Source organism: Capra hircus, chromosome 2 (assembly GCF_001704415.2).
Source record: "Capra hircus breed San Clemente chromosome 2, ASM170441v1, whole genome shotgun sequence".
NCBI lineage: Eukaryota > Metazoa > Chordata > Mammalia > Artiodactyla > Bovidae > Capra > Capra hircus.
Window position 1 is genome coordinate 27,709,260 of NC_030809.1, and position 72,089 is coordinate 27,781,348.

Consider the following 72,089-nt stretch of genomic DNA (forward strand, 5'->3'; position numbering starts at 1 on the left):
TGATGATTCAGCATCTAGCTTGGTAGAGTCCCAAGACTTCCCACACAAACAGCTCCATTCAGAGACTAAACCAGCAACTTTCCAACCCAAGACAAAGGCAGCAGACGCCCTGTTTAGAAGATGTATGGTTATGTCACTGCGGCTCAGAGAATGTATCTAGTCCCTTAACCTCCCCACATCACCGTTCTCAACCCCAGTGTTACCTACCTTTCCTGTGTCTGTGCTGTGCTCTGCTTGGTTGCTCAGCCTCTCATGTTCCTGATCTGCTGCCAAATCCTCCCATTCTGCCTTGGCTTTGCCAACACAGTCTGCTCATTCATTGGTTTGGGTCACTACCCTGACTGTTGTCTCTGGCACTCCACAGCCAGGTATCCTATTTGGCGAGAAGGAGACTTAGAAACAGCAGGGCCGTCTGCTGCCATCAACCACAGTATCATTAGTGCTCTTATTTCAATGTGCATGACTACATACCTCCCAAAACTCAAATATTAATTCCAGCTGCCCCCAAAATGGATGCTTTTATAGAGCCTTCTGTGGGTGCAAGAGCTGAGCCAGGAGCTGGCAACTTGGTAGACAGATACTTAAGTGATCGTGGGCTCATGAGCACGCAGCCCACACCTAGCACCTGCAGCCTTTGAGTCAGTCCTGGGGTATGTGCGTGTGTGTTAAGTTGCTACAGTCATGTCCGACTCTTTGCAAACTCATAAACTGTAGCCTGCCAGTCTCTTCAGTTGGTGGAATTTTTCAGGTAAGAATACTGGAGTGGGTTGCCATTCCCTTCTCCAAGGGATCTTCCCAACCCAGGGACTGAATCTGCATCTCTTAAGCGTCCTGCATTGGCAGACAGGTTCTTTACCACTAGCACCACTTGGGAAGCCCCAGAATTTGCCACAGCTTTAATTCATAAAGTTTTCCCTACAATTCTGGATCTCCAGATTAATTTGGTTGGACTTTTAAGTACCTGCACCACCATTTTCTCACCTATTTATATACCTGACTTCACATTGCTCTGGTCTCCACTCAAATGTTAAGTCCTCAGAGAGGAATCCTCTACCCGCTCCGAATAACCACTGAAGAATAAGCCTCACCTCTCCCTCCATCATTTCCTATCCCATTGCTGTGATCATTTGCTTCCCAGCACTGATAACTCACTGATTTTTTAAATTCCCTCTTTACTATCTAGCTGCCTTGCCTAGGATGGCAGTTATCTGTCTTGACTAGGATGGGAGCTCCATGGGGATAAAAACCTTTGTCCATTTCATTCATAGACTCTAAAAGAGCTCCAGGCATAGAGAAGGTTTTCAATAAATGTTTGTTTTAGTAAAAGAATGGATGGATGAATGGACTGCTGGATGGATGGATGATTTGGCTATAAAAGAGTGAATACATCACAGCAGGTGCTCTTATACATGCCAAGCACTGTACATAGCACTTTTCATACATTATCACAGTGATCTTCAAAAATATCGTTCTTATTCAAGCAAAACTTAATTTAAAAACACTATACATGACCCAGACAAAACATACACAAAAAGCCAAAAGAAACAGTGGTAGGTCACCAGCCGCTTCTGCCTATTCAGAGTCTTATATCTTATTTAATTATTTTTTATCAACACTGTTAGATGTGAATTATCATCAGTCCCATTTTATAGATTTGAAAACTGAGGCTCAGGAAAATTAAGTCCAAGTTCACTTGTTCAAGATTATATAAGCTAAGAAGTCACAGGACAAGGTTGTAAACCAATTCTGTCTGGTGCTAACTTTCTAAACCAGGATTCTAAGGAGCCTGCACATCCACTGAAATCTCAGGGAACTCTTTCCAGAATAAGTTAACTAACCTTAGGTTGGTATTTTCAGAGCTTATTTGAATAAGACTGGAATAGCTTATTGTAGTGTTTAATAATTAATTGCTGTAGGTATATGAAGAATGACTTTCTCTTAATGAAAAATTTCAGGATTATATTATAATGTTAATATTCTCAGAAAGTACTCTCATGTGACATGGACCTCACTGTTAACGGGAGAAAGTATATTCATATTTTTTTTCACAGATAATTCTTGAAAGCCAAAGTGTTTAAGAACCTTCATTGAGGCAAAATTCTATTATATGAGAAGTAGCTGCTTGGCAGTTTCTAAGAATTTAATAAATCTCTCCAGGAAAAAAGTTAGTTTCAAAAGAAAATTTCAAAAGGGACTCAAGAATTCTGTTTTCTTGTATTTGCATTACAAATAAATAATGTTGGGGCTGACTGTGAGAAGTCAGAGAAAACAAGAATGTTCATTTTGCATTATTTGATGAGTGGTATTGTGTTACCATTTTTTTTCCTTTAATATGAAAAGTCCACAGGTTTCATAGTGCAGATTCGTAACTACAGAACACTCATAAGATACACTATCTTCGAGTCATCTGTTTTTCACATGACTTCAGTGAGAAAAGGTAGCTGCCATTACCAGGCCCAGGAATGGCTGCCTTGCAGGACTTACACTCCGCCTTCTTTTACACTTTTACTCTTAGAGAATGTGATCCACATTCTGTATGTGTGTGTGTGTGTGTGTGTGTGTGTGTGTGTGTGTGTGCATGTGCGCCAGTGCAGGAGATTTAAGAGACGTGGGTTTGATTGTTCATCCCTAGTTTGGGAAGATCTCCTGGAGGAGGGCACAGCAACCACTCCAGTATTCTTGCCCGGAGAATCCCATAGACAAAGGAGCCTGGTGGGCTACAGTCCATCCCAAACTGAAACTCACCAAAACCCATCAAACAGTAACTCTCTATAACCCCACCCCTCCCCATTCCCTGGGAACCACTGTTCTACTTTTTGTCTCTATGAATTTAACTACTAAAAACTTTTTGACTATTCAGGTGCCTCATATAAATGAAATCATTCAATATTTGTCCTTTGGCCACCCCATATTCTTGGTACACTTGACTTTTATCACCTTCAAAATGAGGGTCATTCTCCAGGGTCCACAATAAGGTTATAGTCTTTGCAGCATGACCCATAGGTGACACTGAAAAGGTTATTTTTTTTTAATGCCTGGTTTACTCACTCAGTAGTAATAATGCTAATCAATCTTCAACATTTTTTCAAGTTACCAAGATTATATCATTTGGTCTTTCCTTCATTAAAGAAAAAGTAGGGAGAGGGGTTAATAAATTCCACTCTTGAGGATGGAAAATTAGCAATTGACCCAAATCATCTTACAGAACAGCCTAGAAAGTCAGGATCTGTGGTCACAGTCACTGCGGGAAGGGACCAAAAGAAATAAGAATTCTTAGTCTAACAGCTTTGTGTAAGGATTTAGAACTTTGTTTATGAACATTACCTCTGTTACTTTGTTTTGTAGCCTTTTCCCAGTGATGGAAAAAATGGAAAGAGAAAGAAACCAGATGTGTAATGGAGGTAAGAACTCATGAAGAAGCGAGGAAGGAGGGAGCCTAGTGTGTCCATTTCTTTCTCCAGCTGGTCTGGAAAAACGAGAACCCAGATGGACAATTACAAAGTGGCAGCTGCGGAGAAGAGAGGCAGGAAGGTGGCTTACAGATTGCCAGAAAGATGTGACCAGGATTGAAAGCAAAGCCCTTTGAAGTGACCTGAAAAACACCTCTGCCAGTCCCTGGTCAGTCTGGGGACAGCTCCTGTGGTCTCGTCAGCATGGCCATGGGCTCCTCTGGGAGAAGTCAGAGCACTAGGGCCTCCTCCAGTGCCTCAATGGTTGAACATTTAGAACCAAGAGATGACCTTTTTCCAGTGTCTGCCCAGAATATCTGCAATAGGACATTGATGGTCTCACAGAATTTAGCCAATGGGGGTGTATGTGTGAGAGAAAGGGGCAGGGGAGAGACAGAGAGGGACAGAAAGAGAGAAAGACAGAGAGTGAAAGGAGGAGGAGAGACGGAAGGGAAAAGTGATTTTTAAAGAGAAAGATCCTACTTAAATAATTCCCAATTTACCAGCGCCCCCAGTAATTCTGTCCCTGATGGCTCAGTTGGTAAAGAATCTGCCTGCAATGCAGGAGACAGGTTCAATCCCTGGGTCAGAAAGATCCCCTGGAGAAGGAAATGGCAACTCACTCCAGTAATTTTGCTGGGGAAATCTCATGGACAGAGGAGCCTGGCAGGCTACAGTCCATGGAGTCCCAAGAGTTGAACACAAACTAGCAACTAAACCACTACCACCAATACTGCTAATCACGTGGTACTCAGTCAGTTTTCATCCCAGTTTTTGCTTCCTCAACTAAACAATCAAGGTCAGAGTCTGTGGATTTCTCTGGTGCTTTGTGGACTCCTACTGGTCTTGGTGTTGAGTTTTAGGCATATTCCATTGTATTTCTCAACTCAAATATCGATCTCTTTGCCCCTCTCCTTTGCCACACAGATAACGTAAGTTGTAAGGGCAAGCTGATTCACATAATCAGTTATTGCATCATGCTGCTCCTATTCACACTTTGAGAGAAGTGCTTTGCTCATCGGAGATTCACTACATGGGCAGAGGAAAAATGCATCAATCCTCAGGTTTGGGTCAGTTAATGTAGATAAGAACTGCTTTGCGCTTCACCCTTCTCCCCACTTCTCACTTCTGTCAGGGGTCCCAACTTGCTGTTATCTATCCCACTGACTTGCCAGGGACAAGATCTAACCATGGTTTAAGACGAGTACAGTAGGAAACGGACAAGGAGATTTGCATGAGTTTCCTTGGGCTGCCATAATGAAGTACCACGTATTCGTTAGTTTTAAACAACAGAAATGCATCCTCTCACAGCTCTGGAAGCTAGAAATCCAAAATCAACACTTGAGGGCTGGGAGCATGCACCCTCTGTGATTCTGGGTAGACCTCTGTCCATCCCTCTTTAGTTTCCAGTGTTGGTCATCCACCCTTGGCACCCCTTGACTTGCAGTTACATCATTTCAATCTCTACCTCTGTGGCCACCTGGACTTCTCCATGTGTCTCTCTCTTCATACAGTATTTTCCTCTTCTTAAAAGGACATCAGTAATACAGGGTTAGGATTCCTCCTAATGACCTCATTTTAGCTTGATTACATCTATAAACACTCCATTTCCAAATAAGGTCTCACTTGTTCTGAGGGTTAAGACTTCAACATATGTTTGGGAGGGCACAATTCAGACTATAACAGACTTTAACCCCCATACTCTTTCTTCACTGAGGACTCAGCCTACTTGTCATCATTTTGACTTGTTGGTTCCAAACTCATTCCCCAAGACTGTAATTCTCTGTTACCAGCCTCTTCTTTCTGTGTTGCTTTTCTGGTTGACAAATTTGACTTCTATTTACTGTCCTGCACTTGAAAAACATATTGATCCTGTGCATTTGTCTGTCTACCCAGACTTTGAAGCTAAGATTTGTGATTTCAGGGAATAATCCAGGCCTGTTTCCAGCACCAGGTCCACAGCTCTGGGATAGCCACCGTGTCTAAACCCAACCCCAGATCCAGCCCCTCCCCTGATTTACCACCTCCACAGGCCTGTTATACTTCCCTTTACTAGACCCCAAACTGGATTCTACCATCTGCCAGGCCTGACACAATCAACAAGAGCATTCCAACTAGAGTAAACTTTTCTAATTTGCTTTTTATACATCTCAAATTAGGATTATGTTCCCAGTGTTTAAAATGGTAACCCCTGCCTCATGTTATTCTCATACAGCTTTAGGTATCTATATATATTTACCATAGTTTCTCAAATTCATTTTGAGAAGTGGGAAAAATTAGCTAACTTTATGGCAGGGCAGAAAATAGTTTAGACAAGTGAAGAAGCCAATTATGATGAAAAAAATTATGTAATTTCTTCAAAGATCAAATAATTAAATCATTTAAGGTTTACATCAATGAAAACATATAAATGGAAAGCTGTAGCAATTTTCCAAATTTTGTTTCTTTAAATATAGCCACAAAATATTTCAAGGAAATTTTTTAACTTTAATTACTTGATCAACCCATTTACCATTTGGGTATAAACTTGGTCTAAAACTATACCCACGTACAGGAGAAAACACAGCTAGTCCATTAGCCCACCACCCTCTTTCTAAACAATAGTGCCAGCTTAATTTAGAAAGATTTGATTATCTCTCAAGTCCACAAAAGTCAAACACTTTCTAAACAGCCACAATTTCCATTCCTTCAACACAGAAAAACGACCAATGGTAAAATTAAACACTGACATTGCCAAGAGCCATGTCATCTTTCAGCTGTAAAAATCCTGTTACTTACAGTTTATAAAAAGATTATCAGCTTAGCCATGCTTACGGTCCACAAATACAACTTAATGACATCATTTGAGTCTTCCAATTGGCCACATACATGACCTCAAAGAAGAAAATCAACAATCTTCCCACTATTAGCCATTCTAGTTATTGATGTGTGCATGTCTCTAGTTTGCCTGGTCCTCCCTTGTGACGTTTTAAAATAAATCATCCTCTTTTGGGTGGAAAGAAACTCAGAAAGTACAACTGACCAGCACATTTTCACTTCCATCCAATCCAGACAATTCTTCAGCCACTCCTTTTGCTCATGGGGCCACCAGAGACTAAGCGGAACTTTCCCATCTTCTGCCAAAAACACATGCCAGTGTTTACTAGGACTTATGCAAAATAGTTTTCCAGAATAACTTTTCAAAAGCAGAAGGCTCTGTTGACTTATAAAAGTCTAAAATGGAATAATAGGAAAGAAAGAGACAGTCCCAGATGTATAAGTTATCAATTGTATGCACAGGCTGAGTAAGCCTTACATATTTCAACCAAGTTGGAATTACAACAACCTCATTTCTCTTGGTGTCTGCTGCTAAAATGAAGATGGGCTTTGTTTTACTTTCATAACAGAAAGTGTTCTCGGCTGGATCAAAATAATTGCCATGAAGGCTTGAAGATGCTGCCTCACCAACTGATTTGTCACAGTTCTAAGCCGTGTCTACCTGACTTTGGTGGGCTAAACGATGTAAGATGACCTTTATATGCATTCGTTCATTTAATCATTCTGTTCACCCACATTTAGTGAGCACTTATTATATGCAAAGGGCTTCTGCCTGCAATGCGGGAGACCTGGGTTAGATTCCTGGGTTGGGAAGATCCCCTGGAGAAGGAAATGGCAATCCACTCCAGCACTCTTGCCTGGAAAATCCCATGGACGGAGGAGCTTGGTAGGCTACAGTCCATGGGGCCTCAAAGAGTCGGACACGACGAATCGACTTCACTTTATCATATGCAAAGCATTGACCTAAGACCTCTGAATTCAAAGATGAAGAAGAAAATACTCCTTCTTGCAAAGGAATCATAATCTTGTAAAAAACTTCTCTAACCTCATATGTATTGCCTTTGTATCAGTCAGGGTTTTTGAGTTATAAGCAATAGAAACTTTCTCTTGCTTACTTACATCTGAGAACAGGGCAAAAATAAGCTTCAGAAAGGACAGGAGCCAGATGCTTCACGATTTTCTAGATTATATGAAACAGTAGAGCAAGTTTTCAGGTTCCTGCATTTTAAGGGAATATTCTCTATTTTCAGTCTGCCACACCACTTTGGATTCTAATTAACTTATATTGTATCACATATGAGGTAAGGGTGAGTTACACTGAGTGGCAGACTCACCAAAATTGTCTCCAACAAAGGAAAGCAGTTTTCCCAAAGCAAATTCAAGTGCTCTTTCTAGAACAGAGCAGACTCTGGGCAAGCAGAGTAGCCCTGCCTAAACTTTTATTCCTCCCATATTCCAAAGTGTGCTTTTTCCATTGTGAAAGCCACTTAATAACCCACCTGAGGGTGACTTGCCTTAGGCTTGGAAAGAGACCCAGTCCAACAGTTCAGAAAATCGGTAGTAATTCAGTCTTGCCTCAAGTCCCACTCAGTCCTTGTACTTGACTCTGATAGCTGGGCTCTGCATTGGTGCTGAAAACCTGAGTGTCAGGGACCTAGCATCCATCATCTCTGCATCCCTGGTGCCTGGAGCAGGACCTGCTGCAGGAGTACTTAGGAACTGCCTGATGGTTGATGCACTTGAATATGGGCAGCAAAACTAAGTGGTTAAGAAGCAAACCTGTTGAGTCAGAAAAGGTTGAGTTAAACCCAGATTTTTTCACTTAATATGTGGTCTTGAATAAATTGTACCTTGCTAAACTGCAGCTCCTTAAAATGGGTACAATAATATTTACCTCCTTAGGCTGTTATGGAGATTAAATGAGATTAGTTATTTAAACATTACTTAGCACAGTGCCTGGCCTAGTAAAATATTTAATAAATCACCTTTGATCTTCCAACCAAACATTTCATAATTTTACATGTTAATGTTGTATTGGTGCTATTTGACTCTTTGGCTTTCAAACCCCCTGTTTATATGCACCTCCAAGTCTTGACTATTCCCATGATTCAATTTTCCACCTCCTATGATGTAGATTGGCCCCAGCAAGTGATATCCAGACTTTTTACAATGGGCTGTGCCTGCCCTGCCAGCACCGAATCCCCATGGCCAAGCTCCTTCCTTTCAAACAACCAAGTTTCCTCCCCTGCAACTTCACAGGCTCAGGCTCAAATCTTCCTCAGCCCTCTCCCTCCTCACAGCCTGACAGGCATGACCAAGGGACCTGGCCCTTCACATTTACTCATCCTCATTACAACTGTTGTGAAAACAGCTTGGTCTCCTTCCAGGGAACCAGCTCTCCCAGGGCTGCTCAATACTCACCAAATTGCAGAGCAATTTCTGATTTTTTTTTTTTTTTGCTATAATTATTGGAATAAATCCTTAGTTACTCAAACTTAGAGGCCTTTTGCCCTCTTCACCAAATAGTTTATCTAAACACATAGATCAGTGTCTACATGCCAAGCACTGGAATTGTTGTTGTTCGATCACTCAGTCATGTCCAACTCTGCGACCCCCGTGGACTGCAGCACGCCAGGCTTCCCTGTCCTTTACTATCTCCTGGAGCTTGCTCAAACTCATGTCTATTTAGTCAGTGATGGCATCCAACCTTCTCATCCTCTGTCACCCCCTTTTCCTTTTGCCTTCAGTCTTTCCCAGCATCAGGGTCTTCTCCAATGAGCTCGCTTTTCGCATCAGGTGGCCAAAGTTTTGGAGCTTCAGCATCGATCCTTGCAATGAATATTCAGGGTTGATTTCCTTCAGGATTAACTGATCTGATCTACTTGTTGTCCAAGGGATTCTGAAGAGTCTTCTCCAGCACTGCACTGGAGGTAGAGATGCTTAAGACACCATGCTCTTCCTATGGAAAGAGGACACCAAGCTAGAAGAATCACAGAGACACCATTGCTCCTCATCTCCTTCCATTTTAACTAGCAAGCAATGATGATATCGATATTCTAAAAAATAATTATAATAATTCTTATTAGTGAGTAATAAAGATACAACTTAGGTTGGATTTTTAGAATGCTCTTTGGCAAAGACATTTACAGAAAACTACAATTTTACAAGTAGATTTCAAGATTTTTCACATCCAGTGCCCAGATCAAGAAACAGAACATTGGCAGAACATCAGTAGCCCTCCCCTGCTCCTTCTCAACCACTCTCCATCACTGGGAACCACTGACCTGGTGGTGAAGCTTGCATGGATTTGTACAGCAGACACTCTTGAGTGGCTTCTTTCGCTCATCACTGAAGCTGCAAGATTCGTCAACATGATTGCTTGTCGCTTCAATTTGTTCATTCTCATTTTTGAATAGTATTGCTTTGGGAAATAGTTCATACTTTATCCATTTTCCCTACATGAACATCTCTTTTATTTCCAATTTGTAGTAATATGAATAATGTTGCTATAAATATCCTAACCCATATATACATATATATATATATATATATATATGGACTATCCTATCACCCAGATGGTCTCCACTGGGAGGAGAATCTTAATTCTGACTTAAAATTTGCATTAAGCTCAAGAGTTAATAAAGAACTCACATATTGGGACAGGTTAGCAATGTTCATTTCCAGGAAATAGGGCAGAAGTTCTCCTGTGGGAAAAGGAAAAAGAACAAGGAACAAAAGTTTTCCCATGCTCTCCTGTCCTAACACATATCTTTTGGTTCACCTATATACTCTTCTCCGTTGAGTTTATAGGAGTGGAATTGCTACGTCAGAGCATAAGCACATGTTCGACTTTAATAGATATTTCTAAATGGTTTTTCTCTTCTGCATGTGTTTTTAAGGAAGATGTCACCTTCTAGAGAAACAGCAGTTCATTTGTAGAGGCCAGATTCTGTGGGATCTGAGAAACTGATTTTAGGACCTGCACTCAAAGCTCCTGTCTTTGTGTTTGCTCTTTGTGCTCAGGGGAGACCATTTCTATTACCTACTGGGGAGGTGCACAAGGCCAGCATCAAGTAAAGAGTCCATGCACTCCCCTGGAAAACTGGTAGGAGTCCTCAGGGCTGAGAGCATAGTTTATCCTGGGCTTCAGGATCCTCCTAGAGACAAGTGAGTAAGGATTTTATCAGAGAAAAAGAATGGGAGGAGTGGGGTAAAAAGAGTCAAATCAGGGCACCAGGACACAAAATCCAAAAACAGGCCTTTGATTCATGGGAAAAGACTAGGTGGGTCCCCAAGAACAAATGAAGAGTGAGCAAGTCATAGGGAACTACAGATGAAGAGTAGGAAGGCAGTACGGCAGTACATGGGCCTAGGCCAGTCACCCTCCACCCAACCTGCCTCATCTCTGTTTTCTGCAGTGTGGTAGTGAGTGGGTGAGTAGCAAGTAAGGAAAGGGATAAACCCCACAGCACTCTAGTTTCCTGACTCACTACTTTCTCAAGGTGACTGCTTAAAAGACCAGACCCGGTGGTTGAATTACCAAAATGCTTCTCTATGTTGTCAAACTTTTAAACATCAATATCTGCTGGGGCCATCCACTTGGGAAGCAATATAGCAATAGATGGTTTTCCTGGTGGTTCAGTGGTAATGAATCCACCTGCCAAAGAAAGAGATGTGAGTTTGATCCCTGGGTTGGGAAGATCCCCTGGAATGGGAAATGGCAACCCACTCCAGTATTCTTGCCTGGAAAATCCCACAGACAGAGGAGCCTGGCGGATTACAGTCCTTGGGGTCTTAAAGAGTTGTACACAACTGAGCATGCACACACACATACAGTAGATGATGATTCATAAGACACATATGTCTTAATGCAATAAGCCACTTCTGAGAATTTGTAAGACTATCATTTAACAAAGAAGAAAGAACAAATGTATTGACTTGTACATTGTAAGTATATCTATATCGCTTTAAAAGAAAAGGTGGGGGCAACCTAAATGTCCAACAGTAGTAGAGAGTGTATCAGTTTGATTGACACTTATAAAATCATTAAAACTAATTAAAATTAAGCTTCTGTGCAAACTTGTGTAAATTAAAGTCTCAGGAGACAAGATTGGACAGACATTAAGATTATGGTGAAATAAACATGCATTTAGAGGTAGACAAAAGCTCAAAAGGAATAAGAATAGCTAACATTACATGCTCACTACACAATATTGTTCTGAGTGTTTTATGCAAACATCCTCACAATCATTTAGGAGGTAAGGAGTATTTTGAACTCCATTTTACAGATGAGGAAACCAAACCACAAAGAGCTAAAGAAAACTGTAAGTTTCTTAGTAAGTTTCAGAGCTCAAGTATTTGACCTTTAAGTCCTAAGGACTAAACCCATTACTGTGAAAATATGAGTCAAATGAGGGAGTGGGACTATTGTTTTTTCATCTTTGTCTGGGAAATTTTCTAATATCTTTATAACTAAATCAGATATGACAAACATTTAATATGACATCAGATAAGACATACATTATATCTCTTGTGTAGAGCTAAATTCTTTCACAGACATCATTTTACTAAATGTTTGTGATGTTTGTGAGAATCTTAAGCCATTAATGTTTATTTTAGAGATTAAAACTAACAGTTATGTTGGCCAATTAATTATAAAAACTTCAAGTACAAACAAAAGAAAGCAAACCCTACAACCTTCCATAAATCCACATGAGAAGTAGAAACAACATAGAGAAAACCCTCTCAAACAGGAGCAAAGTCAAGGACCTCCTCCTGTGAGACAACTCACCTGTGTGAAGTAGGATGTTGAAAACATGACAAAGGATGCCGACTTTAAGCTGGAACTTGGCCAAATTGTAGAAAGGAACATAGAGCATAAAACTAAGTAATATCAGTAAATTATGTAAAGGTTTTAAAATGGCTCTTTACAGAGAAAGGGCAACAAATGATTAATTGGGAATTTTGGGGTTTTCTTGGAGTTATTGTGAATCAGTATATCAAAGGCTCACAGCTGATGAAAAGTGGGAGCACCCTGAGGGCAGGAACTATGGAAATATTCTTTGAGGATATAAATGAAAATACGTTTGACCTTGAAATCCATTTGAGTTTGGAAAGATTGTCTTAGTGCTGACTCAGCAAGATTTTCGTGGCTTAGCATCTAGGCATTATGCCTGGATGGAAGGCTTCACCAAGTGTCAAAATTATTACTATGTACACATGCACATATATACATGTGTATGTATGTAAAGCTGACCTTTGAGCAACATGGGTATGAACTGCAAAGGTCCATTTATACATAGATTTTTTTTCATCGTAAATACTACAATACTGCTATACTATCCTCAGTTGGTTGAATCAGCAGATGCAGAACCATTGATATGGAGGTAATAAGGATACAATATGGAGTTCAGTTCGGTTCGGTTCAGTCGCTCAGTCATGTCCGATCCTTTGTGACCCCATCAGCTGCAGCACGCCAGGCCTCCCTGTCCATCACCAACTCCCAGAGCCCACCCAAACTCATGTCCACTGAGTCAGTGATGCCATCCAACCATCTCATCCTCTGTCATCCCCTTCTCCTCCTGCCCTGCATCTTTCCCAGTATCAGGATCTTTTCATATGAGTCAGTTCTTGGCATCAGGTGGCCAAAGTACTGGAGTTTCAGCTTCAACATCAGTCCCTCCAATGAACACCCAGGACTGACCTTCTTTAGGATGGACTGGTTGGGTCTCCTTGCAGTCCAAGGGACTCTCAAGAGTCTTCTCACCACACTTCAAAAGCATCGATTCTTCAGCACTCAGCTTTCTTTATAGTCTTACTCTCACATCCATACATGACTACTGGAAAAACCACAGCCTTGACTAGATGGACCTTTGTTGGCAAAGCAATGTCTCTGCTTTTTAATATGTTGTCTAAGTTGGTCATAACTTTCCTTCCAAAGAGTAAGCATCTTTTAGCTTCATGGCTGCAGTCACCATCTGCAGTGATTTTGGAGCCCCCCTCCCCGCCTCAAAAAAAGTCTCTCACTGTTTCCACTGTTTCCCCATCTATTTGCCATGAAGTGATGGGACCAGATGCCATGATCTTAGTTTTCTGAATGTTGAGCTTTAAGCCAACTTTTTCATTCTCCTCTTTCACTTTCATCAAGAGGCTCTTTAATTCTTCTTCACTTTCTGCCATAAGGGTGGTGTCATCTGCATATCTGAGGTGATTGATATTTCTCCCAGCAATCTTGATTCCAGCATGATGTACTTTGAATATAAGTTTAAAAAGTAGGGTGACAATATACAGCCTTGATGTACTCCTTTTCCTATTTGGAACCAGTCTGTTGTTCCATGTTCAGTTCTAACTGTTGCTTTCTGACCTGCATACAGATTTCTCAAGAGGCAGGTCAGGTGCTCTGGTATTCCCATCTCTTTCAGAATTTTCCACAGTTTATTGTGATCCACACAGTCAAAAGCTTTGGCATAGTCAATAAAGCAGAAATAGATGTTTTTCTGGAACTCTCTTGCTTTTTCTATGATCCAGCAGATATTGGCAATTTGATCTCTGGTTCCTCTGCCTTTTCTAAAACCAGCTTGAACATCTGGAAGTTCACGGTTCACATATTGCTGAAGCCTGGCTTGGAGAATTTTGAGCATTACTTTACGAGCGTGTGAGATGAGTGCAATTGTGCAGTAGTTTGAGCATTCTTTGGCATTGCCTTTCTTTGGAATTGGAATGAAAACTGACCTTTTCCAGTCCTGTGGCCACTGCTGAGTTTTCCAAATTTGCTGACATATTGAGTGCAGCACTTTCACAGCATCATCTTTCAGGATTTGAAATAGCTCCACTGGAATTCCATCACCTGCACTAGCTTTGTTCATAGCGATGCTTTCTAAGGCCCTCTTGACTTCACATTCCAGGATGTCTGGCTCTAGGTGAGTGATCACACCATCGTGACTGTCTGGGTCGTGAAGATCTTTTTTGTATAGTTCTTCCATGTATTCTTGCCACCTCTTCTAAATATCTTCTGCCTCTGTTAGGTCCATACTATTTCTGTCCTTTATTGAGCCCATTTTTGCATGAAATATTCCCCTGGTATTTCTACTGTTTTCCTCTATTTCTTTGCATTGATCACTGAGAAAGGGTTTCTTATCTCTCCTTGCTATTCTTTGGAACTCTGCATTCAAATGGGTATATATTTAGGGTTAGATATAAATTAAATGTGGATTTTTGGCTGCATAGAGGGTCATTATCCCTAGTACTCACATGGTTCAAGGGTCAATTTGTGTACTTGTACACATGGGGCTTCCCAGGAGGCTTCTCAGTGTTAAAAAATACTCCTGCTAATACTGGAGATGTAGGTTCAATCCCTGGGTTGGGAAGATCCCCTGGAGAAGGAAATGACAACCCTTTCCAGTATTCTTGGCTGGGAAATCCCTTGGACAGAGGAGCCTGGGGGGCTATAGTCTATAGGGTCACAAAGAGTCAGAGACATCTTAGCAACTAAACAACAACAACATGTGCATACACACACACATACATATGGATACATAGTTTGTGGATGTTAAAGTACCTGGAGTTATAAAACTCAAAGAGCAACCCCTTCACACAGATGCCAAGACCACCAAAGCTGAGACGCTTGTCCATGTAATATGAGAATCCCTGGGAGTGTCATCACCATCCTCTATCTTTGTCTCATTTATCTCTTCCATTTTAATGTTTCTTTTCAAAAGGAAGTCCAAGCAAAAGTAACATTGAATCAGGTCCTAAGGCAAAATTTTCATCCACCCTCAAAACCAAACCTGCCTCCAGCTTCAGCTGTGACGTAGGTCTGTGTCTTTCCCGGTCACCAGAGTGCCTGGTGCATGTTCAGTACTCAGTGTTTGAACAAACTGCTGCTGCTGTTGCTAAGTCGCTTCAGTCATGTCCGACCCTGTGCGACCCCATAGACGGCAGCCCACCAGGCTCCCCCGTCCCTGGGATTCCCCAGGCAAGAATTCTGGAGTGCCTGCCATTTACTTCTCCAATGCATAGAAGTGAAAATGAAATCATTCAGTCGTGTCTGACTCCTAGCAACCCCGTGGACTTCAGCCTACCAGGCTCCTCCGTCCATGGGATTTTCCAGACAAGAGTACTGGAGTGGGGTGCCATTGCCTTCTCCATTGAACCAACTACTGTCAGGTAAAAATAAGAAGAGAAGCAAGGAGCTCACGTGCACTTCAGGAAATGACGACTGAAGTTAAGAAAGGAGAAGTGTGCCTAAATATGTGGGACAGATACCTTGTTTTCTGGGAGTCTAGAAGAGGGAAGGAAGAGGAAGGCCCTGAACTGGAGGCAAGGAGAGAGAGCAGGACTGTGGAGGTACAGGGAACACTCCTACAGTGCTTCCAACTCTAGTGCTTTAGAATCTCTGCAATCTCCTAACTTTCCTGAAACACTCAGTTGGCATCACCAGTTCAGAGGAGAGGCTAGAGGACTCTTAAATCCAAGAGTGTTGGAGCTGGAAGAGAGATGATCTCATCTGCTTCATCTCAGTTTTGCAATAAGTAAACTGGGACCATGGGAGTGAAATAGCCCCTCCCAAGATAATAGGCTGTTATGGGGAGCCAGAACTATTCTCTGGAGCACAGTGGGCATCTTGACTGTACCTTTACCCTTTACTTTAGTGACGAGAGTGGCGCACATGTCAGGGAAAGATGTCAAGTCACAGCAGTCACCACAACTGATTTGCTAGACGTGGAAAAGGAAAAAAGTTGGTCAATCTGGTTACCTAGTGTTTGACACAGCCCAGAGGCCATTGGAATATAAAATCCTGTGGGCAGACCTGGAAAATATGAATCAGAACAATTGGGTATAATAATTCGGCTATCAGCTGTTAGCCTAACAGAAAGACATTTCTTTAGGAGGAGGGGAATAGAAAGAAAGCTTTGTTAAATGCACTCAAACCTGATGAAAACATCAAAATAATCTCATTAAAGAGTAATACACTTACTCAAGACAAACAAAAGGAGTTCACTGCAGTCTTAAAAATCTGTTTAAGGAATTTCACTTAATTCTCCCCTCAGTAGACTTGGTTTGTTTTTTATTTTCAAGTTTGCCTGTAAGGCAATACTTACATCATTATATTTAGAGTAAGGGTCTATCCCTGCAAACACTTATTTAAGTAACTGTTCCTTCTACAACCTAAAAGGACCAAGTGGTATTGAATCATACCTTTCTAGTTCATCTAGGAACAAACCTTTCTGCAAACCGCTTAAGGCAGAAATGACTTGTCTTCTCATTTTCTCATAAGTAGTAGTTTCTTGTAGACTTGTTCAGTCGTGTCCGACTCTCTGTGACCCTGTGAACTGCCGCATGGCAGGCTCCCCTGTCCTTCACTATCTCCCTGAGTTTGCTCAAACTCATGTCCACTGAATCAGTGATGCTATCCAATTATCTCATTCTCTGTCACCCTCTTCTCCTCCTGCCCTCAATCTTTCCCAGCATAGGGGTTTTTTTCCAATGCGTTGGCTTTTTGCATAAAGTGGCCAAAGTATTAGATCTTCAGCGCCGGTCCTTCCAATGAATATCAGGGTCAATTTCCTTTAGGATTGACTGGTTTGATCTCCTTGCTGTCTAAGTGACTCTCAAGAGACTTCTCCAGCACCACAGTTCCAAAGTATCAATTCTTTGCTGCTCAGCTTTCTTTATGGTCCAACTCTCACTTTTGTACATGACTACTAGAAAAATTATAGCTTTGATTATATGGACCTTTGTCAGCAAAGTAGTGTCCCTGCTTTCTAATACACTGTCTAGGTTTGTCATAGCTTTTCTTCCAAGGAGCAAGCATCTTTTAATTTCATGGTTTCAGTCATCATCCACAGTGATTTTTGAGCCCAAGAAAACAAAAGACTAGGAGATTATAAGGGCTTCCCTTGTGGCTCAGGCAGTAAAGAATCTGCCTGCAATACATGAGACCCAGGTTCAGTCCCTGAGTTGGGAAGATTTCCCTGAAGGAGGAAATGGCAACCCACTCCATTGTTCTTGCCTGGAGAATTTCATGGACAGAGGAGCCTGGCAGATTGTAGTCCATGGGGTCACAAAGAGCTGGACATGACTGAGCAACTAACACATACACAGGAGGTGATAAATTATGTCGTGCTTAATACCAAAGGAATATTTACATAAACCAACAACATCCCAGGTATGCAGTTTTAAAAAAATGAATGACTAACCAGTCTGTCAAATTATATATCCTCTCCCAGAGCAAGTCTTACTAAATGATGAGTGAGAAAATTTTCCATGATTGAAGCTCTTTTTTAATTGAGTAAATAAGCGAAGGTAGGAATGAAAGCATAAAATTATAGCATAAAAGTAAAGACAGTATATGCGAGAACAGAGAAAAAGGGTGTTCAGTCAAAGGGTAAGCAAATTTATCCATTTGCTTTTTAAAATTTTTGTATCTCCTTTTTATTTAACATTGTGCCTATACCTGTGTGTATGCATGGTGTACACAAAACAAAGTGTAATTCAAGCCTTGGAATCACAGCCCTTTTACTTATGTCTCTGCCCTGCATTCTCCATATTTATTCCTTAACATCCTATCAAGAAAAAAACATGAACTTCAGTTTGTGGCTCTGTTGTCCGTTAGCCCTGGTGAGGTGCATTATTAGCCCAATTCTTCCTTCCTCCTTGCATCCCTGATTTATGTTTAGCCATGTGACCAGTTGGCCAATAGAGTGAAAGAGACATGGAAGTGTCCCATTTCCAAGCTTAAACCTTGAGATGTCTTACAAGTTTCGGCTTGCCCTCTTGTACCTCTGCTGCCACCATGTGAAGACTTGTCCAGGCCAGCCTGCATGTCCAAGAGGAGAATAAGGGTTACATACAGCGAAACAAGTCTGGTCATGCCCATCTTAGATCAGTCAAGCAAGTCAACCAATATCAGCAGAGCTACCCAGGGAAGCCTAGCCAAGAGGAGCTGATCCACAGCTAATCTATATGGCCTTGGATAATAATAATACTACTAAGGTAATAATAAAACTAAAATAGTATAGCTATGATAATAACTATTATGCTGTTATTATATAGCTTTTGGTTTTAGGATAGCTTATTACACAGCAATAGCCACAAGTTATACTAGATTTGCTCAGAAATTCAACAAGCAAAAGGTTTCATTCTAACATATTTTGAGTAATAAGGAAGACATTTCCCTGTCAATGCTTTACTTCTCACAACTGTAAATGGAATCTAGTACTAGCTGTTTCAGTCTTCCAGGCACTGCAACAATCAGATGCCCATAAGTCTCTTATTCTAGGAAACATATAGCTGACTACAAAGATTTATGCTATGATACATCAAAAGAGGAAAGAAATAGAAAGAAAAAAAGAAAGGAAGGAAAAAAGGAAGAAAGAAAGAAAGAGGGAAGGAGGGACAAAGGAGCAAGAAAAAATCCTCATCTCTACAGGTCATTGTATGACTTTAAAGGACACACATTTACGCAGTGACCAAATATACATAAGAGAATCGCCTGCAATGCAGGAGACTCTGGTTCGATTCCTGGGTTGGGAAGGTCTGCTGGAGAAGGGATAGGTTACCAATATTCTTAGGCTTCCCTTGTGGCTCAGCTGCTAAAGAATCCACCTGCAATGCGGGAGACCTGGGTTCAATCCCTGGCTTGCAAAGATCCCCTGGAGAAGGGAAAGGCTACCCACTCCAGTATTCTGGCCTGGAGAATTCCATGGACTGCAGAGTCCATCGGGTCGCAAAGAGTCAGACACAACTGAGTGACTTTCATTTTCAGGGAGATAAGTGAGGCATTTGTTTAAATGGATAGAGATGGCCTATTTTAAATAATCCAAACAATCCATTTGCATCAGAAGATACAGGCTAAAGAAATATTTGGATGTTCCAATGAAGTGCTACCCTAGAAACCAAAACAGTGACATCTGCTAAATGAAGCCCAGTTTATTCCTTTCTTCCAGGCTCTCATGGAAGTCTGCTTAAAGGAACAGTAGCTGAGAAACCTCCCATAGGATTCCTGCCCCAGAATTTGTATAAAAGCCCTAGACTGCAAGCCCAATTAATTGCAGAGGCTGCGGTGCCCTCCTTGCGCAGGTGTGACAGGCACGTCAGGGACTGCTCACTCTTTACATTATGCAACTGCAGTCGGGCTGAATCGTTGACTAATTACTAACCTGCCCTGCCCTCCACCTAAGGCCTTACCACCCAACCTGCGATGAGATAACTGTTGGCCAGGTCCACACTACAAAGAGAAATTGCACTTCTACTAAACGGCCATCACCTGAACATTTAATTGCCTAGAGAAAGCTCCATCAGGAAGAGTTGTGTGTGCCCCATTCAGCAAATCAAGCACAGACAGAGACAAGGTCGGACGTGTCTTTATCAATCAGAAATTGGCACCAAGACAGCAAAGCTGTGAATTGGGAGAGACGAGAAGTTTGAGGTGGGTATAGCGAGGGACAAGGAAGGCATGGCAACCCACTCCAGTATTCATGCCTGGAGAATTCCACGGACAGAGCAGCCAGCCTGGTGGGCTACAGTCCATAGGGTCGCACAGAGTAGGACACGACTGAAGCGACTGAGTGCAGCTGTACTGCATGGCAAGGGGTTCCGGGGCCTGGGATGTGAAGGCATTCCCTAATAGTCTGCCCAGCCTGGAACTAATAAGAAGAAACAAACAGGCTATGCCTGCAATCAGACACTCATCCATATGTAAATAGACCTAGGGCATCAGATGGATTTCACATTGTCAACGTCTTTCCCCTTTGTCCCATCAAGCATTCCCTATGCAACAATTCAGCAACTAAGAGAACCGAGTTGCCACTAATAGCACCCAGATTCCCAGATAGAAAAGGCAAGCACAATCCTAGGATGTTTATCTAATCTGAGTCGATGGACATGCATCTACTTTGGAGCTGAAAAGAGAGGTTGTGTGTTGCTGACATTGTTGGGGAAAGGGCCTCTGTTCTCCACATATTCTCATGTCATTAGTGGAGGGAGGCTGGGTCCTTTCCAGGCAACGTCACTGTTGCTCTTGGATCTATAGATTCACCCCTATTATGTAACTAAATCTTCTTTTACAAGGCATATCCTCTATCCTCTTAGGAAAGTAGAGAGTATAGCGCTTTGTGTGTGTGTGTGTGCGTGTGTGCACGTGTGTGCGTGCGTGCACACGTGTGCTCAGTCATGCCCGACTCTTTGTGAGCCTATGGACTGTACCCCACCGGGCTCCCCTGTCCATGGGATTCTCCAAACAAGAATATTGGAGTGGGTTGCCATTTCTTTTCCCTGGGGATCTTCCTGACCCAGGGATCGATCTCCTGTCTCCTGGTTGGCAGGCAGATTCTTTACCCCACTGCGCCACCTGGGAAGCCCAGATAGCATAGTAGTCATTCACAACTTAATATGAGTTTGGTTAGATTACTTCTGTCCAACAGAAAAGAGTTGATGGGGAAAGAATGGTCATTAGGTTGGACTGGTGAAAAAGGTCAGTTTGGAGTTTTAGCCAATGTTGGGGGTCCAGGGGAGTTGCAGGTGGGGAGAGGGGACTTTCAAGTATAGACTCCAGACTTTCAGAGGCATCTGTGAGGTTGAACTTGTATGGACCTCAATACAAATGGTACAAGGGATGGGACTGAAAGGGGTGGGGGTGAGGGATGACAAAGCCTGACTGGGAAGCATGGAAAAGGTGGTTCCAGTGAGAAACATTCATACACCTCCATGGTGATTGGAGCCCAGGTCTTCTCCCAAAAGCTAAGTGCTGTAATGGTCATGAATATGCTCACCTGTCCAGATGGAACCTGAAGCATTCAGAACCCTTGCAGCTGCCTCCATTTAACCTACTTCTACCACCCAAATATTATTTTCTATGTGTGTCATGATGGGGGAAATGTTAGAAAGCCCTGCTACAGATTAATGATGTAATGGAGCAAGTGATTCTTTTAAAAGATCTCTACTTTTATTAGGCTCAACCACATTTGGATGTTTCCTGAAGCCAGACAACCTGATTAGTCATCCCAGCTCTCTACACTCCCATCTGGACTCCCATATTCTCATCTATAAAATTAGAGGGCTGTGCCTGATGGTCTCTAAGACTTCCTCTGGGTGAAGATCTCCACTGACTTCCTGACCTTCACATCCTACAACTTCTTCCCACTGTCCATCCACTTGATCTACCTTAGGACTCAGCTGAAATGCCACTTTCAGACTCTCATTCATGGACGAGTTTAAGCCTCTGTTACATTGTGCTCCCCCTTTGAGAAGTTTCATCACACTTGCAATTACTTCATTCATACATTCATGCAATAAGTATTTGAGGGGAGGCGTCTACCTTAACGAGAGCATGGGTTTAGGAGTTGGACCAACAGGTGTAAATCCCAGTGCCACTGCTTACCCTCTGTGCGACCTTGAGACCTCTGTGTGACCTCTGTTAGCCTCCCTCTGCCTCACTTGCATCAGGGATCAAATGAAATCTGCAACTCTGCGCTCTTGTAAGGGTTCAGTTAATGTCAGTAAAGCACAGTGCCTGGCATAGAGCAAGCACTCCGTAAGTTAGCAATGATGATCTTCATGATGATTTCTTCACATCGCACAGTACGAGGTGTTTATCCAACAGCATTCTTCTGTTAGGCTGTAATCCACAGTTGCTTCTTTACTAGCTGAATTTCCAATGCCTCACATAAAGCCCAGCATTTAACCATGTAACTGAGGTTCAAAATACTGTTTCAGTGAATCAATGAACACAAGTAACTTGCTTTGTTTTCAGTCCTATCAATTTCTCCCAGTGCTAATTTTCACAGCTAAAATCTTCTTCCTCTTCAGCTTATTCTGAAGCTTGCTTTGTTCTCAGTCTTTGGAGAGAACAGGAACAAATGTACATTTCTCTGTTCACTATAGAAATATTACCATTTGGGTAATATTTGGGGAAGTTCCATGAATACCTTTCCCCAAACTTCTTTCTCCCAGCTCCCCCTTTTAATTGCCACTTAAGGAATAACAGTTTGAGTAGCCAAATATCTTTCCCCACAAAAAGGGAACACTCAAAAATTTATGCATTAGATTTCCAGATGTGGACAACTCTTGTTTTTGCCTAAATTGTGTTGACAATTGTTGGAAAGTCATTTGATTTTGTCTTTGGAAAATCACTTGATAATGATCCAACTATCTAGAACCTCTTTATTTTATGCCTGCTAAAAGAAAAGAAAGTTATTACCCAGGAAAATTTCCAGACTGCCATAAAAATGAATGGGTTTGCTGCCAAGAACCATCTGCCATAAAACCTCCTCTAACAGCGTCTTACCTTTATGTATCTGTAAAGCACCCTTTTTAAAAATGAGGAAAGACCATCAATCATTTCTTTTAAGGTGAATTGCAAATGTTCAATACAGAAATTGAATATCACAAAATAGGACTAAGTTGTGTGGCTTTATAGAATTAAGTGTGGGCATCTCACAGAGAGGAATGCCACTTCCAGCAGCTGGGTGCCTTGCTATCCACATCAACTACAGAGAGTGATGGTGCCAGTTTCACTGGCTTTCAAGGTCTTTTGTGAGAATCACAGGAGATAAGAGCAGGGAGAACACTTTGAAAATCTAAATGTGATATGAAAAATCAAAGATACAAACTTTCTTAATGAAAGAAAACAAAATGAAACAAAAACCTGTAGTTCCATGTTGATATGGTTCAAACCTATTGTAATAAAGATGCAATAAAATAAAAGGATTGGACTCTAAGTCAGTGGTTCCCAAATCTGTCTGAGCATGTGAATCCCTGAGGATCCCTAGCTAATAAAACAGGACTCTAAAACTCACCACAGACCTACTGAATCAGAATTGCTGTAGACCTACGGATTTAGAATCTGTTCACTAGACCTGGGACTCTGTATTTTAGCACAGAGGGGCAGACAGATATGGAGATTTTGGACATGCTGGGCTGGATGATGTCTAAGCTTTCCTGTAGCAGAGAGAAAAGAAAACCCATTATCTTCTTCATTAACGTCTCCACCAAAACTAATGATTCCTGTGGCCAATGCTACTCTACGTATTGCTCTGCCTGGTCCCTGCCGCTGCTGCTGCTGCTGCTGCTAAGTCGCTTCAGTCGTGTCCAACTCTGTGCGACCCCGTAGACGGCAGCCCACCAGGCTCCCCCGTCCCTGGGATTCTCCAGGCAAGAATACTGGAGTGGGTTGCCATTTCCTTCTCCAGCCTGGTCCCTACCAGTACCCATTAATCAGAGGGAAAGATTACACAGGCCGCCACTGGCACAGCATCACCTCCCTCCACCCACAGCAGGGATAAAAGGGAAGGTCCCAGAGGAAACAGGGGGAAGATATCCCTCCCCTGCTGCCATTGGAGTGCATGGTCAAACCTTGTTCCAACCTGACTACGAACACCCTAGAAATGAGGCACTTTGTGTTATGTTCACTCTTTCAAAGAACCAAATGGAAACTGGAACTTTGTCCAGAATAACAAAGTTCAGGGGCATCCCTCTCTCCTTCTTTTCTTCCCTTTCTTCCTTTACCATTTAACTATGAGATACCTAATGAGTGCCAGGCCCTCTGCTAAATACTAAGTGTTCCGTGACAAGGTGCTGCTCATGGTCTGTTGGAAGAGCCAACATGATGACCTCCCGACACAGTACTATGAAGGAAAAGGAACTCAGCTGCAGAAACCATAGCAGAGGAATCTGACCCTCTGGAAAACTGACCCAAGAAGCATAAAGACAAGGCAGAGGAAACAGCCAGTACAGAGGTCCTGCTGGATTAAGGCCAAGGAGGCCATCCCGAAGAATGAGGGGAGATTGGGTGGCACACGGGGACGTGAGAGCGGCAGATCGATGCCTGTGGGTCATCCACTTAACATTTTGGGCTTCATCACATGTGCAATGGGCAGGCATTAAAGGGTTGTAAGCCAAGCAGAGAGGGGAGTTGATAAGGGCACTCTGTCTGCAGGGTGGGAGCAAGTAGGGACCAGGAGATAATTAGGAGGCAATTCAGAGAGTCCACGTAGCTTGACCATGGCGTGGCCATAGACGTAGGGAGAAATCGACATTTCAGTGGCTAAAACTAACAAGGAATGAATTTGATTTTAATTTGGAAACATAAAGAAAAAAAAACCCACAATCACTTATCTGCTTCAGGGGATACATTCCAAGACCTCCAAGGGATGCCTGAAACCTCAGATGGTGCTGAACCCTAATATGTTTTCCAACATATGTGTGCCGATGATAACATTTAATTTACAAATTAGGCACAGTAAGATACTAACAACAATAATGAATAAAGAAATAGAACAATTATAGCCATATACTGTTAAAAACCTGGAGTAGGAAATGGCAACCCACTCCCATATTCTTGCCTGGAAAATTCCATGGACAGAAGAGCCTGGCAGGCTACAATCCATGGGATAGCAAAGAGTCAGGCACGACTGAACACACACACTGTAATAAAAGTTATGTGAATTTGATCTTTCTCTCTCTCTGAAAATATCATACTGTACAAATTTAATGCCTTTTCCATCTTAACTAAGCACTTACCATGTACTGTGGCCATTACTTTTGTAGTCTGAGGTGCAAGAGCAAAACCAGGAATTTGTTTTTTCTTCTTCACAATTCCATAACTAAAACATTCATTCTTACCATAGATCTTAGCAACCTCAGACTATGATTTTTTTTCTTTCTTTATGAAATCGAGAACTTTCACTTTCATACTGAAAGGAAATGCTTTATGGCTTCTCTTTGACAGATCCGAATTGCCAGCATCACTGCCCTTGTGCTTGGAGACATTAGTAAGCAAATTAAGGGTGACTTGAACACAGCACTGTGGTACCAAGACAGTTGATCTGATCACTGAAACAGTTACTAAGTGACTAAGCGGTGGGATGTGCCAGACAAAATGATGATTCACATCCTGGGTGGGACAGAGAGGGAAGGCATGGAATTTTATCAGGCTACTCGGAATAGCACACAGTTTAAACATGAACTGCTTATTTCTGGAATTTTCCACTTAATATTTTCAGACCATGATGGACCACACGTAACTGAAACTGCAGAAAGTGAAACCACGGATAAGGGGGAACTATTATATTCAGTTTGGCAGGAGAGCAGGGCAATGGATGGGAGGAATAATCAGAGGTGTTTTTACAGTAGGAAGTTTAAGAAATTGTGATCTAGTCAGCTTCTCATACAGACAAGGACATCCTAACTCAGAGATGCTAAGCGACTTGTTGAAGGTCACATATGAGTTCAATGACAGGGAAAGGCTGGCATAGTCCCCACCCCAGGATCAGTTTGGGTGATAATCAAAGAGAAGGAATTATACCAGCTGAGACCAGGGTCATAGTAAAGCCAATACCAGGTTCTGCAGAGCTGTTGGAAAGAAAGGAAATGTGTTCAGTGGTTCCCGGGGCTGGGACCTGATAAAGCTTCATATTACAGTGCACCGCTATGAGAACAAAGATGGTACAAAGAAGGGAGCCAATGGCACTGTCTCAAGACAGTAAGACTCCAGCTCTCCTCCTTCCTCTAGCCAAGAGCTGAACAGCATCACGTCCAGGACAAATGCAAGTCAACTGGGCCTGGCTCCCAGTCCCTCAGAATACATATGCTCCCCTCCCTTCCACTCACGGGGGCCTCTCACACTACTTCCCCAGATGTGTTGCTCAGCTTACGGAGCATGGCTGGATGCTCAAAGGCACCACTGGTTACAAGCCTTGGGACTTTGCAGAGAAGCGCACGCATACACACAAATGGGAGCAAGAGGCTTCCTCTGGTGTGCATTACACATATCCTCAGCCAAAAAAAAAAGATGAGCAACAACCACAGAAGCGGGAGACTCCACATGATAGCTGAAACCACTCGCCCCTCATAAGGATTGATAGAGCGGCTGCTACAAGATTAATTGTATTTTTCCTGGAACAATGCTGGAAATCACTCAAAAGGCAATAAATGCTGAAGTCTGTCTATGCTCTGCCAAAATTTCAGACAAAAAGCCAATAAGGCAATTTTTACCTTACGTGCTTGAACGGATTTTTTTTTTTTTAAGCAGATCTGTGTTGAATGCAGTGAACTAGATCAGCTCAAGAGCTCAGAACAGACTGACCACCTTGGGGAGGTGAATGCATTCTCCTGAGTCATCTGTACTCCAAACCACATGTGTGATGTGCCACCCAAAGAAGTCCCTTGTCTGTGCCTCCTTATTAAACCCCACATAGAAATAACGGGCTGCCAAGTGTGTGGACGAAACAGGGCAGTTCCTAAGATCACTTCTTGAACAGAAGCCAAGAAAAGGAAGTTGATGACGGTAAAGCAAAGGACCCTGTTAGCCACAGCTCCTTTTGAATTTCTGAAATATTTCTAAAGATGAATATTGCTTTTGCAACCAGACCAAAGTCCTTCGGGCCTCCCTCAGGGTTAAATGGATGGTGATAATAACCTGTTTCTCGTATGTGTAGAACATTTATAGGTTTCCATACACTATCACATTTATCCTCTCAACAACCCTGCGAGTTGGATATTATTATTCTTAATCACACTTTTACAAGTGAGGAAACTAAGGATCAGAAATGTTAAACTGGCTTGTTGCAATTTGCTAGAAAGAATCATCAGACATACATAAAGACTGCCACAAAATAAAACTTTGCTTACAACAAATAAAATGTTACATCAGTCAGGATTCTAGCAGGAATCAGATCCCAAACTCAAAACAATACTAGTAACAGGGGGATGTTATATTCCTAGGCTGTTATATTCCACTGACTACACTAAAGCCTTGTCTGTGAGGATCACAGAAAACTGTGGGAAATTCTTAAAGGGATGGGAATACCAGATCACCTTTCCTGTCTCCTGAGAAATCTGTATGTGGGTCAAGAGCAACATTAGAACAGAACATGAAACAACAGACTGGTTCCAAATCGGGAAAGGAGTATGACAAGGCTGTATATTGTCAACCTGTTCTTTTAACTTCTTTGCAGTATACATCATGTGAAATGCTGGGCTGAATGAATCATAAACTGGAATCAACATTGCCAGGAGAAATATCAACAACCTCAGATATGCAGATGACACCACACTAATGGCAGAAAGTAAAGAGGAACTAAAGAGCCTCCTGATGAAAATGAAAGAGGAGGGTGAAAAAGCTGGCTTAAAACTCAACATTCAAAAAACTAAGATCATGGCATCTGGTCCCATCACTCATGGCAGATAGAAGGGAAAAAGTGGAAGCAGTGACAGATTTTATTTTCTTATGTTCCAAAATCACCATGGGGAGTGACGGCAGCCACGAAATTAAAAGATTTTTGCTCCTTAGAAGGAAAGCTGTGGCAAATCTAGACAGCATGTTAAAAAACAGAGACATCACTTTGTCAACAAAGGTCTGTATAGTCAAAGTTGTGGTTTTTCCAGTAGTCATGTATGGACATGAGAGTTGGACTATAAAAAAGGCTGGGAGCCAAAGAATTGATGCTTTCAAATTGTGGTGCTGGAGAAGATTCTTGAGAGCCCCTTAGACATCAAGGAGATCAAACCAGGCAACCCTAAAGGAAATCAATCCCGAATATTCATTGGAAGGACTGATGCTGAAGCTGAATCTGCAATAGTTTGGCCATGTGATGCAGAGTCGACGCATTGGAAAAGACCCTGATGCTACCAAAGATTGAAGGCAGGAGGAGAAGGGGGTGGCAAAAGATCAGATGATTAGATAGCATCACTGACTCAACAGATATGAATTTGAGCAAACCCCAGGAGAGAGTGGAGGACAGAGGAGCCTGGCATGATGCAGTCCATGGGGTTGCAAAGAGTTGGATGCAGCTTAGCAACTGAACAACAACAAAATTCCTAGGCTTAAGAGGCCTGGCAAAGAGGCAGAACCTGGAGAGAACCCAGTTTGAGAGATGCTATGACCGTCAGTCCAAGCAGGGAATGAGTTTCAGACATAGATAATCCAATTACCTGGGTTCCATATTGGCCATAACCAACCAGAGATCAGATGACAAACTGATAGTTGGATTAACTATGAAGCTGAACCTCTCAGAGCAAAAAGCAGGTTGGGAAAGGTAAGGAGAATGTCAAATGAAAATTATCTTCAAAGCAATATGTGTAATTAAAGACCAATCTACATACTCAACATTTGGAAAATGGTTCAATATATATGGTTCCTACAAACAATAGAATATTTGTACAGCAATAAAAATCATTTTCATTCTCAAAGACTACTGACAACAGAAAGTATGCTTATGATACAGTAAAAACTCTAAGAAGCCACATTTTGAAAAAGAAAAACTACATAGTATGATTCTTAAAAAAGATGAGATAAAAGATGGAAGGAAAGAAACAGGAAGGTCAGCATCTCCAGGTGTTATTTCTGGTAGAATTAGCTTGTTGTCATTTCCATTTTCTTCATTTTCTACTTCACTGTTTTCCCAAATGTTGTACATGGAACATATGCTATCATTGTAACCTAGAAAATGTATGTATTGACTTAAAGCAGATAATCTTAAATACTTAGATATTATGAAGCACAAAGTATTAGAAACCCTTGACACTAGCTAACACTTAATAAAAGAGAAAAACAAGAAGGGAAAAATCATCCATTCCTGTAATGATATCAGACTAGGTGTTAGATATTCTCAGGATTGCTGAAAGTGAGGTTGTGCATCTTATAATGAATCTTCAAAACAATCCTATGACAAAAGAATCGTCACCTCCTTCTACAGAGAGATATAGACTTAGACTTCCAAGGTCACACTACTGTTAAATTACATAGCCAATATTTGAACCAGACTGTCTGATTCCAAAGTCAGTCCTATTCCAAGAAGCTGAGCCATGCTCCTATTCAAGAAGCAGGAGCCCTGTCCTGCATGTCAGTCACCCCTCAATCACCACAACTCTAGAGAACTGCATCACTGTGGACACTTCTTAAGCATCTTTTGAGCTAACTGTAAAGACTGAGAAATCCCAGGGAGTGCAAAAGAACAAGTCCTGGTCTGGTTTTCCACTCGTAAAGTCTTCATCTATAGACCAAGGAGTTTGCTGATTTCAGCATCCACTCAAAGGATTCCCATTATGAATAATAATGATTATACATAAAAAGATTTATTGAGCACTAATTACATGCCTAGCACTGAGCAGTATGCTTTTCTACTCATCCTATCCTTAAAATAGGGCTTCCCTGGTGGCTCAGATAGTAAAGAATCCACCTGCAATGCAGGAGGCCCAAGTTTGATCCCTAGGTTGAGAAACTCCCCTGGAAAAGGGAATAGCTACCAGCTCCAGTATTCTTGCCAGGGAAATTCCATGGAGGGAGGAGCCTGGCTCACTACAGTCCATGGGGTCACAAAGATTCGGACACGATTGAGACTAAGCACGCACACACACGATCTTTAACACAAACTCTGGGACAAGTCTATGACTATCCTTGTCTTATGCAGGAAGACGCTGAGTCCCAGAGAATTTAAGTCACTTGCTCAAAATCAAATAGCTAAGGAAGCAGCAGACTACTCAGTGAATGCAGATTTGTTTGACCATAAAAACCCAGGCTCTTGGAGCTTATGAACTAGATAAGGAGATAGTCCAGATTTATTTGAGAAAGTCACAAAAACATAAATCAGCAGGACTTATTAATATCTTTAATAGAAATATTTCCCACTGGGCTTTAATGTTGCTCCAAACCCTGCCATAAGAACATCAGCCCATTGTGTAGCTCCCTTTGGTGGTGTGAGATGCTGCTTCTGAATGCTAGAAAATGTAGTCAGCCTATGTGCCCAAGAAAAGGACATGTGTCTGTAAGGCTCAGCAGCTTGTGCCACAGACAGAAAACTGGCCCTTCCTCTGAGTCCTTGGCCCCAGACCTCATCCCTGGGAGGCAGAAGAAGCAGGTAGAATGGTCCAATGGTGGAGCAGTTTTAGCCCCCGCTTACCTCCCCTATACTATTCCCAGCACCATTAAAAACTAACCCCACAAGGTTGTGGATCCCCAGTTGCCATGGGCCACATATTACAAAACAAGACATTAAAATGTCTCAAAGAGCCCCAGCCACAAAATTCTCTCTGTTCTGTCTCTCCTAGTTTCACGAGTTCATGAGAATTAACCAGTAACTATCCCAGTGACAGGGCGTCCCTGGCGGCTCAGTGGTCAAGAATCTGCCTGCCACTGCAGGAGTCACAGGTTCAATCCCTGGATCCGGAAGATCCCCTGGAGGAGGAAACGGCAGCCCACTCCAGTAGTCATGCCTAGGAAATCCCATGGACAGTGGAACCTGACGGGCTACAGTCCATGTTGTTGCAGAAGAGTTGGACATGACTTAGCAATGGAACAGCAAACAAGCACCAACACATCCCAGTGATACCATGACAACATCTTTATCCTTTGCATCTGAAGCAACACCCACCCAACCCAGCTCCTGTTCCTGCCTCTCCTGCTCACCCCCAACTCCAGTTCCACAGCCAGAGGCTCTTTCTTGCCCCACCAGGGCCTCTGTACATTAAGATTCCATTGCGCAGTGGGGAGAAAGGATAAGATGTATCTTAATTTACTTGGTGTTCTGCCTACCTCGCTTGTTTAGATTTTCAGCCTGCTGAGAAGGAATTGTGCCTAGCTTAATGATCAGCTCAGCACTTAACCTGTTGCTGACACTTGTATGTGTTCTAACCCTGGTTAAAATTCTGGGATAGCATTTAGGCTGGCAGCCTGGGGGTAGGAGCCACTCGCTGGCCCTCCATCATTACTGAATTTTCTGCTCAGCAAAGTCAAGAAAATAGGAGCTGTAATGAGATTAAGTCTGAACTTGGAAAATGTCATTCCTTGAATCCCAACTACTGGTATTAATGCTTTTTGGCATGAGTGAGGCCCCATATTTCTCTAGCCTGACACCCAAGCTTTGTGGTTCCTACAGATTCCAGGGGCTTGGTGCTTCTCGTCTGCCTACCTTCTACAAATTATTAGAAATTAATTTGACTTGGTTCAGCATTATCTGACAATTGCGCTGACCCCCCTACCCCACCCCGTGAACCTTCCGGGCTAATTTACATCCCCGCCATGCAGCTTAATATCTCCAGTGCCGGCACACATTATTTTAAGCTCATGCCAATTATAATTTTTAATACAGTCTGAAAATCATGCCGTTACTTAGCAACAAAGGTCACTCCAATAAATAATAACATTTTGTGAGCCTATTGATACCCTCAATTCCTTTTCATGGGATTGAAAGTTAGTGGCGAGGCCTCTCCCAGTCCTTCCTGGTGGATTTCTGTTACCTGCAGCTCCTCCCCTAGACACCAGCTCAGTCCCCACACTTTGTCCTGTCTCCTCACTCTCACCCCTTTTAGATAGTGATACGGTGAACCTGGATAAGCTCCTCTCTTCTCATCCTTACTCCCCAGTCATATCTGGGACCCCAATAGTAAAACACATCCAAAGGGTAGTTGGATTCAGAAACACTGAGCTAAAGTCCCAGGGACCTGTTATATCAGAAGCCAAGGGTTGAATATCACCACTGAAATGGGAGACCTCACCTGTTTCTGCCCTGCAGACTCTTTTCTTCCTTTTTCCCTGGGAGATGACTTTAGCTGCAAGTGCAATGCATGGGTAGACTTTTCAGCAGACAGCCCCTGTGGTAATCAGGGCTTAGGGAGTCCACAGCACAGCTGGAGCCCAGATTTAAACCAAAGGGCATTCCCCCTACCCTGTATCTCCCAGGCTTCTAGAGCATTCACTGTTGTCCCATTTCTGTTGGGGTGAAGATCCTCTTCCTCCCTGGGCAAGGAGGAGCCAAATATCATTTGGGAAAGCTCATCAAACAGGGTTGTTTAGAAGCGGTAAGTTTTTGTATATATGGAAATCTTTTGACATGGACACAAAAAATGATCAAGCACACTGACCACCCTCCCTACCCCACCAAGCCTAGCAGACTCTACAGAAGGAAAAGTCCTACTCACTCCCCACAGTAAACTGCTCACCATAAACCATCCAAGAAGCTGGAGCTGGGCAAAAGGTTACTGACTGCTGGCTCATTCCTCCCCAGCAGGAGCCAGAATAAAATTTTCTTCTTAGAATTTGACCCATTGGAGTCCTCCGAGGTGCCTAAACAAAAGGGGTCTCACACTAGCAGTTCACATTTCATGTTCACAGAAAGCAAGGCCACTTTTATTAGCTAACATTTATTCATCACCCTGTACTGTGCCAAACACTTCACATATGTTAACTATTTAGTCCAAAGACGTAATGGCAAATACTCTCCCCTTGACCGAACTTTAGTCAGGCTCCTCTCAGCCCTATTCTCAATCATGAATCAACCTTGAGCTCCCATGCCCAGCTTTGCAGAGTCCAGTTTTGGCAAGACTCCTGATAAGTCAGTTTAGAGAAGATTCCCCACCCTTAGTGTCAGATCACCCTTGACATCCAATCAATTTCTTCTTCTCCCATCCTTGATACCTGATCACCTTGGGTTGTTCAACAAGAGTCCTGTTAAGTTAGCTTAGCAAGAATCCCCTTCCCTCAGTGTGTCCTGTTTGTAACATTCCACCCATTGAATACCTCACCCTCTTTTTGGCTCTAAATCCCCAGCTGTCTTTGCAATATTCAAAACTGAGCCCCATCCCTCACGCCTTTTGTGATACTCTTCTTGCAATAGTACTGAATAAATGTTACCATGTTAATAAGAGTTAGAACAACTTTTTTCTTGAACAATATATACCTCTACTATTCCCATATAACAAACAAGAAACAAAGGCTTAAAAGAGGACACTGCATTATTTGGCTAGCATGCATCAGACTTAAAATTTGAAGGCAGGGAACTTGATTCCCCAAGTCTATACACTTAACCATTTCCCTTGGGGCATCTGAGGTGGTGCCAGTGGTAAAGAATCTGCCTGTCAGTGAAGAAGATGCAGAAGACACAGGAGACATGAGTTTGATCCCTGGGTCAAGAGGATCCCCTGGGGTAGGAAATGAGAACCCACTCCAATATTCTTGCCTGGAAAATTCCATGGTAGAGGAGCCTGGTGGGCTACAGTCCATGGGGCCTCAAGAGTCAGACGTGAGAGAGCAATTGAGCTCATACTACTAACCATTTCCCTTAACCGACAATTTGCTATGAAGTCACTCTCGTCCCCTTGATAGTGATAACACATATTTTCTCTCCCGCATTGCAGGCAGATTCTTTACCGTCTGAACCACCAGAGAAGCCCCCAACACCAAATTTTAAGAGCCACCAAATCAGACCAGACTGGAAAGTCTGGGGTGGTCCCATCTTCTAGAGACAAGCTATAAAACAAAATTATAAGAGATGCTGCCCTTTCAGGGTTGTTATCCTAGATGAATCTCAGAAAATGGGACTAGCTGAGTTCCTCACTCTTTGGCCAGTTCTGTAGTCGGAAAGATCCAGCTTTAGCAGCATTATTCAGTCAATACCGTCCATTTGCAAGGTGTTGTACTAGGCACCAGAAGACATACAGATGTACGACATAGGCCCCTGCTGCTGCTAAGCCGCTTCAGTCGTGTCCGACTCTGTGTGACCCCCATAGACGGCAGCCCACCAGGCTCCCCCGTCCCTGGGATTCTCCAGGCAAGAACACTGGAGTGGGTTGCCATTTCCTTCTCCAACCCATGAAAGTGAAAAGCGAAATGAAGTCGCTCAGGCCTGTCTGACTCTTCGCAACCCCATGGACTGCAGCCCACCAGGCTCCCCCGTCCATGGGATTTTCCAGGCAAGGGTACTGAAGTGGGTTGCCATTGCCTTCTCCGACAACATAGTCTAGTCATAATCTAAACCTATGCATTATGGTGATGAAACATCCTAGCACGGTAAAGAATCTAACTGAGCAGGTTATTAGCATCATTTAACTTTATCTTCCCTGTAATTATCACTTCACTTATTTCCTAGGGCCTGGAGGAAAATGCCGCTATCATGCAAGCTGGTTTCTCTCCAGACTACCACTTTACATATCCAAATAGAAGGTCAGTGGCCCGCAGAGAAAGGACTCAGGTGGTATCATTTCAACAAGCTCTAGCAGGCCCCTCTGCTTACCCTCAGCCCCAAGCTACCAGCCTCTATTTGTCTGATAACCCAGTGTGTGTGAAGATCTAAGGGCACTGATGCCAGGCCAGAATGTCCCATTGTGCCAGGGAATTTTCCTTCATCATTTCATGTGAATTAAAAATCATTTGAGATTTTGTTCCTAAGCCAGCATAGCCTGGGGCCTCTAAAAGGACAGCAGTAAGAACCTGCTCAGCATCCCAGCGCTTCCCTGGCGCATCACTCAGAATGAGGGTACAGCTCCACAGGCCTCCAGCTCACCCTCTGGCAGGAAATTGCTTCCTACAGTCATCCACGGGATAAAAGCCAGCCACACCATCAGGAACCATAAAGAGGCCAAAAGGCAGGCAGCCATCCTCTCAGATCAATTTCATTTCAGTATCTCTGCTTCCCAACACTGCTCTCTCTCCCTGCCCTGTTATATTACTAAATCCTATTTACCTTGATCTTTGAAATGTGTTTCTTTTTCATCATGCCTTCCTATTTACCTGTCTTCTTAACTGTTAGCTTATCCTTGGCAACTGGTATGTGAGAGCCACCTTGAAACACGGTCTCCATGTTCTCCGTTTGTCCATTCATTCATTCATCAAATATTTACTGGGAACAATCAGGTGTCAAACTGTGCAAGACGTTGAAGACATAAATGACATCCTTGTATTTGAAGAGGTCAGAGTCAAACAGAAGAGACAGACATGGAAATCAGTCATTGTAATACATGCGATAAGCTTGTTCAAAGCTCAGAAATAGCAAGAAGGAAGGTGAAATTGGGAGGGACAGACACATCTACACAGAGATGGAGGAGAAAAGGGTGAATGTGCTAGATACTGAAAACCAGAAGGGAGGGTACAATCAAAGCCAAGAGAATTTGAAAGAGCCAGTTGGGTTTAGGAAATAAAAGTTCTCTACTGTCAAAGTCTGATATGTGGGATGTGAAGCACAGAAGAAGGTGAGAGCAAACAAGCTGCACGGGTCAGATTTTAGAAGGCCTTTTGTGACACACTGGGGGTTTTATTCATTTTGTCTGATCCTTATCAGATCCTCATGAGGTAGGTATAAGGTGGAACCATAAGAAATTGACAAATACTCTACCATTTTGACCTCTGGTCATGGAAATCTCATGGTTCAACCTTTAGTTTGAACTGCTATTGTTATCACCATTCGAGAGATGGGGGGATCAAGGCATCTTACTTGATGACCAATGGTCACACAGCTAGTAACTCGGGGTGGGGCACAAAGAATTGAACTGACCGTCTGATAAGACGAAGGGTAAAATTTTAGATAAAGACCTCAAACCTTTTTGGGCTTGAGCAAAGCACTCTGGGAAGAGGGCACCATAAGTACCCTGGAGCAAAATTTTTCCCTGGAGCAAAAATGTGTCTGGTATGTTCTAGAAATCCAAGAGGTCAGTGTGGCTGGAGTAAAGAGAATGGCAAGAGGGAGAATGGTAGGATATGAAGTCTGAGAGATGACATGGAGCAAGATCGCATGGAGCTTACATATAGTCCAATAAAGATCCCGATTTTTTACTCTGAAAGAAGTGGAAAACCAAGTGTTGTGCTTTAACAATATCATCCAGGCTGTTGGGCTGAGAATAGACTGCAGAGGGGAAGGCCAGTTCAGAGGCAAAAGATGAGGGTGGGTGGGGTAAAGGTGGTGGTGGCAGTTGAGGGGAGTGAGCCACCGGGATGTGTTGATCTGGATGTAAGGTGTGCAGGAAAAAGAGAGCCAAGGATACTGCCAAGATTTTAGAAGGATGAGGTTGCATTAACCAAGATGAAATTGCTAGTACATCTGCTTACAGGACATTAGCACAAGTTCAGGTTTAGGACTGCCAAGTTTGGGATGCTCACTGGACCAACTGGAGTTATCAAGTAGGCAGTTGGTTACGCAGGTGCATAGCACAGGTGAGAGGTCCAAGCTAGAGGATATATTTGGAAGCTATCAGCAGACAGATGGAATTAAACCTGTGTGACTGGATAAGATTATCTAGAAAGTGGACATGAATGGAAAAGAGAAAGGGTTCAGGAACAACAGACAGGGCCCTCCAGTATTCAGATGTCAGGAACCTGAGAAGGATCAATGAAAGAGACTGAGGAGGAATGACCAGAGGTGAGAACCACCAGTGGGCACTGATTTTAGCAACGTGAAGACCAGGAGGAAGAGGAAGACTGCTCTCACTTCTCAGAACACTGCCTGTTCTCACAGTCCCAGCAGCCCATCTGCCCAGCAATGCCAGTCAAAGCCCAGCCTCAGTACAACTGTAGCTATCTGAACTTTGAGGGCAGTTCATAACTGGTTCAGTTCAGTTCAGTTCAGTAGCTCAGTCATGTCCGACTCCTTGCAACCCCATGAATCACAGCACACCAGGCCTCCCTGTCCATCACCATCTCCTGGAGTTCACTCAGACTCACGTCCATCGAGTCCGTGATGCCATCCAGCCATCTCATCCTCTGTCGTCCCCTTCTCCTCCTGCCCCCAGTCTCTCCCAGCATCAGAGTCTTTTCCAATAAGTCAACTCTTCTCATGAGGTGAAAGTAGGAAGTCAAGAAACACCTGGACTAACAGGCAAATTTGGCCTTGGAATACGGAATGAAGCAGGGCAAAGACTAATAGAGTTTTGCCAAGAAAACGCACTGGTCATAGAAAATACCCTCTTCCAACAACACAAGAGAAGACTCTACACATGGACATCACCAGATGGTCAACACAGAAATCAGATTGATTATATTCTTTGCAGCAAAAGATGGAGAAGCTCTATACAGTCAACAAAAACAAGACCAGGAGCTGACTGTGGCTCAGATCATGAACTCCTTATTGCCAAATTCAGACTCAAATTGAAGAAAGTAGGGAAAACCACCAGACCATTTAGGTATGACCTAAATCAAATCCCTTATGATTATACAAAGGAAGTGAGAAAAAGATTTAAGGGTCTAGATCTGATAGATAGAATGCCTGATGAACTACGGAATGAGGTTCATGACATTGTACAGGAGACAGGGATCAAGACCATCCCCATGGAAAGGAAATGCAAAAAAGCAAAATGGCTGTCTGGGGAGGCCTTACAAATAGTTGTGAAAAGAAAAGAGGTGAAAAGAAAAGGAGAAAAGGAAAGATATAAGCATCTGAATGCAGAGTTCCAGAGAATAGCAAGAAGAGATAAGAAAGCCTTCTTCAGCGATCAATGCAAAGAAATAGAGGAAAACAACAGAATGGGAAAGCCTAGAGATCTCTTCAAGAAAATGAGAGATACCAAGGGAACATTTCATGCAAAGATGGGCTTGATAAAGGAGAGAAATGGTCTGGACCTAACAGAAGCAAAAGATATTAAGAAGAGGTGGCAAGAATACACGGAAGAACTGTACAAAAAAGATCTTCATGACCCAGATAATCATGGTGATGTGATCACTAATCGAGAGCCAGACATCTTGGAAAGTGAAGTCAAGTGGGCCTTAGAAAGCATCACTACGAACAAAGCTAGTGGAGGTGATGGAATTCCAGTTGAGCTGTTTCAAATCCTGAAAGATGATGCTGTGAACGTGCTGCACTCAATATGCCAGCAAGTTTGGAATACTCAACAATGGCCACAGGACTGGAAAAGGTCAGTTTTCATTCCAATTCCAAAGAAAGGCAATGCCAAAGAATGCTCAAACTACCGCACAATTGCACTCATCTCACATGCTAGTAAAGTAATGCTCAAAATTCTCCAAGCCAGGCTTCAACAATATGTGAACCGTGAACTCCCTGATGTTCAAGCTGGTTTTAGAAAAGGCAGAGGAACCAGAGATCAAATTGCCAACATCTGCTGGATCATGGAAAAAGCAAGAGAGTTCCAGAAAAACATCTATTTCTGCTTTATTGACTATGCCAAAGCCTTTGACTGTGTGGATCACAATAAACTGTGGAAATTTCTGAAAAAGATGGGAATACCAGATCACCTAACCTACCTCTTGAGAAACCTGTATGCAGGTCAGAAAGCAACAGTTAGAACTGGACATGGAACAACAGACTGGTTCTAAATAGGAAAAAGAGTACATCAAGGCTGTATATTGTCACCTTACTTATTTAACTTATATGCAGAGTACAAAATGAGAAAAACTGGACTGGAAGAAACACAAGCTGGAATCAAGATTGCTAGGAGAAATATCGATAATCTCAGATATGCAGATGACACCACCTTTATGGCAGAAAGTGAAGAAGAACTAAAAAGCCTCTTGAGGAAAGTGAAAGAGGAGAGTGAAAAAATTGGCTTGAGGCTCAACATTCAGAAAACGAAGATCATGGCATCTGGTCCCATCACTTCGTGGGAAATAGATGGGGAAACAGTGGAAACAATGTCAGACTTTATTTTTGGGGGCTCCAAAATCACTGCAGATGGTGACTGCAGCCAGGAAATTAAAAGACGCTTACCCCTTAGAAGAAAAGTTATGACCAACCTAGATAGCATATTCAAAAGCAGAGACATTACCTTGCCAACTAAGATCCATCTAGTCAAGGCTATGGTTTTTCCAGTAGTCATGTATGGATGTGAGAGTTGGACTGTGAAGAAGGCTGAGTGCCGAAGAATTGATGCTTTTGAACTGTGGTGTTGGAGAAGACTCTTGAGAGTCCCTTGGACTGCAAGGAGATCCAGTCCATTCTGAAGGAGATCAACCCTGGGATTTCTTTGGAAGGAATGACGCTAAAGCTGAAGCTCCAGAACTTTGGCCACCTCATTTGAAGAGTTGACTCATTGGAAAAGACTCTGATACTGGGAGGGATTGGGGGCAGGAGGAGAAGGGGACGACCGAGGATGAGATGGCTGGATGGCATCACTGACTCGATAGACGTGAGTCTGAGTGAACTCCGGGAGTTGGTGATGGACAGGGAGGCCTGGCGTGCTGCGATTCATGGGGTCACAAAGAGTCGGACACAACTGAGCAACTGAACTGAACTGAGGTACAATTTTATTTATTTTCAATATCTGGGCATTTGTCATGAAAATAATTGAATTTCTAAAAATTCTGGTACTTTCTATGTCATTTCCTAAAATTATCCTTTGAGAATCCTCTGTAAGAGAGCTCATTCCCCCAACCCACCCCCACCGCCCCCCGCTGGGAATAATAAGAGGAACTGCTCTTTGCTCCTCTGGAAACCAAATTTCCCTGGTGGCTCAGTGGTAAAGAATCTCCTCGCCACGCAGGAGACACCAGAGACTCTGGATCAATCCCTGGGTTGGGAAGATCCCCGGAGAAGGAAAGGGCCACCCAATCCAGTAATCCTGCCTGCGAAGTCCCAAGGACAAAGGAGCCTGACAGGCTTCAGTCCACAGGATCGCAAACACATTCTGCATTCTCAACCACACTTACTCTCTGTGATTACGTCTGCAAACCAACGAATTAATGAGGACGGCAGTTCCCAAACACACATGAAACTGCCCTATTAAGTGCGAATATGAAAGCAAATGTTCATCAACAGGACCCCTAATCCATAGAACATCATATAATCAATGGCCAAATCCCATTTCTAAAATTTGCTCCTTGCCTTCCAGTTTTTACTTAAAAGTTTTCTATCCCACACAAAAAGTGCTTCCTTGCTACACAGGTCACTTTTGTGATCCTCCCTTCACTCACACACACTTTCATTTCCTTTCCCATTTATAACATTCTGCTCTAAGCAACATTTTGTCTTTTGAATCTGTTGTAAAAGAAATTATGACATTTCACTGTAACACCAGAGTCGAACATCTATATGAACACATAGATACATGTAATGCAAGCAAGAATGAGTTCCATATGTTATTTGAAAAAATAAGGTTCCACAGGAGCAAGAGGGCATCTGATATTAATCATACACAGATGAATCTTACTTGATAGTCTTGCCACTGGCTCTGACTTCTGAGAAAATTAACATTTCCATCTATGTAAATAATCCTTGATTTTGAAAGAAAGAAAAAATGATGTTTTTCCTTTCCTGCAATGGAACTTCCTCCTTCTGGCTTATCTGCATTAGTGGAGGTCAAGAGAGTATCTGCTCCTACCTTCCAACACTCACCTCTCTTGACCTTGATTAATATCTGGAACAGCTGACAAATCATGCTTTGGCCATCCAAGTCTCACTCCATTCCTAAAGGCAATCAGAGACCGTTCCTGTTCAATGCATCAAGCCTTCTCTATTCATTCTAAACAGATACACAGTGGAAATTTCCATAAAGTGCTCTTTCCCTTCCAACCCCCAGAAAATACTGATAGGCTGAGCTTTTATTTGATCTTCCAGAAGCTTTAATGACCCAGAAGCCTTCCAGAAGCCTTATGTGATCCCACTGCGTCTTACACATGTTAACACGTGTGTTACACTTTCAAATATGAGCACTTTTGCAAATCTACCCTCATCCACCAAGACAGTGGGGAAAAAAACACTTTGATGATTCTCTGAAACTGCCCTAACGTAGCATGAAAGCCCAAGGCACTCAGCTTTGCTGTCACCCTTTTACCTAGGAAACAGACGCCGGAACAAAACTGAAATCACTTCCTTCTGAGAAATCATGGATGCTTGTAATACATCATTTCAGGAAGAAAAACTTCTAAGGTAGTTTTTCTTTTTAAATAAAACCATGTCTGTGTTTCTGGCAGCTATTTGGTTAGAAGTTTTTTGATATGTGATCTTGACATCAATCAGTATTGCCAGAGGGATCACTTCTGCCAACTCCAGGCTCCTCATGGAGCTCCACAAACAGCTCCAGCCACAGCCTTCTTCATCCACGTGGCAGCCATGGAGAAATGGACACTGTGGGAGAACCCTGGCTCTGAGTTGCTCCACCCAACTGAGTGCGCGACCAGTGAAAGTCACTGAGCTTCTATCAAGCCGCACTCTTCTTATCCCCAAATGGGGTTATCAGCCCAGGTCAGACAACCCTAACTTTCAAAAACAGGGAAAAAAATTAAGTGAGCCATGACACATTCCATACAGAGATGCTCCAGAGTGAGGTTAAAGAACAAAAGAGACCGCTGGTGCTGACGGGGAAAGATTTCCAAGACACACAGATATACTGCAAAAAGAAAAAGAACAAATCACAGAGCCAAAACCTACGATGTTTCCATTTTATAGAAAAAGCATCTTATTCCATGTCATAAAGTAAATTACAAACTCATCACAAGTTTATGTCTAAATATATTCAAATAGGGAATTCCCAGGCAGGCAGTGGTTAGGGCTTTGCTCTCACTGCCAGAGGCCAGGGTTTAATTCCTGGTCATCCCTGGTCAGGGAACTAAAGTCTCACAAGCTGCACAGTGGGGCCAAATAAATAAATAAATGCGAATATATGAACCCGTGTGTGTTGGTATATATACATACCTATACACACAGATATGTGTGTGACATACCTCTCCATGCTTGCAGATGTGTCTGAAGGGATGCTCATCATCCTGATAACAGCACTTATCTCCAGGGAGGGGAGTGAGGTTGTGATGAAGTAAAGAGGGGAATTTTCTCTCTTTATCTTGTGTTCTTTGGAACTCTGGATTTTTTTTAATAAGAAGAATGCATGTAAATATTGCTTACATACCAAAAATAATAAGCTTGATTTATTCATTTGTTGATTTACTTATTCCCCTATGATTCAACAAGTGCTTTGGGAGAAAGTTAGTCACTTCTCCACTATCCATCCCCACTTTCACCTTGCTAACATGACCCTGGTTTTCAGGGGTGCCAAGTTCCGAGTTCAACATTTGCTTTCCCCACTTTTTTGCAGGTTCAAATAGCCAGAGGATACATTCTAGTCAATGAAATACAGATGGAAATGTTGTTGGGGGGAGGGGGAAGTGACACGTTTTCCCCTAATCTTGATGGAACAGGATGTCCAGAACTGCAGCAGCCATGTTGCCAACATGAGGTGTCAAGTATGAGAGGCCAGGGCAGACACTGTTGAGTCACTAACCAATGCAGCAGCTGCTAACTTCAAAATTCTTGTTTTATTAAGAAATATAAATGCTATCCATTTAAGCTAGTGTAAGGTGAGTTTTTTGTTACTAACAGCTAAGTGCATTTCTAATCAACACAAGTGCCTATGATGTATGGAGCGGAGCCAAGCTAGAGAAGTTGAGTTTACAAGAAAGAGGAGAAATTCTCAGCAACATAAAATGCCTAAAACTAAGAGGATGCGATCTAAAACATAAATAAGAAAAGGGGTAAAAATAGGAATGCCCCACTTTCTTCATAAGGGGTATTGAGTCAATTAGATAAGACTCCACCTATGAAAGTAGTTTGTAAATGGGGTAACAATGTACAAATGTAAGGGCTGATTTTGGTGCATATGTAGTCAAGGTGTGCTACGAACAGCGGCCAAAACTGCACATTCTGAAGTCAGACCATCCTGGCACACCACACAAACAAGCTCTGAGAGTCAGGAAAATTATTTAATTTCTTTACACCTCAACTTCCTAATATGTAAAACTGGAATCATAATAATAATTACACCTATGACTACTGTAAGGATTAAATAAAATAATGTATTAGAGGCTTAGCACAGAGCCTGGCATGGGTGGCCCTTAGGATGAGTCATTCACTGTTATTATAGGATGACTAAAAGGGCACCCAAAGGTCCCCTGGTGCCAAAACATAACCCCCACGGCCTCCCCACTAGTCAGAGAAGGTCTCATGCTGGCTACTATCTGGCTTAAGGCCTCGGAGATCACTGTTAGAAAGGAAATGTAGAACTCATCTGAGGAAGGTTAAACCTCGATGTTCCAGAAATACTTACAGAGAAGCTATGACAAGCAAGCAAGGTGCTGAGAATAAAAGAGGACTTCCATGGAGGTCCTGCATTTAAGAATCCGCCTGCCAATGCGAGGGATATGCATTCGATCCCTGATCCAGGAAGATCCCGCATGCTGCAGGGCAGCTAAGCTGATACAGCACAACTACTGAGCCCCGTGCTGCAGCTGCTGAAGGCAGCGCTCTAGAGCTCAGCTCTGCAACAAGAGGAACCACTGCTAGACAAGCCCACTCGCTGCACCAGAGAAAGCCCATCTGCAGCAACCAAGACCCAGTGGAGCCAAAAATAAATAAATAAATACTGCTTTGTGCTCTCAGGGAACTTGAAGAGATAAGACATAAATGCAAAGAAGGTGAAAGAATATACAGAAGATAAATAACAGATCAATGTTGTACAAGAATGTCCCAAGCCAGTGTGTGATTAATTGCCAAAAAGAGATGCAGAGAAAGATCAGAGTCATCCCAAGGCCAGAGATGATTTTTTGCTGGGAGTTTGAATACAAAGGACTTTAAATCGATGGAAAAGTTTGAAATGCAGCCTATAGCCAGTGGAGAGTCATAGAAATTCCAGATGAGCAAAAATGACCAGAACCTTCTATAGACACTCATCAGAAAGCAATGAGTAGAATTCCAGAGCCAAGAGAGTGAACAAAAGTAGACAACCTCCTGGGACCTATGTTATAATGACACAGATGGAAGAGCATGATGAGAACCTGGACTGGGATGGGCCATTGGAAAAAAACAAAAACACTGATCCCATTAGCAGCTGGTATCCCTCCAAACAAATGGGAAATCTTTCTGATTCTGTTTCTATTGTTGTTCACCTTGACTCACACTACTAGTTTATAAGATTAGTTATTGTATGGAGTGGGAAAGCCCAGGACAGGTAAGTCTGGGGGAAACGAGGGAGACGGAAGTGCTTAGGAACTGGGTTCACTGCCTCAGAAGGCAGGGAGAGAAGTGTATGTAACCCAAGCTATGCACAGAGGGCTGGGTTCTTGGGGACACAGAGAGAAGAGATGGAAGATGGCAGAAGAGACGAGATCTGTTAAGAGAGATTTGACCCATCTTGACCAATGGGTACTCTGATCTTCAGCTGAACTCAAGTGGTTCAATCTCCCAAACATGGAGGCATCTCCTCGTGTGTGCAGAGCTTGGGCTTGCTCAGCCTTCCAGAGCCAAAAGTACCTCTCAAGCAGAAGACCCCAGATCCCCTCTCATCATTGTGAACAGGGAGTGCACACATCCTGTTTCATAAAGGAGACAGAATATCAAGGTAGAGCAAATCTCCAGCAGCCCATTAGAGATGTCCCTTTCATCTTTACGGTATAACTTCCCCCAAGTCTGGAAGTTGGGGGAATAGCCTGAGTTGCCTGGTCATGGCTTCAATGTATAGATAATACCGTTAAGGTGGGGCAAAATCTCTTTAAAAATGCTGAAAGTCAACATTCTTTGAATTCTTCATACAGGTTGAACAATGTGCAACTATTTGCAGATAAATGATCTTGAAGTGACATTTTTGTCCCCATTTTATAGATGAGAAAAACTGAGGTTTAAAGAAATGAAGAAAGCTGCTCAATTCAGAGAGCTAATCAGTAACAGGGAATATTCGAGCACAGACAACCTCAACCCAGAGTGTACCTTCCTCAACCACAGGATCATGCCCTTTCCTCCTCCCTGAGCAAGTGAGTGCTAATCTGGTTGCCAGTTGAAGCCATTCTCAATGAACAGAGGGCCAACTGGGCACTTGAACTTGGGCTAACACTCAAGTGGCAGAGCTAATAATGAATCAAGGGGCTTCGTCCATGAGACCCTACGGAAGCCCCTGAACTGCTCTGGCTTTCCCTGTGGTCTAGTTAACCCTCTTTGAGGTGGCACCACTAATTATCAAACTCTCTATTTGGCTGAGCAGATACTCAGTGATGCTCCTCAATGCTCCTGTGTGAGATGTGTCCTCTGTGAAAGCTGACCTCTACGTGACAAGGGAGAATTCAGCTCTAGGCCAGAAAGTCTGCCCTGGCTTCTCTTTTATCACTGTGTCTAACAAATCCTCCATAGTTTTTTTTTTTTTTTTTTTTTTCTTTCTTTCTTTCTTTCTACCTTGTCAGGAAGCCAAGAGTGGCATTTCAAAGGACACGTTTACCCCCCAGCAATTTCTCTCTTCTAGCAACATGCACTTTCTTCTCATAAAATCAGACCAGACAATGAAGCTGTAAACCCAGCTGGTGAGATTGATGTCCTGTTTCTCCAACCTCCCTCCGGTGGGTTTGCCTCAGGAGCTGTGCGCTGTGAAGGATAAACATCCAAATGAAAATGCTTCGAGATAACGACAATCACAATAACAACAAAAGTAAAAGGCTTTAATTGACAGAGCAGAGGGGTGAATTCAAGGGAACATATGGCACACAAATAATGAACTGGACGAAACTGCACGGAAAAATCTTGACCTCGGGATTCTGGAAAGCTCCAACTTATTGCCCACCAACATCTGGAGCACATACACCAAGAGAGGACTGTCCCTGCGAAATGTAACCAAACAAATCAACCGCTCTGCTCCTTATTTGCAAACACTTTTCCTTTTTACAATGAACGAGAAATCTCTGGCAATCACTGTTACATCGTTTACGATTAAAAAATCACAGGTAGATTATAAAAAATAAAACAGAGGCTCGTATATTCTGCCATCTCGTCTCTGCCAAAAATGAGCTGCTAAAATAAATCCCAGAAGTTTTACATTTTGTCTGCCACCTTTTGTTTTCTAACCCCTTTGTCAAACTGCAAGGATAGAACTTCGATGGAGCTTAACACAAGCTGACTTCACCAGACTCAAGACATGGCAATACTATGAGAAATTAAAAGCCATTGGTGGATTTCTCATTCCCTCTATTTTCTGTGACAATTGGCAGGTGAACTTTTCCATTCCCTACATTCTGAAAGTAAAAAATAGAGGTTGTTCTGTGTGTTTATCATCAAAATAAAAGTACGAAAGTTGCTGTACATCAGGTGGTGGAGGCCTGCTTGCCAACCAAAAAAAGGATCTACTGACTGCTGAAAATGAAAAGTAAATACACCCCATTTTAATTGTTTTCCTTGAAAGTGAAGTGACAGTGAAAACCACTCAGTCATGTCTGACTCTTTGAGATCCCACCAACTGTAGTCCATGTAATTCTCTGGGACAGAATACTGGAGTGGGTAGCCTTTCCCTTCTCCAGGGGATCTTCCCAACTTAGGGACTGAACCCAGGTCTCCTGCATTGTGGGCAGATTCTTTACCAGCTGAGCCACAAGAGAAGCCCAAGAATACTGGAATGGGTAGCCTGTCCCTTCTCCAGCAGATCTTCCCACCCCAGGAGTCGACCAGGCAGATTCTGAGCTCCCAGGGAAGCTGAGCTACCAGAGAAGCTCCCAGTTACTTTCCTTCAGTTTCCCCAAAGAACTTATATACATGTCTCTGCTTCCAGAGAGTGAATTTCGTTTTCCTCATCCATAAAATATAAGTGTTGTATTAGGTGGTCTCCCAGCTGCTTCTCCATTCAAACAAATTTTATTATTTTAAATATACAATACATATATATATATGCAATATATATTTAAAATATATTTGTGTCTATATATAAATGTATATGTACATTTGTGTATATACATATATACAATCTATGTTAACATGTCAAGATAATTTTAAAATAAAAATGTATTTTCCCTTGCATCTGACATGCATTTAGCCTCTCTCTGCCTCAGTCTCTGACTCTGAAAAAAAAGTAAAGACTTGGAATCATGGGTGGAAAATGGGTTTCGACTTGCTTGCCAAATCTTCTCCTTTGCCAGGATCATTATGTTGAAAAGCATCGGCAAAGCTATTCCTGGGCTCAGCATAAAAGAGCACTTATATTTATAATGAGTATTTATAATGAGTATTTATATATAGTGAGCATTTAAAATGAGTAATTATAATAAGTTATAACATGAGGCAGATCATACATGATATTTCTATGGCTCTCAAATAAGCCTATTAAAAGTCTAAATCCTATTCCCTCTGTGGGAGAGTCATTGTAAGGACAAAGGAGACATTTGGAGTCCACCGATTGGGACTTCACAGCCACGGAAACAGAGGTCCAAAGAGATGAAATTATTTGCCTGTGTTTTAAACCTGAACCCCAGTATTCTGAGTCCAAATCCATCAGACTACACCATACCACCTTTCTTAAATTCTAGCAATCTTTGTGCAAGAGGGTGTCTACCTGTAGTCAGTGAATCATTCAGGATCCAGCCAGAAAGTAGAAATCTTGCCTCTCTAAGTATTGTAAATGGAGTGGATTTAATCAGGGAATTAGTTACACACATAACTAAAGAGCCAAGAAGCAAAACAGATGAAGTAACCCAAGGATTAGTAACAACAGAAAATCGCAATCACCCTTGAACCGAAAAACACAGGGAGGAGATAACGTCCCCAGAACCCTTTCTAAGGCTACCAGGAAAAAACTATGGTGGAGTCTGTGGGGAGCTACCACCATGGAAGAAATGCAACTGGTGATGAAGCACGAAGGCAGAGAGAGGGAAAAATACCCAGGCTTCTCCCCACTCCCCACCTCTAGTCTTCTGTGTCTCCATTGACCAACCCTACTCAGAATCCAGTCAGCAAGAGAGCCTGAGAAACCTAGTTGCAGAATTGTAAGCAATGACAAGCAAACATAAAATATAGAGATAGATAATAGATAAACACAGATCTGATTTCAGGACATAAGGCTAAGCCAAAAGCTATATCCATATCCTAAGGGTATGCCCAATTTTTTCTGCCTAATCCGTTAACTTATTCCTGAAAGTGAAAATGAAAGTTGCTCAGTTGTGTCTGACTCTTTGTGACCCCATGGACTATGCTGCTGCTGCTGCTAAGTCGCTTCAGTCGTGTCCGACTCTGTGCGACCCCAGATATGGCAGCCTACCAGGCTCTTCTGTCCCTGGGATTCTCCAGGCAAGAACACTGGAGTGGGTTGCCATTTCCTTCTCCAATGCATGAGAGTGAAAAGTAAAAGTGAAGTTGCTCAGTTGTGTCCGACTTCGCAATCCCATGGACTGCAGCCCACCAGGCTCCTCCATCCATGGGATTTTCCAAGCAAGAGTACTGGAGTGGGGTGCCATTGCCTTCTCCAGGGGATCTTCCAACCCAGGGATCGAACCCAGGTGTCCCGCATTGCAGGTGAATTCTTTACCAGCTGAGCCACAAGGGAAACCCAACTTATTCCTACTAATATACAAAAATATCTCCCCTTTCCCAGATGGGGCAGGAAAAAAAGAATCTTTCTGACATTTGTTTATTGATTCTAGACTCATAGTCAATGGGCAGAAATTAGTTTATAGAAATCTTGATGGAAGTTTGCACTGAAGCCAAACTAAAAGCAACCTCCTATCCAGGTCACTCCAACTCATATATGAAGGTTTAAGACCTTGAGATGAAAGGGAAATTACCAAAGAGGGAGGTCCAGGAAAATTAGCTCTCCTCAGAGGCTCCCAAGTTAAATAAAGTGGACTTCAAAGCTATAGACCAGAGATAGTTCTGTACCCTCAGGATCCCTGACCTCAAAGGCTAAGACGATGACTCCCAAATGATGGTCCTGGTTATTTACATCAGAACTACTCTGAGACTCTTGTGAAAGGTCTAAGCTCAAGACCTTACGCTAGACCCATAGGAGCAGTAAATCTAGAGATAGAACTTGAACACTGCATTTTGGTAGAGTCTCCAAGATATCTGGAAAATAAGAGTTCCTGAACAAGAAATCCTTGGCAACAACAAGAAATTCAAGATGTGACACTCTGTATTCCTTCCTAGATGAGCTACTGATAGTTTTTAATGACCCGCGTCCTCTGTAGCTGCCAAGAGTGTTTTGCTCTGTCTGACAATCCACAGGAAGGCCTACCAACTGCCCAGACCTTGATTCCTTGGGATCTGTTCCAACTCTGGACTGTATTGTTCAGTTCAGTCGCTCAGTCGTGTCCTCTTTGCAACCCCATGAACAGCAGCACACCAGGCCTCCCTGTCCATCACCAACTCCCAGAGTCCACCCAAACCCATGTCCATTGAGTCGGTGATGCCATCCAACCATCTCATCCTCTGTCATCCCCTTCTCCTCCTGCCCTCGATCTTTCCCAGCATCAAGGTCTTTTCCAATGAGTCAGCTCTTCGCATCAGGTGGCCAAAGCATAGGAGTTTCAGCTTCAACATCAGTCCTTCCAATGAACACCCAGGATTGCTCTCCTTTAGGATGGACTGGTTGGATCTCCTTGCAATCCAAAGGACTCTCAAGAGTCTTCTCTAACACCACAATTCAAAAGCATCAATTCTTCAGCACTCAGCTTTCTTTATAGTCCAACTCTCACATCCATACATGACCACTGGAAAAACCATAGCCTTGACTAGACAGACCTTTGTTGACAAAGCAATGTCTCTGCTTTTTCATATGCTGTCTAGGTTGTTCATAACTTTCCTCCCAAGGAGTAAGCATCTTTTAGTTTCATGGCTGCAATCACCATCTGCAGTGATTTTGGAGCCCAGAAAAATAAAGTCAGCAACTGTTTCCACTGTTTCCCCATCTATTTGCCATGAAGTGATGGGACCAGATGCCATGATCTTAGTTTTCTGAATGTTGGGCTTTAAGGCAATTTTTTAGTTCTCTTTTATCTTTCTCCTTTACCTGGGTAAAATCTTGCTTCTCTTTTTCACTGCAGTTCTCACCAGTACTCTCTCATTTTGGCCTCACAACACCTCCCCTGGAGAGCCCCTCTCCTGAAGCTAGGAGCCCTCAAGATACCAGCTCCTCTTGTTTGCCATGTTACTCTGAAATGGCAGTGCAAATGGCTGTCATAGATACAGCTGCCCCAGCTGTGGGTCTGGGAGGCCCACCCATTACAGGTGCTATTGGGCTCCATCGCATTTGGGTTTGACTGTGGCTGAAAAGCCTGGAGGGTGGGTGCCATGTGGCACCTGCTCCTGAAAGGCGAATATTCTCCCAGGTCCCCCCACAGGTAATAAAGCCTGCAGGATTCCACTCTGAGATTTACAGCCGCCCTTTCTTCCCCTCTGTAGGGGAGGGACGCGGATGCAGCACTGTTACTTGTGCCTGGTATAATGGTGCTTCTTTTCCTTTAAACAATCTACAGGGGCCGCCTTCCTAGAGACAAAAGATGAAAAGATGGTGAGATTACCTGCCAGGACCATTTAGGCTTTAATGATCTTCATGTGAGTGCTCCCAGAAACACCATGCAACAACCAAGTCATAGGATGCTGTTCTAGTAAAATTTAAATTACTAAAATAAACTGCCAGGCATCTGGAAAGCACCGAGAACACAATACATTATGTAAACTGACATCGAAATATTGTACACCTACATGGCCCTTGAGTTACAACAAAGGCATGATGCATGCTAAAGCCTTATTTTTAAAATTTTAATTTCCTTGTAAGTGGTTTTAATCACTAGGTAACCAAATCATTTTCAATACCAATTTCCCTTATGTTGTCCAGTGATTCACTGTTTCTTTGTGTCGAATTCTCAAATTCACATTTACATACAGTCTAGAGTTGCAAATACAAAACAAGAACTATTCAAATGAAAAGTACAAGAGTTTACAAATACCCAAATAATAGATTCCCCTCCTCCTCCTTTTTACCTCTAGCTCTGTTGGAGTCCATTAAAAACAGACTTAAGATAGGATTAAAGGAGCGCTTTGCAACTTGATGAAAATCAAGCTTTGTATATCACTCTTTAAAAAAAGAATATGAAACACCAAGTAACATTTAGTTTGATCATGAATATTGATAATATAATATTTATTTTAAATATAATGTATTCATCGGTGCTCAACCAAAAGTAAAATTAAACTCATCAGGATCAGAATAACTGTTTGGTTTTGCAAAAGTCAAGGACCCTCGTTGGGTGGCTTAATGACTTCTTGTTTGTGTTCTGTTTGCATAAATTATCCATCAAGTGCAGCCATTACACCGGATGCAGCATGGCACTCGCGGAGGGATGAGAGCGCGTCAGGACCCTCATTAAAGGGAAATGTGATTGGAATGGAGTCATCATTCTGTGCCTGCCAAGGCTCTGCTTGTCTCCACTCTCCATCCCTCTGCACCAATTCCATCTGAAGTCAAAACTGGGCTTGCAGACCTGGATGCTTAAAGGCAATGGATGGAATCAAACAATAGATAAATGACTGCCTCTGTGCCTAGAGCCAAATGTGAAAAAGAAAGGGGAGAAAAACAGTAGAATGAGTTTCAATGCAATCAGATGAGGCTCTGAGAATGCAGGTGCTGGGTAACACGCTCTGCATCCATCCCCCATTTTATGAGCCACAGAAAAATCCCTTTTCTCAATATCTACTGACATTCTTTCCACCTCATAATATTACTCTCCAATAAACCGACTATGGATAGGACTCAAGTCATGCTGTGTGTAATACTAATTAAGGAAGACAGGCAAAAATAATGGCTTCCCTGTTTCACATAGTACAATCATCCCATCCCAGTCTGGACACATCCTGGAGCTATTTCAATGTAATTGTATTACTTAACGCAGGGAGAATGTTGTTTTCTAGTAAGAGACGATGCAAAATGAAGTTGCGGGAGTGTCAGAGAAGCCACATAATAGGAAGTGAGGACCTTCCCAACAGAGTGATAAGATGGGTTTCTGTGATGTGCAGAGCTGAGCATATGTTGTATTGGAATAAAAAATGCAGGTGAACCCAAGGGAACTGAGAAACACAACCACTTCTTATTGCAATCTTAAATAAAATTGCCTGTGTACCTAGTGACAGATCTGGTTTGGTTCACAGACATTCAGCCCTGAAATAAGAAACGGAAGAACATTATCAGAGGATGATCATCACCATAAACTAGCCATGGCTAAACCCACCCTCAAGGCTGGAACACTATTTCCAGCAGCTTGAGCTTGTCACAAGTGTTACATGCCAGACAGCAGCACCGTGCAAGGTCCACACAGCTGGGGCTCAGAGTCAGGCTGTAACCGGCTGAGACTGGTCTTTAATACTCTAAACTAACGCCAGAAACAACTGAGATGTGATGTGCTTAGTTATAAAATACATCCTCGGGCCTGCTAATAGCTCATAATATGGCCCTACAGATAGGTTCAAGTACATGAAAGGACACTGGACTAAACAGGTGACAGGAAACAGCTGTGCTCCATTTACACAGAGGACAGGAAAAGAGGGAACGAAATTTAAATTACAACAGGCAGGTGTGACAGGTGTGAAAAGACAGAAATGAAGACAACTCAGTTATTAGCAAAGGGAAACATTGTTAGGTGGTGAAAGAGAGTAAAAAGGAAACGGACATTACAATATTGAATATCAACACACATATACATGGGAGGGTGACATGCTGATTAGAGCAATCAGCCTCTACATCAAAATTTTCTCATAAAATACTATCTTGAACAGTATGAAATGGTCATTTTGGTAGGCCAAAAAGTGGTCAAATATCAGCTACTTCAAATGGTGCAACCTAATATTAATGCTTCTGTCTTAGGTGACAACCTTGAACAATACCTAATGTAGCCTATATGCATATATTACATATACCAAATAGCTAATGCAATCCTAGACAATCCACAAATATTCACTTTGACGACTGGTAAATCATGAGATGAATTGTCAGATAGTTAAAGTGATAATGCTTAACTGACAAGTAGGAGTTTTCTGGGCGGTTATACATCTTTTCTCTTAGTTTCTTTGTCCTTCATGTTAGTTTCTTTCTCTCATCCACTTTGACAAATTTTTAGTCCATCACTGAAGTTACACTCATTAGGGACTGTGAACATTTGTAGACACTGTTAATAATCATCTTTTCTACTCTTTTGGATTACCAATAATGAAGGTTAATAAAACTAACCAAGTTTGTGTCCTTTTCTAAACTCTTTGGATATTAATTTCAAAAATAGATACCAGAGGATTCAATGACTATTGTTTGCTTTTGAGTCTTTGTGCTGGCTTTAAAATGCTTAAGGAAAACTGCTCATCTCCATTAAAGATGTTTGAATCAGTTTTGCACATCAAACTTGTTGAGACACATGTTAATTCCTTAATATCTTCACACCAGCCAACTCCATTCTATCAGTTACATCAGCCAAAGCCCTTGCGGTGAGCCTTAATTTTCTTTTTTATTTCACTCACACCCCATAGCCAATCTATCAGCAAATCTCAAAGCACTATCTGTAAAATAAACCCAGAATATAGCCACTCCTCACCACATCTTCAAGATCCCCTCACACTCAGCTCCAAGCTCCTCCAAGGCCAAGCCAGTATCTTCCCTCATCCAGATAACTGCAAGAGCTTCTAAAGGTTCTCCCTGTTTCTGCCTTTGCCTCCCTACACTATATTCTCCATAGAACAGAAAAAATCATCACCCTCAAAAGCTTGCTTGGGGCTGGTGCACTGAGACGACCCAGAGGAATGGTACAGGGAGGGAGGAGGGAGGGCGGTTCAGGATGGGGAACACGTGTATACCTGTGGTGGATTCATGTTGATGTATGGCAAAACCAATACAACATTGTAAAGTAATTAACCTCCAATTAAAATAAATAAATTTATATTTATATTTATAAAAATAAAACCCTAATTTTTTTTTAAAGCTTCCATTAACTCCTCATTTCAGTCAAAGTGAAAGCCAAGGTCTTACCTTTATATAAAAGCCCTCCCCCACCTGTCCCATTACACCCTTTACCTCCCCGGTTTTATCTCCTGTGACACCCCCCACCCTTGCACACCCTGCTCCAACCCCCCAGCCTTTTCCAGACTTCGACTCTAGTCTCACCTTCTTAGTGAGTCCTTCCCCAGTCATCCCATCTAAAATGACAACCCCCCATTCACCAGCACTCCATATCTTTCTTCTTTATTTTTTTCCCTTAGACTTTGTGGTGGTCTTAAGATATATCCACAAATTCTATGATATTTGTCCCTTCACTTAAAGGTGGAGCCTAATTCCCCTCCTCTTGAGTCGGGGCTTTTCTCAATGATGCTTGTGACAAATAGAATATGAAGGAAGTGACAGGATGTTGTTCCCAAGACCAGGTCATGAAAAGTCCTGTGGCTTTCTCCTTACACACCATTTCGCATGCTCTCAGTTCACTTGCATCGGATTTGGAAGGCAGCTGCCATGTTGGAAGTGTACTCAAGCCGCTCTATTGAGAATCAGTCATGGAGAGGAACTAAGGCCTCTTGCCAACAGCCTTAGAGCTGAACCATCATGGAAGTGGATCCTCCAGCCCTAGTCAATCCTTCAACTTAACTACAGCCCTGGCCAATATTTTGACTGCAATCTCATGGAAGGCCTTTAGCGAGAAGGTCTTCAACTTTAGCCAGTGAAGCTGCTCCAGGTTTCCGACCCACAAAAGCTGTGAAGAAATAAATTTTGTTTTTTTTAAGCTTCTAGGTTTGTGGGTAATTTGTTATACAGAAATAGATAGCTAATACAGCCCTTATCACCATCTAACCGTATTTTATTATCTTATTTATTGACCGTTTTCCCTTCGTGAATGTATTTTCTGTGAGGGCAGAGACATTTGTCTATCATTAATCTTTCATTTTTAATAATGAATAAGATGGGTATCCAAGGCTCCCATACATTAGTGGATCAGCAAAAACGCAACATTCTGACACAACTTACAGTGGTAGCAAGAATTTCTATCACTTGGGTAAAGGATGATTACACTTAGTCATAAAGCAGATTCTACTACAGATGTATTGCAGGATAATGACCACAAAGAGGCTCCTAACTTCCTGCTGAATACTAAAGATGTGTTCTCAAAGAAAAACAAATTACCCACTAGATAATTTGTAAGTTTTTGGTTCTTAATCCAGACAGACAGCAAAATCATCAGCAGACCTCCTACAACAACAAATGCCCAGATTCCACACCTGAAAACTCTGATTAATGGCTTCTGCTATAGACAGAAAGCTTGTGTCCCCTGAATATTCCTTTGCTGAAACCTAATCCCCAACATGATGGTATTCAGAACAAGGTTTGGGGAAGTGATTAGGTTATGAAGATGGAGCTTTCATAGATGGGATTAGTGCCCTTATTAAAGAAATCCCAGAGAATCCCCTCATTGCTTCCACCATGTGAAGATACAGTGAAAACCTGGCCATCTATGAATAGAAAGAGAGCTTCTAACTAGATACTGACTCTGCCCGCACCTTAATCCTGGACTTTCCAGGCTTCAATAAATAAATACATTTCTGTTGCTTATAAGCCACTCAGTCTATGGTATTTTTGTTGTAATGGCCCAAACAGACTAAGACAGTGTCTTCAGCTGCAAAGACATTCTTCTAGATTATTCTGATATATAATATATCCAAGACTGAGGACTCCTTCACTGGTTGGTAAGTAATTAGAGAAGGTAAACACATTTATAGTCTACTATACTAGACTATACTACTAGTTCCAGAAGTTCTTCCCATCAATTCAGCAACTCTGAATTCTCCTTCTGCATTCACTTACTCACTTATTAAGTATTTATGAAGATGTTGGCACTGTGCTAGACTCTGGAGAAATGAAGAGGCTGGTGAACTCAGGGTCTGGTGAGGGAGATCAGACCCTCACCCAAGGAGACATCCAACCCAGAAAACCTCATCCCCAACTTTCCAACAGAGCCTGGACTCACCCCACACACATGCCTTGGACTGGAAATAGCTTGATCAGACATCATCAGAGAGACATGGAATGGGCAGCAATGGATGGCAAGGAAGGGCTGAAATCATCTGCAAAGAACGTGTAAAGTGGAAAGGGGAGGAGATCCAAGCTCACCCAAGCAGCTCCAGAACTTAAAGACTGCCAAAGGGAGAAGAGCCTGCAAAGCAGACTACAGAGCAGGTTCCCTAAAGCTAAGAGGAAAGCAGAGAGTCTCAAGTCCCATGAGTCTCAGAAAATAATTTGTCAATACATTTGAAGGGTCTCTGTTTCCTCATCTGTTAAGTAATAGTGTGAGAATAAGTAATTTTTAAAGTTTTTTTCAACACTAATGTTCTATTAAAAATTATATATGTGAATATGCATGTTTGTATATGTAACAATTCATTACCCAATATTGTTCTCCAAGAAATGGAAGGCTCACTGTGTATAGGAAAGAGATTGTAACTTGACTTTATTGGTAAGGGAAGTAAACACTATCTGGCTTATGCTAATTTCCAGAGCAGTAGTTGACAGTGTTATCCTTCACTTGGAAAGTATTTCAATACCAATTGGACAAGTTAGAACAAATATCCTTGGGCATTCCAGCAGTACCAGAAAACCGTCAGAGCCTCAGATTAAGCTCAGAGTTCAGCTGGGTTATGCAATGCCCTGAGCTTCTAGATGACTGACAACACAAAGCACTTACCCTCCCAGCCAATTGTTTACCAGCTTGGCCTGGTTCAGGGAGGGCATGTGAAGGCCACAGACCCATACCAACCCTCCAACACAGTAGCTTCTCACCTTCCAGCTTGGCATAGGCAGAATATGATGGATGCTGCAACAGATGGCAAGCTGGAGGCTGTGGGAGGTTGTAACTCCTTGTTCCCTCTGCCAATTAATTCCCAAGGAGGAGTCTTTTTTTTTTTAATTATTGAAATATAGTTGATTTACAATGTTAGTTTCTGGTGTACAGCAAAGTCATTCAGTTATATGTATATGGATATTCTTTTTCATATTCTTTTCCATTATGGTTTATGACAGGATATTGAATATAGCTTCCTCTGCTATACAGTAGGACCTTGTTGTTTATCTATTTTATATTTAGTAGGTTGTATCTGCTAATCCCAAACTCCTAATTTATCCCTCTCCCACCCTCTTTCCCTTTTGGGAACCATAAGTTTGTTTTCTATGTCTGTGAGTCTGTTTCTGCTTCATAAATAAGTTCATTTGTGTCATTTTTAAAATTCCAGGTATAAGTGCTATCATATGGTATTTGTCTGTCTGACTTACTTGACTTAGCCCAAGAGGCATCATTTTGAAGAGAGGTTTCCAGCCCTCATCTCATTCCTTCTGGAGGAAACGAATTAGAGAGTCAGAAAAACAAGGGCAAGATGGGGACTAGGGACAGTCATTTCCACCTCATTCTAAAGCAAAATTTCTCCATCATGGCACCACTGACACTGGCAGCTGGATAATTCTCTGTGTGGGGCTGCTTGGTGGGCTATGGGATATTTAATAGCATCCCTGGCCTCTACCCACAAGATGCCAGTGGTACCCCCTGCAGGGGTGTGACAATCAAAAATGCTTCCATACATGCCCAAAGATCCCCCAAGTTTCTCCCACTTAAAATCACTCAAAGAATAGTCTGCCCACAAAGGTCCCAGACAAACCTGACTGGCTGGAGGGAACACTGTCCACCCTCTGATGCTTCAGTCAAAACTTCCAGCATGAATTATACTGTTTAAGCAATTTAAAGAGTAATTATGCATGGATGTGACAGATGGACCATAAAGAAGGCTGAGTGCCAAAGAATTGATGCTTTTGAACAGTGGTACTGGAGAAGACTCTTGAGAGTCCCTTGGACTGCAGTGAGATCAAACCAGTCGATCCTAAGGGTAATCAGTCCTGAATACACCGGAAGGACTAATGCTAAAGCTGAAGCTCCAATACTTCGGCCATCTGATGAGAACAACTGACTCATTGGGAAACACCCTGATGCTGGGGAAGACTGAACACAGAGAAAGAGACTGAATGGACATGAATCTGGGCAAACTCTGGGAGACAGTGGCGGACAGAGGAGACTGGTGTGCTGCATTCCATGGGGTCGCAGAGAGTCAGACACGACTCAGCGACTGAACAATAACAGCAAAGCAATTTAAAAACTAACCAGACCTCTACAGACAACTCCACCCTGCTGCCTTCTGAAATCCTGAATCTAGATATTGAAAGTTCCAGCTAATAGCCTAGCCTTGTGTGAACCCATGGTACAATGTCAATCTTAAATTCCCAGCCTCTGGTCTTCACTCTAGCCACACTGATTGGAACCTCCCAAGTGGCTGCAAAGGACAGGCTGTATATTGAAATCAGCCTTGTAATAGAGAAAAGAAGAGGCTACTGATCAGAATACCCAGCTTACATCATTCACTAGCTGTGTGACCTGAAGCGCATCACTTAAGCTTTCTGAGGCTGTTTACTCAAGTGCAAAATTAAAGTAATGCTATCTGCCTTGCTTTTCTCCATTCATCATCTTGAAGCTCAAATACAAGACATGGGACGTCTATGGAGCTCTGTACAATGGTCAGGATCCACATGCTTACTGTTACCTATGAGGGCTATGGTTATCACAGTGCCCCGTCTCTGTGTTAACATACCCACTGCAGGAGTTTGAGGAAATGCTCAAAGAGCAGGCTTCTTTCATTTTAATGCTGACTTAATCAGAAATTCTCTCTACTTAATTTTGCCAAAAATGTGAGATACCTCCAAGTGATTTCTTTTCAAAAGATTGTCTATCAATTCCAAAAATAGTAACAAATATGTATTTAAACCTACTATATACTTTAGGGACTCATCGGTAAACAAAATAGATCAGGATCTCTGCCCCAAAAGTCCTGTTTTTTATAATGGGCTGGGGAATGGGTATTAAGCTATAAACAAACAGAAAACATAACAAACAGTAAGTTGCACAGAGTGCTAGAGGCTGGCAAATGCTGTGGCGGGGGCAGGGGGCGGGAAAGGCAGATAAGAGGCATGGAGTCAGCAGGAGTGTGGGTAGGGGTTAATTTGCTGTTTAAAGAGGGCAGCCTGATTGAGAAGTGAGATGTGGTAGAGGTGAGGGGTCAGCATAGAGCTGTCGGGGAAGAGCATTCCAGGGAACAGCCAGTGCAAAGGCCCGTAGGCTGGACCATGTGTTCAAACACACACAAGCAGGAGGCCATGGTGACTGGAGCAGGGTGAGCAAAGGCGAGGTTGTACGAAAGAGGACACACAGTCCAAGAGTCGGAGGGTGAAGCTGGGGCATGTAAAATACATGGAGGGAACACTATTCCAAGCTAGGGACTGAAGAGCCACAGCAGGAAACTTGGTCCCTGCTGCCAGGGGAAATGAAAAGGGAGCTCTCAAGAGAGCTTGAACTTCCCTGGTGGCTCAGATGGTAAAGTGTCTGCCTGCAATGTGGGAGACCCAGGTTCGATCCTTGGGTTGGGAAGATTCCCTGGAGAAGGAAATGGCAACCCATTCCAGTACCCTTGCCTGGAAATCCCATGGACAGCGGAGCCTGGTAGACTACAGTCCATGGGGTCACAAAGAGTCAAACACAACTGAGCCACTTCTCTTCTCTTCTCAGAGAGCTTGACCAAGTCCTTGGCCTTCCTTATTCAGGACAAGTTTGGACAGGAAGACAGGGTCAGCAGTCTGTGACCAAGTTCTTCTTTCATCTACGGATTGTGCAGGCATCAGAATTACTGTGCCGAAGCCTCCTTCCCCATCACCATCAGATAACGTTGACTCTTCCTGCACATGGGACTTTCCAGCAATGAAGAGAGACTCAAGGAGAACCAGTGGCCGTTGCACCAGTTCACCTTCTGATGCCAATCCACTCACTCCTAGCCACCCCTAGCCAGGATCTGAAGAGCCCATGCTTCTCACTACAGGGGTTCCAGAAGCTCACCCCGGCCCCCTCATTTCTCCTCACTCTCCTAGACTGCCAGGAGCAAGTCGAGGGTCTTGGGCTGTCACTTCCACACTGGATGCAGCCGTCTCAACCTTGTCTCTTTCCTGCCCAAGTTATTTACAAAAGAGCCTGCTGCAGGAGCATGCATGCACAGTTGGCTTTGCGCCCGAGGGAGAGGCGGTCTAAAGCAGCGGGGGATGTGCCTCTCCCAATAAAAATTAATGGAACAAAAACCCCCTGTGTGCTGCACAAACTGCCTCTCCTGGGGAGCTTTCATCTCCCCTGTTCTCTTCCCAAGCCCTTCTCTGGGTTCACCCATCCCCTGGGTGTCTTTGGCATAATCTGGGGCCCATCATTAAAGGGAAAGGGAAAAGGAGTAAATCAGACAGGGGTTCGCACACACCCAACACACAAATGCACATGCACACACATGGCTCAGCCAGATCTACACACACATGCACACTGATTTTATAGACATGCACCTTTCTGGTTTCTCTTTTTAGCAAGAGAACTCATTGGTAATTTCATGGTGGGAGAGATTACACCATCAGCACAGCAGAAAGGAGCTACTTATAGAAAAAAAAATTTACCCTTTAAGGGTTTGCAAAAGAGTTAAGAGCCTCTGGTTTCCTTTTCATTTCTATTGTTTGTTTTGTTTTGTTTTCATACACAGGCACTCCATGCACACATTTTTGTCATGAAAGATTCAGGACAGTATTTATGAACAGAGCATGACAGACACATGACTTCTGACCTCCTGGTTCCTGCTCCCTTCCTCAGAGGGAACACAATTGTGCTGGATTATTCTATTGTCAACTTGGTTTCTCTGGGAACCCTTTATCTCAGAATCCCCCTTCCCTGTATGGTTCTAAGTTGTCGTTGTTGTTCAGTCGCTAAGTCATGTTTGACTCTTTGAAACCCCATGAACTGCAGCCCACCAGGCTCCTCTGCCCATGGGATTTCCAAGGCAAGAATACTGGAGTGGGTTGCCACTTTCTACTCCAGGGGATCTTCCCAAACGAGGGATCAAACCTGCATCTCCTACATTGGCAGGCAGATTCTTTACCACTGAGTAACCAGAGAAGCCCCATGGTTGTAAGTTAGAGTCAGTCAAAAGCTTGCATGAGATTTTTGAGTCAAAAGTGGAGCAGCCACGATGCTCTGAAGGACGTGTTGGTCAAAGGTGATGAGAGAAAGGGCAGAGGTGCTGGTGGGTCCAGATTGTCACTGTTCTTTTCTTCTCCATCTCCAGCTCACCTTCCAGCCATCAGCCTGCCCTGTCAAGCAGCAGCAACACCAGGTAAACTCCAGACGCTTCGCTGAAAATCCAGAAAATTCAGCCACCTGCCAAGGGCCCCTTGTACAACCCCACTGCAGAAGCTGGAAGAGATGGCTTCCAGATCCTTCACCTTCCCTTCACAGACTCTTTCCTACTCAGCTCCTCCCACAGCTGTGTCAGGACTCATACCTACAATAAATTCCTTATTCAAAGCCTCTTCCTATTTCTGCTTCCCTGATTAACTGTCTGACACAGCTGGCAACAGAGCACGATGCTTCCATCCCTTTTCTATACAAAAGTACATACCCACACACATCTCTGCTTTTTTTCCTCCCTTTTCCTTAAATTTAACCATCTCAGTGAGATTTCTAGGGCAACACATAGAAATCAACCTCCTTCTTTTTCATGACTACATAGAATTCCATATGTGTGATTTATTTATGTATTCCCATATTGGCACATACTTAAGTTGTATCTAGTTTTCTGCCTTGACAAAAATGCTGCAGTGGCATTTTTATATATCCTTTTTTATGCCTAACATGAAAATCTTCTACCAGGCAGATTTCTAGAGCTGGAATAAGCAGGTGAATATATTTTTAATTTCTACAGTTATGACCTAATTGCCTTTCAAAAGGCTTCTTTCTCTAGAATGCTCTTGCCCTGCAGACAGCTTTGTCCTTGTTTGCTAAGCAGGGCCCTGCACCAGGGGTTCCCTGCAGATGCACAGCCTAGCATGCTGTGCCTGGAAGGCAGTGGGCATTTGAAGCAGACACGTGGACATAGGGAAAGCACAGGTAAGCGCACGGAGAGCATCTCGCTCAGAAGAAACATACAATTAGCTGCTTATAGACAAAAAGATCTCATGGCTACATAGAAAAGACCTCCTGGTTACAGAGATCAAATTGCCAACATCTACTGGATCATTAAAAAGCAAGAGAGTTCCAGAAAAACATATACTTTTGCTTTATTGACTACGTTAAAGCATTTGACTGTGTGGATCACAACAAAATGTGGAAAATTCTTAAACAGATGGGAAGACCAGACCACCTGACCTGCCTCCTGAGAAATCTGTATGCACGTCAAGAAGCAACAGTTAGAACTGGACATGGAACAACAGACTGGTTCCAAATAGGAAAAGGAGTACGTCAAGGCTGTATATTGTCACCCTGCTTATTTAACTTTTATGCAGAGTACATCATGTGAAATGCCAGGCTTGGTGAAGCACAAGCTGGAATCAAGATTTCCGGGAGAAATATCAATAACCTCAGATACGCAGATGACACCACCTTTATGTCAGAAAGCGAAGAAGAACTGAAGAGCTTCTTGATGAAAGTGAACGAGGAGAGTGAAAAACTTGGCTTAAAATTCAACATTCAGAAAACTAAGATCAAGGCATCTGGTCCTATCACTTCATGGCAAATCGATGGGAAAATAATGGAAACAATGAGAGACTTTACTTTTGGGGTTCCAAAATCACTGCAGATGGTAACTGCAGTCATGAAATTAAAAGATGCTTGCTCCTTGGAAGAAAAGCTATGGCCAACCTAAATAGCATATTAAAAAGCAGAGACATTATTTTACCAAAAAAGGTCCATCTCTAGTCAAAGCTATGGTTTTTCCAGTAGGCATGTATGGATGTGAGAGTTGAACTATAAAGAAAGCCGAGCGCTGAAGAATTGATGCTTTGAAACTGCGGTGTTGGAGAAGACTCTTGAGAGTCCCTTGGATTGCAAGGAGATCCAACCAGTCCATCCTAAAGGAAATCGTTGTTCTTGAGAGTCCCTTGGATTGCAAAGAGATCCAACTAGTCCATCCTAAAGGAAATCAGTCCTGAATATTCATTGGAAGGACTGATGCTGAAGTTGAAACTCCAATACTTTGGCCACCTGATGCGAAGAGCTGACTCATTGAAAAAGACCCTGATGCTGGGAAAGACTGAAAGCAGGAGAAGGGGACGACAGAGGATGAGATGGTTGGGTGGCATCACTGGCTCAATGGACATGAGTTTGAGTAAGCTTCGGGAGTTGGTGATAGACAGGCCTGGCGTGGTGCAGTCCATGGGCTCGCAAAGAGTCGGACATGACTGAGCAAATGAACTGAACTGAGACTAAAAGGCAAACAATGAGAAGTGGCATCCACGTGAAATGGGTTGTTATTGTTTAGTCGCTAAGTTGTGCCCGACTCTTTTGCGACCCTATGGACTACAGCCTGCCAGGCTCCTCTGTCCATGGTATTATCCAGGCAAGGATACTGGAGTGGGTTGTCATTCCCTTCTCCAGTGAATCTTCCCGACCCAGGGATCCAACTGGCATCTCCTGCATTGACAGGCAGGTTCTTCACACCAGGGAAGCCCCACATGATATGGGTAGGTTGACATTAATACCAAGAAAAGGAAATTCTTTCCTTTGTATTATTTCAGAGTTTCCCCAACCCCATCCAAATTACTGCCCATGCCTGCATCCATGGATATACAAGCACACACACACACACACACACACACACACACACACACACACACACTTGAGATTCTGCTACTGAAGCTTAAAATCTCTTAAAATATTTTCTTCCTCAGTAGCACAAAGGTCCAAATGAAATGATCCTTATCAATAAATAGTATATTTAGATGTAAAGAACTTGGCTAAATGTTCATACAAAGAAGAGTCTTCTTCTCTTGGTATTAATCTGAACCTTACCCATTTCATATGGGGCTTCACTGGTGGCTCAGAGGTAAAGAACCTGCCTGCCAATGTGGGAGACACAGGTTCGATCCGTGGGTCTGGAAAGTCCCTTGGAGAGTTAAATGATAACCCACTCCAGTGTTATTGCCTGGAGAATCCTAGGGACAGAAGAGCCCAACAGGCTACAGTCAGTGGGGTCACAAAAGATCAAACATGCCTTGTGTCATTGGAGGTAGGCATTATTTCCATGTTACATAAGAGAAAAATAAGGTTCAGCAGAGTGAAGCCAGACAGTTAGTGTGTTGCACAGCAAGGACGGGAACTCAGCTCTCTATGTGACCAGACAACCACTGCCTGTCCCACGGGAGGTAACAGTGTCCCTTCACTTCACAGAAGGGTGTGGACTACTTCTGCTGCACTTGTTCTTGAGAGTCACTTTTCTAGAGGAATGGGCACTGGTTGTAGGAAAAGACTAGTTAGAGAGGAAAGGTCAAGGAGAAAGATCTTGAGAGCATAAATCCAATGACTTCCTGGGCCAATGACAAGGAAATAGCTAGATTAGCCCAGCAAGGAATGTAGAAGATGACCAGAGGAGGAAGGGCAGATTCCCTAGTCCAGGCACCTCCCCTAGTCCAGGCACCTCCTCCTCCTACTTGTGGTGTTAGGAGCCTAGGAAGACAATGAAGTGGTGGGATCACCACTTCCAGTGATCATGGAAGACGTCAGTTCCATGATCTCCCTCCTCCTAAAGTATAGGAGCCTGTGCTGTGACAGGTGACTTCAGACTGTAATTTAATCCCCATAATTAGATAATTTCAGGGACCAACGACCTTGGAATAAGGATGTAGAGGAGGGACAGAGGGGGTGCAAGTGATGAGGTGCAAGCTCGGGGTCAGGGCAGGTTGCAGGATTGTCAGAGAGACTCGTGCTGGAAAAGTGACAGCGTGGAAGAGTGGTTTCCTGGAAAGCACAAACGATGCAGTCAGAAGTGTCAGGGGAAATGCGGCACACAGGTGCAGATCCAACGAGAGAGCTGGGGCAGCGAGCTTCCGGTGACACGGAAACCTGCACAGACTCCTGATAACCAGGGGTCCACAAGGGGCCCAGACCACAAACACAGATCATGCAACAATCCTTTATGAAGTTTACCCTTGCTGCTCAGCCTGAAAAACGCATCATTTCAGCATGCTCTCACAACCCTTGGAAGTCCTACCCATCTCTGGATGAAAAGGAAACATGCCTCTGGGAATCCGTGATGATGGGAAGAGAAGAGAGCAAAAGGTAAACACAGCAACACAGAGTGCTTGCCTGGAAGGACCCAGCAGGGGCGCAGTGCACTGTGGGGGGTGGCAGAGTAGGCACAGCTGCACACTTTCTGGGAGGCCCTGAAGGTGGCTGGGGGCTTGTCCCATTGCTGTCCACCCCAGGCCCCAGCAGAGGCCTGATGAAGATGGGCTGGGTGTGCTGAAGACAGTCTCTGGTCTCTGCAGAGACTGTCAGTTCTGAGAGGTGAGCCACTCCAGCCGCAGTTAAGGTCAGCGTTCAAGGTGGCGATGGGGCCCAGGCCCAATGGAAAGGAGAACATGCAGGCCCTTGCTGTTGTTTAGACCAAAATCTTGAAAGCCAGGTCCATCACAGGACAGAATATCATACATGCATTAAGCACGATAGTTACGAAGACTGTGTATTAGTCGCTTGGTCGTGTTTGATTCTTTGTGACCCCATGGACGACCCTATTGGAGCTCCCCAAGCTCCTCTGTTCATGGAATTCTTCAGGCAAGAAGACTTGAGTGGGTTGCCATTCTCTTTTCCAGGGCATCTTCCTGACCCAGGGATCAAACCCAGGTCTCCTGCACTGCAGGCAGATTCTTTACCACTGCAGCACCAGGAAGCCCATGAAGACTAAGCAGCAACGTGGAAAGTCATCGTGACGTGGAGACCACCGGTGATCATGAATGTGCCTTTTATTCAAGCGGATAAACCCTGGAAGAGAAGACCTCAAAACGGCAGTGTGAGGGGGTTGTGGGATTACGGGCTCTTCCCCCCCCACTTTCTACATTTTCTACCAGCTGGTAGGCTGGTTTTACCACGATGCAGGAAGGTAAGGAAGGAGAGTGCTCTGGCTGTGACCTGAGGTGCCTGGGATGAACCTGGGTGACTACACAGTGTCCAGGTGAGCGTGAGAACCAGACCCCCCCACACACACACAACACATATACCACAGCACACACGCATACCATATACACCACACATACACAATATACATAACACAATACACACCCCATGATACACGCATAGCATGCACACACAACACACACCATACACACAACACATACATACTATGCACACAACACATGCATATACCATATACACCGCACACATCTATCACACACAACACACAATACACACATAGCACAAACACACAGCATACACCACACACACACGACACATGCATATACCATATACACCGCACACATCTATCACACACAACACACAATACACACATAGCACAAACACACAGCATACACCACACACACACGACACATGCATATACCATATACACCACACACATCTATCACACACAACACACAATACACACATAGCACAAACACACAGCATACACCACACACACACGACACATGCATATACCATATACACCGCACACATCTCACACAACAGACACAATACACACTACATGATATGTAGCATGTGCACAACACACACCCATACACATATAACACATACACACTATGCACACAACACACACATATATCACACATAACACACATCTATCACACAACGCACAATACACACACAGCATAAACACACAACACATACCATACATACACAACACATGCATACTATACACACACCACATATCTATACCACACACACACACAGTCCACACCTATGCACCACGCATCTCACACACACACAAAGGAGAGCTTGTGTGTTTCTATTTCCATGCACATTTTACCAGGGGTCAGTCTCAGGAAGTGTTTGCTCTCAGGGATTCTAGGGTGAGTTGAGGAACCAGGAAAGCTCTCTCTTTGTTCTTACAGGACTGAAGTTTGCTCTCGAGGCAGAAGGCCCCCTGAGCTGATAGGGAGCTGGAAACCAGCCTCCACACCAGAGACTCTTGGTTTCCTTGAGAGCAATACCCTGGACCTGCCAATGGATATCATGCATGGAAAGAGTTCTGATGGATGCCTCCAGGAAAGCCACATTCCGGGTTTGGGAAGGCCTGGCCCACCCCCAGGCCCTCCAGGAGAACACTTGCTCCCATTTCTCACACAGACCAGCTCCCACAGCTCTGTCCACTGGCACACATGAAGGGGGCCCACAGTGGTACCCGCTCATTTACGATGCTGGTACCAGCCTCGCTGGAGTCTTCCAGCGTTCAGCATTAGGCATGGTACATTGCGTGTATATAAATCAAATTAACATACACTGTCACTGCCCGCTTGAGCAGCTGTATTATTTGTGTTAAATTTCATAGTTAAAATGAAACACTTTCCCATTACTAAATCACAACTCCACCGGGTGACCACAAGGGTCACCTGCCAGAATAAAGCCTGTGGATGCCAGCCCAGTTCAAAATGGCAAGTGCAAACTGGATCTATAATATGACCACAAAACTGCAAATTGCCACCAGACTAAAACACTGATGCTGATTCACATCTCAGAACCAAAAGTTTCTATCAACCCAACACCACAGGTAAGCATACCCCTGACTCAGCTGGGTACAGCAAAGTGCTATAAAGGCCATGAGTAACTTGCAACGTGTGGCCCAATTACTTTGCTCAGCTCGTGGTCACAGAGTCTCCACTTCCCCGCATGTGCACACCATACTGACACCCGTTAAATCCTTCCTACAGACCGTGCGTTTCATAGGCATTCAATGCATCAACTTCCAAAAAAGTCAACCTCAGGGACCTGTGACACAGATGACCCAGCTGTGACCTGGTGACACACCTAATAAGTGACACAGCCAGGACTTGGGCTAGAAGCTGAGTGAATCCCAAATCTCCGTCCCTTCCCCGTTACCAAGCAAGTGTGGGCCGGCACAGAGTAATCCACAACTGCTGGAGAAAACAAACCCACTCAGAGTTCACGCTTTGCTGGTGATGGATGAATAGTGGCGTCTCCCTGCAGAGCATACATCATGGTTATTCTTAGCACACAGAGTGCCTGCCCTTAGGACCTCAGGCGTCCTTCTCCCTGTCACGTGGGGTATAGACAGGCCAGGTTCAAGGCCCAAGGTTCAAAGAGGCACAGCTTCCACTCTGCTGCCCCATCAGACCCCAACATCAGGAAAGTCCATTGTCTTCCATTCGTTGACACATCACATCAGTACCTGGTTGCAAAAGCCCCTTTATTTCTTGGAGGGCTTTAGTGGGCTTCCGGACCACCACCCACCAGACCTATACCAGCCAGAAATGGCTCTCAACTCTGTTCTGTAACTGGTATGCCTCCTGTCTCCTAACTGGGTTCCCTGGCTGCACCCATTGCATTTCATGGTTCCTCAATTCTACCCAGTACCTGAACCCCCTCCTCCACAGCAACTGCATATAGAACTCTGGGATGTTCCAGAGCGTGGATGTGGCTAAAGAAAGGAGAGGCAATCAGACCGACACGGAGCCCGTAGAGCAGAGAGTGCTGTTCTTATGAGGACAGCACACTTCTCCGCTTCCAGAGCCAAGGATCATAAATTTCTCTCTATGCACACAGGGCGAGGGCAGCTACAGAAAAACCACAGCGGCTCAGGCCGCCTCAGATTGGATGGCCCTAGCCCGAGCCATTATCCAAATATTTTGGTAGGCCGCAGAAAAGAATTACGACTTTGGGACTGGTGATTCTTTTCTCTGCCAAACAGGCGCTTTCCTGAAGTGGTAGCACATACTTTCCACTTCAGATAGATCGATGTTGCAATTAGGACGTTCAGCGAAGTGGGCCATTTCAAGGGCTCACTTCCCCACACCTTGTTGGGGAAGGGGTGTCGTGTCAGAAGGCTGGGGTCTGACCCTCAGCACAATGAGTTTATAGGGTGATCAGGCACTGGATGTTGATACCATGTGTCCATACAGTGGCTATTTGTGGGGCTTGATTGATAAGACAAGTTTTATCTCAGCAGAAAAGGCACACAATTGGATTGCAGGGCAGACAGGGCTAAGCCACCTGATAGTCATGCTGCCTTGATCAGGACACTTCGTTGGAGCGGTTCACATCTGTGAGTTCCAGGTGTTGTGGAGTGGCAAAAAGACCATGGACCCTGAAGCCCAAGTGTGTCCTAAACCCAGATCTGCCACTACTATCCATCTGACCACAGGTAAGTCACATAACCTGTCTTTGCCTGAATTCTCTCATCTATAAAATGGATTTAAAGATTTGCCCGTATTTCCTTTTGGGGTGATGAAAATGTTTTGGAACTAGATAGAGGTGATGGTTGCCCAGCATTGTGAATATATGAAATGCCATTAAATTGTTCCCTTTAAAACGATCAATTTTATGCTATGTCAATTTCAACTCAATAAAAATAAAATTTCTTTTAAAATAATGCCTGCATCATGAGGTTGTTATAAGGATTTAATATTGATATAATGTAAAGTTCCTAGGACAGTATCTAGCGTACAGTATCATGTAAGCATTAGCTATTATTTTATTCCAGAAAGTATGCTGAGTAATCCACACCCATTAAGTCCTCACAATCAACCGTGAAATAGGTACTGCTCTTACTCCCATTTTGCAGGTGAGGAAATGAACATTTGCAGGGTTAAAGTGATGCTCTAAATACTGCAGCTTTGTAGAAAACTAACCTAAACTTGTGATGTCAAGAAACCATCATTTTTAGCCTGAGGATTCTGTTGCTCAGAGATTTGGAAAGAACACAGCAAGGACTATTTGTGCCTCACAAGGTCTGGTACCTCACTGGAAGCCTTGGAGGCAAGGGGCTGGAATTGTCTGATGCCAGCCATCAGCTGGGACCCTCAGATCCCCTCCCCAGGGTCTCTCCAAGGGGGCTCTCTCTGAGGGCTTCCTCTCAGCATGGGTTCTCAGGGGAAGGGTCCCCAGAGAGAGAGGGCTGTATGGAAGATGGGTCCTCTTTACAACCCACCATCAGAAGCCATGCAGCATCACTCCCACCACACTGGAGTCACAGAAGAGTCCTAAAGTCTTACCCAAACTCCACCCCTTCACAGGTAATGACAAGATCTAGAAGATCATGTGTATAATAGCTTTGTTGCTATTATTGGACAATGCAAACCACTACAGTACCTTCCTACAGCCACCTATGCTATCAGAGATGGAGCTTTGGATTCCAGATTCTCATTCTGGAGCCCAGTTCTTATCCACTGCATGCCAATATGCAGTGTTTTCATCTGTCAAATAGAGACAATACTAGCCAGTTTTAAAGATAAGTTAACATATCAGGGCCTTAGTTTCCTAATCTTTAAAATGGGTTTATATGTGGACCCTTTAAAAAAAAAAAGATACAATGTACTTATATACAAAACAGAAATAGACTCACAAAGAAAACAAACATATGATTACCAAAGGAGTAAGTGGGATAGGAGGGCCGGAATAAATTAGGAGCTTGGGATTAATATATACATATTGTTGTATTGTTGCTGTTTAATCACCCAGTGTGTCAAACTCTTTTCGACTCTGTGGACTGCAGCACGTCAGGCCTCCCTGTCCATTACCATCTCCCAAAGTTTGCCCAATTTGATGTCCATTGCTTTGTTGATGTCATCCAGCCGTCTCATCCTCTGATGCCCTCTTCTCCTCCTCCCCTCAATCTTTCCCAGCATCAGGGACTTTTCCAATGAGTCAGCTCTCCACCTCAGGTAGCCAAAATATTGGAGCTTCAGCTTCAGTGTCAGTCCTTCCAATGAGTATTCAGGGTTGATTTCCCTTAAGATTGACTGGTTTGATCTCCTTGCTGTCCAAGGGGCTTTCAGGAGTCTTTTCCAGCACCACAGTTGGAAGGCATCAATTCTTCAGTGCTCCGCACAGTCCAGCTCTCACAACCATATATGACCACTGGGAAGACCATAGCCTTGACTATACGGACCTTTGTCGGAAGAGTAATGTCTCTGCTTTGCAACACACTGTCTAGGTTTGTCACAGCTTTCTTGCCAAGAAGAAACTGTCTTCTGATTTCACGCCTGCAATCACCACCTGCAGTGATTTTAGAGCCCAAAAAGAGGAAATCTGTCACTACCTTTTCCGCTTCTATTTTCCATGAAGTAATGGGGCAGAGGCAATGATCTTAGTTTTTTTAATAGTTAGTTAAAAATTAAAATATTAATTTTTAATATTTATCACAATACTATATATAAAATAGATAACCAATAAGGACCAATATATATAAAATAGATAACCAATAAGGATAACCAATAAGTATGGCATAGGGAACTATACTCAGTATTTTGTAATAACCTACAAGATACAAGAAGCTGAAAAAGAATAGACATATACATGTATATGGATAACTGAATCTCCTTGCTGTACACCTGAAACTAATACAACATTGTAAATTAACTCTACTGCAATAAAAATAAATAAATGAATGAAACGGGATTTATAGAAGCTCCTACTTCCTTATGTTGTGGTGAAGACTGACTATTGTCAATAAGTGAAAGTGATAGGCAGACTGGAATATTCATGCCAGCTAGTCAGTACATTGCCTTCCCGACAGAAAAGTCTACCTGGCAAACCAAATTAAGATAAGAAGTTTTTTGCTTAGGATTACCTGTAAGCACTGTGCCTATTCACCCAGATTTAGAGCAAGCAGGAGAAACAGGACTGTCATCTTTGCCTCAACCAGGACATTGACAAATGGATACTCGCTCCTTCCCTTCTTTTCTTTCAACCATGTTTGGCAACATTGCCTCAACTGGTGATTAATTATTCACTCAGTAGTGTGGGACTCTTTGGGACCCCACAGACTGTAGCCCACCAGGCTCCTCTGTCCAAAAAATTCTCCTGGAATGGGTTGCCACTTTCTTCTCCAGGGGATCTTCCTGACCCTGGGATCAAACCTGGGTCTCCTGAACTGCAGATGGATTCTTTATCATCTGAGCCCCCAGGGAAGCCCAGATTAATGCTTATTTTACACTAAGTATTGTACAACAGTGTCTTCCCAAAGAGAAATAGCCTAGTCAGCAGCAAATTTTTAAAACTTCTCTTAGGGGAGATTTTCACACATGGTTAACCTCCCTCATGTTAGGTTAACTCTTGTTAGTCTCCCTTCCAGCCAGGAATGCATCTGAACTTGCTTCTTAATTCTGGGGGCTGTACTCCATTCGGATCCCACAGCCCCTGTGCAGGCGACATTCCACTTGCGTCCGATCACTAAATGAAGCAATTGAGTCACTGCCACCCGCAGTAATAACACATTCTGACAAAAACATGAAAGATAGCGTATCTCTGCCTTAACTCATGTGGGTATCAGTAGAGGGGAAGAAAGTAAATTC